The 72,089-nt window shown below is 41.8% G+C and overlaps 1 protein-coding gene across 2 annotated transcripts; it reads right to left on the minus strand.

Annotated features, from left to right (window-relative positions):
* Nucleotides 1–6,555: 6,555 nt before the first annotated feature.
* Nucleotides 6,556–48,519, minus strand: SLC38A1 (solute carrier family 38 member 1). Of its 2 annotated transcripts, XR_013340016.1 has the most exons (17): nucleotides 48,244–48,519; nucleotides 39,464–39,676; nucleotides 31,672–31,747; nucleotides 30,986–31,101; nucleotides 26,365–26,438; nucleotides 24,871–24,963; nucleotides 24,476–24,557; nucleotides 23,248–23,330; nucleotides 22,298–22,356; nucleotides 21,468–21,587; nucleotides 19,195–19,274; nucleotides 17,930–18,030; nucleotides 14,637–14,755; nucleotides 13,931–14,072; nucleotides 13,724–13,821; nucleotides 12,520–12,707; nucleotides 6,556–9,400 (listed from the first exon to the last, which is right to left on the minus strand). XR_013340016.1 is itself a non-coding variant. In XM_077783486.1 (16 exons), exons 2-16 carry the CDS (start codon nucleotides 39,580–39,582, stop codon nucleotides 12,606–12,608), a joined length of 1,464 nt encoding a protein of 487 aa, XP_077639612.1. In that variant the 5' UTR covers nucleotides 39,583–39,676; nucleotides 48,244–48,519; the 3' UTR covers nucleotides 6,556–12,605. The 2 variants fall into 2 exon arrangements, 1 of the variants encoding a protein (XP_077639612.1); XM_077783486.1 differs by having other exon boundaries at nucleotides 6,556–12,707.
* Nucleotides 48,520–72,089: the final 23,570 nt, after the last annotated feature.

Here is a 72,089-nt window from a genome sequence, read left to right on the forward strand (position 1 = left end):
AAGCTGAGAACAGATAGATGTATTTTCTATAGCATGCAATATTGCTGCAAAGTGGTGAAATGCTAAACTGCTGGTGTCTGTGCTGATTTGCCTCCTGACTTGGATAAAAATGACAAATTTGTGTTAGGGATTAGTCTTCATGTGTAGCCTGCAATGACAAATCCTATAGACAATGATGGTTTTGCTCTGCTGACTGTGGAGACAAGGAAAAATAGCATCAATAGCTAAGGACAGGCTTATAAATATAAGTGTGTATGCAAAATAATGTTTGCCACAAGAACAGACAGGATTTAGTACCTAGTTATGCAATTCTCAGTAGTCATCACTAGCCATGTTGACTACCTCCTCACAGCTTGGGCTTTGTGCATTAGAGGGTTTCACTGAGCTCTATTACCATGCTTGCACTTACCTTTAATTTTTTTTTTATTTTTTTATTCTCAGAAGAGATTTGAAGTAATATTGTCCTAAGAGACCTGAAATTCATGCAACTCCAGTGAATTTTCATTCCTAAAGATATTTTCCTTAGTAGTGCTGTCTGTTTTCCTGGGTTTTTGTTGATCCTCTGCATCATTTACAGAGTCAGTTTAGATTATTTTTCATTTTTTACCAAGGTTGAAACAAATAAAATATAAATCCTTTATCAGTACTAAAAGATAGAAGGGCTTGAAGCTTATATAACATTTCTCTTATCCACTCCAACTCCTCAAAGTAATTAATATATAACTTTGTAGGAATCCATAAAGACAGTTTTTCAGAAGTCTAAGATATTGTATCAGGTTATATAATTCTAAGGCTGATTCCATTGATCACAGTGGGCCTCAACCATTTCACAGCAGGGTGTGAACCTTGGAAAGTCTGTGGAAATAGTGCTTGGAAATAGCTCTGTGTATCTAATTAGTAAATTAGTCTGGTGTGCCTACCACTCAGTAGTGCTTGCTAGTACCCTTTGTGAAATAAGCTCTGTACCAACTCAAGATGTTTGTGGCTAGATTTCTTTGCTCATAAAACTTGTCACTTGAAATTCTTGTGAGGCATGAATTAATTATTTTAAAAATGCACTCCATTCATATATGGGTGTTGTATAGCTAATCTGGCCTTTTGTAACTAGGCTGTGGGATTTCTGTCTTGGACTCATCCAGATCTTCCTGGAAGGCCTCTGGGATTGAAAATTTGTTGAGGTGATCCATAGCAAGGATACATGAAATCTCTTTTGTGGCTTTGAGCCATGGAACATCCCAAAATTGGTACTTCCCCAGCAAGGCAGCAGAGGTGTAGCCAGCTGTGTGTTGGGACAATGCTGTCTTTGCTGGAGGTCCACTGATGCAGCCCCTATAAAGGAGTGGGGTTGGAAACACTGCCTGTTCTTGTGGGTAAATGCCCTCTTCCTGTCTGTCCCATTATGAAAAGTACCTCTCGGAGCTGGCTTTAATTAATCCTGCTCTTTGTGGGTGTTGCTTTCCTGCCTCTACTGTGCTAAACATTGTTTCCTCAAGGGTAAGTGGGTAGGTAAAGAGTGTGTTATAAGACTTTTTTTCTAGCTATGAGTTTTGACCTATTTTTTTTATTGGTATCTGGACTGTTCGTCCAGATTTGAGTAAAATAAAAAATACCTCAAAAAAGATGCTTTCCAATTTTAGACAACTGTTTTGAGCCCTCAGAGTGGTATTCAGTTGCCTGAGAGGAAGTATCGCTTTTTTCTGTGGTAAACAGAACTACCGGTCTCTTGTGCTTGACAGAGGGTTATAATGTAAATATAGACATGTTCTTGCTTGAACGAACTAATTTATTACTGTGCTCTCTTTTAGGATAGTGAAATTGTCCCCAGAAAGGTTAAGGTGTTGGTGATGTGCTTGCCTGAAGTTCTGAGGTGGACCCTCACTTGCTCAGTGCTTTAGCTGCCTGTGTGGGGTTTGCATAGTACATGGGGTACATCTGCTCTGGTACACCTACTCATCATGGTATATCTAAACTCATACTCTGGTCATCCACAGGACAAGCTTTCTCTTCCCAGTTGTCCAGAGCATGAGTCCTACCAAGGGCTGAACTTGCCCTGGTGTAATTTGTAGCAGGCAGGGACACTACACAACACTACATGCCAGAACACTACATGAAGGATGATAATTAAGTGGCATGCATTTATCTGAGCACATTTCCCACTCCTTAGAGAGCACTCTGCATCTTGGTGGGCACTGGCAGCTTTGTACAAAAGATTTCAGGCTGGTTTTTATTTTCTTTGGCCTAGAGCAGGGTTGAGAATATCATCCCCTCTCTGGGTGAGACTGGTCTGAATGGTACAGCCAGTAATCACGTTACATTAGGACATCAGCATCCTGTGTGAGGATGACATGCCTGCTTTTGTATTGATAATGAATGTGTTTTGAAGCCATCAACACAGCTAGGACTCATTTATTTTGTCTTTTTTTGTCAACTGAGTTTAATTGTTTCACAACCAGAGCTCTTTGAGAAAACAATTTCTGCATATCCTAGTAGCTGCATTCCTAGGGTTTATTCCATTAACTACAGGGATTGTGGATTCTGGTTAAAATAATCTGCCTCTGGAAATTGAGAAGTTGACCCTGCTTGTTCTGCACAGAAAGATGCCAATTAATTCTCTACTCAAGTAAAATTCAACAAAGACTTGAATGTTCCTGTGCCTGTTGCTTTACAAGGTTGTTTATCAGTTTACAGGGAGGCCATGCTGCCTTTTCAAAGTGCTGCTGGAGGGCTGCCAGAAGTAGTAACAGAAACTGTGCTCATTGTTTAAGTGCCACTGGATGCAGGAATGGAAGACCGATGCCTGCTTCCCTTTCATTTTGTGATGATCTAATTGCAAGAGATATATAATTCCTTGTTATGTCAGGGAAGTTGTTTCTCCAGCATCTGGTACTTCTCTGATTATCTACAAACAGTTATCTGAAAATTAATAGGAAATCTAGCTATTATATAAGAAGTACTACAGAGAACTGCTGCCTGCACTAAGCCCAAGAAGACTTCAGAGACTGCAAGAACTGGCTGTGTCAATGAACATATAATTTTCTTTTTTCTTTTTTTTTTTTTTTTTATTTTACATCCTAGTAAATTACAGGCTTTGGTTATGGTTTGAAGAAATGTGTTCTACAAATGTTGTAGCATCAGTATGCTGCTGTTTTTACCGCAGCCATTGTACAGGTCATTAATCTGATCCCACATCGTAAAAATTTCTCCACCCTCTTCATGAGTTTCTTTGTTATCCTAGCACTTTCCAATGCCTTGATGCCTGACTCTGCTATGTTCCCTTATAATTACCTGGGGTAGAACAACAATTTTTTTATCCTCAATGCACTTGGCTCCTGCAGTGGTGCTCCTGAGCACACTGCTCACCCCATCTCTCTAACAGACTGCACATCCAGCTCTGGTGGGCTGGAACCAGTGGCTGAGGAGACATCTGGGCAACAGACCCTCCTCTCATCCTCATCAGCTGCTTACCAGGATGAGCTCATGACATGAGCCCAAAGAGGAGAAATGGCAGCTGCAGATGCTCCCATGTCTCATACTTGGTTTTCACCCCTCTAATCACTGTCAACTCTGGGCAAGGGTTGTTGCCATCTGGTGCTGTGCAAGGGGAATGGTTAAACAAATCCCTCCTAAGCAAGGTGAGGGGAGCTGGCAGGTTTGCCTGGGCTGTGGGGCAGGTCTATAGCGGGCAGTAACAAGGATGGTCCAGCTGTTGCAAAGCTTAAAGTAAGCACTGCTGGGGTAAGTGGGGTTTGGAAAGAATAATTTTTGGGAACTTACCTGAGCATGAGTCCCAAAAAGTGTCCAGGAAGGAAGACCACATGGGAGCATGTCAAGGGCATGGTCAGTACTTAGTACGGAGTTTAGTCTGAGGTGATGATCTCCACCAAGAACTAGGTAAATTTCACTAGCTTTTCATAACTGGCAAGAGGACACTGCTTCAGATTTGCTGCTCAGTGGGCAAACATTCTCCCAAGGGTACATATGTCCTAGGTAACCCGAAATACCATTCTATTCCATATCCATCTGATTCCAAAGAATCATTACTGTCTGTTTACAGCCCAGCAACACAGCCAGAACCGCAACTGCGGGATGGTCAGGAGGCACAAATTCCTTTAAGAGGTTCAGGTCAGAGACTGTTTTCCCTTTGTCTCCCTATTTGCAGTTGGCAGTGGAGGCTGCTATCTTGGAAGGGGGCAGTACCCTGCTAATTTGGGTGTCTCTTTGTTCTTGTGGAGTTTGTGAGATTTTGCAATTTTGTATTGAGTTATTCACTATTTTTTTGCCTGTTGCTGTTTCACTTTCTAGTAAACTTATTTCTTCCACTTTTATCTACTGGTATTAATTCTTTATTGGTGGAAAGGGATTGGTTGGAACTAAGGGGAAGTAACTAATTTTAGAGAGCCCACTTCTTTAAATTGTCTTAAACCAAGAAAATGTGGCAAGCAGGAGGAAGGGGATCTGGCTACCTCTGGGAAAAGGACCTGACATTTTAAGCCAGGTAGCATTTTTATGGAGGGGATATGGTTCTTGGGGTACATTCTAACTCATGTTGATTATACACTTTCCTCCATTTTTCCAGGACAGCAGCTTCCATGGGCCCATAGCTCAGGGAATTCCCAATGTGGTTTTATCTGCAGATCAACTCTCAGACAGGGCTGGCCTGTGCCACCCCAGCCATCATGGTTTACTTTCCCAGCCATATTGTCTAACACTCGGCTGATCAACACCATTTTCTAAGAATACCAACAACCTCACATTTTTCATGGCAGCAAGCCATGACAAGGTTGAGGCACACTAAGCAGGTTGAGCAGCACTGTCCCTTGCCAGTGTCATAATATTTAGTTAACACGGACAGCTTTAAGAGTCTCCATTTCCCATAACTGTAAGCTGAAAGAGAAGAGCATGCCACTTAATATTTGCAAAACGCAGATGCTGGGTTGTTTGAAAACTTCTGTCTAACCACACTGGGATCTGTGTTAGAAGTCAGTATTTCAGCCACAGATCCTTAACACAACTGACTGCAAAAAAAGGGTGCTGCTCTCCTGCATGGGGCTGAGAACAAGGAAGGAAGCTTCCTCACAGGAAACAAAGCCCATATTCAGTTTGTGGTCAGGAAGTCTTAGAAATGGACTTATCACTTGTGCCTGTTCCTACCATCTCCACTTTCTCCACACTTCCTTAAGTTGGCATGAGTTCTTACTCCCAGCTCTTAGTGTAATGGAGAGTGATACATCTTAACAATGGTTTGAATTTGGGCTTCAGCTTGAAGACTAAAAACAATTTCACATGAAGTCAAACTAAGACCCCAGTTGAACTATATGGAGGAATGTCTTCCTTCAGATAAAAGCATTGCTTGCCCTAGAAAATAGTAATTTTTTTTTCTCACTCACAGACAGGGACTAGTCAGATGTACTTAACAGATCTGGCTGACTTTGGGGATACAAGCCAAAACTAGAAGCATGTGGCTTGGTGTTTTTAACTTGGGCTGTGTGGTTTTAGGTGAACTTCAGGTGAAGCTGTCAGACAGCACTGCAGAAGGCCAACAGATATTTGTCATAGTCTCTGCAAGCAAGGAGAAAAAAGAACTGTAGGTTTCTCTTTTTTCCATTGCTTCATAAATTATGTTCCTATGTCTTAAGATATGGCTATAAGAGGATTAAGTTTGGCTGGGTTGAGAAGTGTGTGCAAATGTATGCCTAACAGAAGAGACTACTAGACCAGTCCAGTGCAGAAGCTTGTTCCTCTGTGCTCCCAGGTTTATGGCTTTAAGATACATCCCTGGGCTTGGAGACCAGACAATTGCTTCCAAGCATCCTCTGATACACAAATGGTCTCATCACTTCTCCTGCAGAGAAGCTTGGGCAGCTGTACTCAGCCTGTGCAGTCAGGTATGCTCTTCAGTTGATTGTACTCTAGCCAAGAGGCCTTTTTGTAGGTAGTCACTATAATTGGAAAACTAGTGAAATCAGTGGTCAAAGGCAAAAAAGGTGGCACTTTCCAGACCCTTTAAAGCTTTGACAGAGGTACTTTGGCAGAAACAGCTGCCTAAGACATTACTGTCTTTAAGTATCCTCCTCATACATCTGCTAATAGCTTCTGCTTCCACAGCTGAGAAAAGTCTGGCAGGGGTTTGGTCACTTCAGGCACCAGTTTAACATCTCAACTCAAACCCAAGTTAACAGCAGCCCTTTAAGTTAAATTACCTGATTTGACCTTGAAACAGACTGGCAAGCACTCAGACGGTCTTCTAAGAGCAGGCAGAAACAAGTACTGGCCTTAAGGAATGCTGTCATCTTCAGCAACCGCAGGCTGTGGTAACCATCTGCCCCAGCTTCAGATCCCTCTAAAACTGTATGATAAACTTCACCTTAATGTTCCATAGCATTCTGTTGATGCTTTGCTCTATATACTGCACCAAATCTAATGTAGTTGGCTTTGCAAGACCTGCATGCCCTAAATTCAGCGGAAATACTTGGATAAAGCAAGAGAGCATTTGCTGTTCAAGCCATTAAAATGATATATCATCATCCCTTTGGAAGAATGAGTATGGCACCAACATTAATTTAGATCCCAATTTTAATGTTTAAAAACTAAGAGGTAACAGAGAGATCATAGAACTTGATACATTTTATATACACATAGAAACTGAAAAACAGTGTTGTTTATTTGGATATGAGCAGCACAAAGTTAACAGGTGATGCTAAAAGGAGCAAAATATTACTGATGACTCACTTCAACAATCTATTAGAGATGAGCTTGTATCAAGCGTACATCATTCAAACAACATTGTTTATACTGGATCTGTGTGAGCCTTAGCATATGTTGGGACACTAAAACCAGGTTTCTATAAACAATGTAAAGTTCAAGTCTAGTGGAAAAATACCTTTTCAGTTTATATTCTGTTGGCTGTAACACTGAAAACAAAACATACACTGGTATTTATTTGAAGAGCTCTGTAGAACTGACTATATATAGGGTTTTCCCCTCAAATTTGTGCTCATGATAAAAGCAAATGTTATTTCAAGTTTCATTTTAATCCAAGCCCATAAAGTAAACATGGAAAAAAACCACAATTACTTCTAGATGCATTTCTTAACCTCCATGTTTCAGCAGTCCTGAAACTACATTTCCATGCTTTACCAGTGAGAAAGTCTATGCAAGGCCTCTGATGGATGCACTCTCAGGACATACCCTCACCCCTGGACACAGCTATCTAACAACCTCTGCCTGTTCACAGAGTGGGATGTGCAAGCAGTCCCTGGCCAGGGATGCTCTTGGCAGCCTCAGGTGCCAGTGTTTTCATCACATGAGAGCAGCAGGGTCTGAGGCAGAGCAGCCACGGGACTCTGCACGAAGGGAGGGGGCTGGAAATGGCACCAATTGCCCTGGTTGCTGCTGATCCTTGACTTGTCATACTTTTTTTTTCAGAACTACTGGCATTTCTGATGCCTGAAAATGGAAATGCAGAAGCTCTGCCCTGACTTCTGTTTGTACTAGCTGAGTAAATACACGCTTGGATACAACACGGCATAACGCTAGGTCAAATTGCTGGCTGCAGTTTGCCATGGTTTCTTCTATAAAGCCTTTTCAACATTTTACTCCCAAATGGCCCCAGCTGAGAAAGTAATAGCTATCTGGGTACCAAAGGGCACTTTAACAAGGGAGATATTTTACCCAACAGGAAGACTGGCAGACTTGCTGTTGAGAAAACTGGGAGTCATACACTAGAATTAATCCTATCAATTTAACGGGACCTTTTATTTCTCTTTTTACTTTAGGGATGTAATTATAATTTCAAGTTTAGAATGTAACTTGTGAACTCTTGGGAGAAAGAAAAGGATATGCATTTTGCTAAGAAGCTAAAGTATTTGTATTTCTATTAAAATTTTTCTTAATATGCAGAGCCTATCTAAGACTTCTATTCATAGGGGATAACCAACTGCAAAAATATACAGCATCCTATTTATTTACAATATATATGTACATAAAAATGAAATTTCCTACAATACAACACAACTGCATAGATTTGTCTTCAGAACCATAGGTATGCGTACATTTTGTGAATTCTAGACTTTCCAGCCCTGTACCTTTTATTAATTCATTATCTTTTTTTTTTTTCACAGTTTGTTACAGAAATCCTTACATTAGATACAAATAAAACATTCTTTGCTGTACGTTACAAGAAATAAGGATTTTCTGACGCCAAGGGCTATGGGGATCTGTTTATGAAAGCACCATGGCACCAGCTGATAATGCCATCTCATGGAGCTGCTGATGGAACTGAGTACATTCTGTGGTGCCTTTCTCCTAACAGGCACTGGGGTGGGGCAGTAGGACTGGAGGTGAGACACCACCACATGAAAAGTTTTGTTTTGACCAAGGTGCTCTTTAGCCTTAATGTAAGGTTCAAGCAAAGAAATGTATAGATTTTAACTAGACATACCATTAATTGTTACTGTTTAATACTCAGTGTCAGAGAGTTGTGCTGCGCTTATGCATTGTAAGGCAGATGTACAGACAAAACCCACACACCATCCAACCCACACTTGCATGTGTGACCTATTACAGGTCGGGTTCATATATGACTCAGAAGAGCAGCCCTGGGAGTGGATGAGCATCCCCATCCCTGACCTCGCAGGATGACAGTAGCCCTTGTGCCTTAGGCTTGCACATGTGCCAGGCACCACTTGGTCCATGTCAACTCTACAAAAGGTCTGTGTTGGTGCACAGATTTGGAACTGGCCCTCTGACCAGGAGCACGCATCACCCAGAGAGGTCACTGCCCCGAGATACTGTTCCCAAATAACAATTTACTGTGTTTTACTACCTAGGCATGTTTGCCATTGGACAGAGAAGGGAAGTTGTATTATGGTTGCTGTAAGCCCATAAATATTTTCTTTGCAATGTGCTGTGGACTAGGAGAGGCAGCAAGGTTGTCTTTTAAGTGTACGGTTAACTCTTACAATCTTATTAGTAATCCCTGCTTCTAATTAGTCCTTCCTTGTCCCTCACCACTCGATTTTTGCTACTACACAAATAAGAATTTTAAAGTTTTTTGTTGTCGTTATTAGGAGCAATTTTGCATCCAGTCTATGACACTTGCAGTGCTCACAATAGTGATAAACTCTCTATGAAAAGAAAGCATGCTATCACCTACTAAGTAGATATGGTACTCTGGATCCTATTAATTTTACAACAGAGAAACTCCTACAGCATTTCACTGTGCTCTTAAAATCCTAACTAAAATGTGGGACTTGTACAATTGTGGCTACAGGTTCACTATTCCAAATGAACTGAATAACAGCAGTACATTTAACAGATAACCTCATACAAATATTGTCATCCATCACTGATGTTGACAGTTACAGCAGGGTCTATTGCATTCTGTTAAGAATGTATAAACCTGATGAGAAAACAAAAAGCACGTTATTTCACGTTCATTACCACAGACATCAAAAAACACATGATTCCTTTCCATAAATATCTATAAATATGATGCCAGTAAATCAGTTTAAGCAAAACTCTGTCTTTTTTTTTTTTCTTTCTTTCTTTTTTTTATGAGACCTAGAAACAAAGTCTGTTTAAAGACTTAATATTTTGGGTACCTATTTTTCAGTATATAAGACATGCTTTGGTGGTTCAGTACCTTGGGTAATTTCACTTCTATACACACTTAGCTCATTCTTCCTATTTATTCAGTAAAACTCCAGTATACAAATAAACTGGGAAAAAGGAGAAGGCAGAATTGCAAAGAGAAGAGAGAGGAATAGTGATGGAGGAGATTTAGGAAGATGAACAATCGGTGACCCAACAGCCCTTCAAGTCAAAGGAAGTTGGGTGCCAAAACTCAATGGTTCATATTTCAAACAGCAGACTACAGACTATTTGGAAGGAGGAGGGAGATATCACATATGTGACTTTGCTGGAATCCTGTGCAGCAGATCAGACCTCTAGCTCATACCTGTATACTTGAAAACCATTCCCAGGATCTAGTCTCTCACAACCCCCCAGTGCACAGCGCCGTGCTGCTCATTAATCAGTAGAAGAAAGATAAAGGGGAGGAAAGCAGGAGAGCCTGGTAGCATCTTAAGGATAACACTGCACAGCATTCTCAGGTCTAAGTTAGGTTTTTAGGATAAGATCCAGAGAGATTATAAGGCACCTCAAAACCTGAAATGCAAGCTGAGTCAGAAAATGGAGTGAGATGCTGGGCTTCTGCTGCAGTGACCACTGCGGGTTGGGTGCCTGCAAAAGGAAAACCACAAATTTACATCCCAAGCTGAGAAGATGCCTGGAATGAGGTGCAAAGAGACAGGAACAAAGCACAGGCTCTTCTCCCCAGAGCTTGCCTAACACCTGGTCTTGTAGGCTATGGTATGGACTTTTCTGTGAATAAGGGCAGGGATCAGTCCCATAAGGGAACAGTGCAGAAAGAACCAGTGACCTGCACCATCACAGACAAGGGTCTGAGACCAGCCACAGGAAAAGTACAAGGGACTTTAGTGAATGATCCCAGGTAGCTCAACAGTTTGTATGTTAAAGGCTGGGGGTACTTGGGAGAAAGGATGATGCACCAGAGACTTTGCTGGGAGATTTCTAGTTTTGTTCTTGCTGATGGGCTACTCCAAGTACTTTGGCAGCCTGTGGAATCCACTCTGCCTTATTTCTGGATCACAGTGAAGTATCATCAGAGGCAAGCACCTCACTGCCTATGCTAAGGTACAGATCTGGCAGTTTGGGCTTCATAGGCTGTTTCTGCAGCATGAACAATCTGCATCTCAATCCCCAAATTTCTAGGAAGGCCCCAGACTAACCTCTCTGGATGTTATCTTTAGAAACCAACTTTCAGGGTCCTGAGATGTGTTCTGTGATCTCAACTCTCAGTGACTTCAAGCCATGGTAAGGTGTTACATTACAAGGTAATGGCAACTGAGGCAATTCAGTAGCACACAGAAATCCAAAGATCCCAAATATTCTATCCCTAACCTTAAAAAGAGTAAGTTGCAATGACAGGTTTCTCACAGCTGGTGACAGTCTGCTTCCACAGTTAGAAAGGGAGTTGTCAATGAACCAGCTACTGAGAACAAGAGGGTCACTGAATACTGACAGGTATGGCTCGAGCATACCAAGGGCATCACAGCCCTTGGGCATGAAGCGGGGCTCCCTCTAGCCATCCGTTCTTTCAGTGGGAGCCACGTTCATATTCTGAGACACTCTTTAGCTCACATGGTGAATGACATAAAGTGAACACATTTATGCTGCTGACAGTGCACTGATAGAAGACGCCTGCTCAGGACGGTGAGTGATCAGCTGCTTAGCTTTGGAGTCTCTACAAGTGCTTCTCTACACCAGCTATAAGGCCTTAGGCAAATGCTTATTCTGTGGACAACTGTTGCAAGTTACAGTGTTTCTGCTAGTAGAATATCTTCTAATTATTATGCAGAACTTATGAAAAATGTAAATGAAATATTTTAAATATAAAAAGTATTTCTGTTCATTTAAAGAAATGTTGCAGATTTCAATTTCCATTAGAAATCTAGTGGTTTGGCAGAGTGACTCAATCCTGCTCCCACTGCTGTCAAAGACCCCACTGACTTCAGTGGGAGGAGAGTAAGACACAAGAGAGGAGCCAGTCCCTACAAGGTATGGAAAAGGCATGAGGTATGATTAAATACGTAGGTTTTGATAAAACTGGAGCTTGGTATTTTTTTTCTGAGAGCAATGGGGCATTACTAAACAGTTTAATGATGAAGAAAATGCAGACTTCTTATGGCAATCTCCAAATGTCTGCTTCTCTTCAGATTCAAGTACTCATGGTTTGGGGTCAAGTTCTGGTCAACCTCCAACTCAAGTGTGCCAGAGGAATAGTAGCTGGTGGTGGTGGCTGTCTTTCTCCTGCTCCCTGCTCCACATCACAGAGACACACACACACAGACACACAGTCTGTTCCCCAGAGCCATGAATGGGCCAAGCCTTGGGCCTGGTTCGCCCCCCCAAAATATCAGAGAGAAGCACCGGATTTAGGATCTACGCTTACACAGCGCTCAGCTACGCTCTCGTGGTGCTTTTCATGCCTGTATCCAGAATGCTACACTTAACCCAGTGAGGCAAATGGTGCCTGGAACAGCAACAGAACAAACAAACAAACCAACAAACCAGATGCATACAATTAGAGAGCAGAGTTTTGGCTAAAAGAGGGGGAAGGATGTGAACAGACAACACTTCAGTTGGAATTGATAGCAACAGTCACTACTGCCCTAAAGGAGCAGAGCTTGTGGCTGGAGGGCTAAGGAAAATAATGGAACAATGCAATTCATGGGTGGAAGAGGGGAAACTAATTGTGATGAGTTTCTATAAGCAATGCTCTATATAATCTCATGGACAATTAACACAGACTTTTTGCTGATCAGAGAGTGATATGCCTGTTGGAAGAATGGGTCTGTTTTCTGCAAGAAAATACTCCCATGAGAGTATTTTCAGTACTGGATAATCATTATTTGGATTTGATTTGAGTAAACTCACAAAAGGTGGAATAGACAACAGAACCGATGGTTGCGATTTTGGTGTGTAGCAAGCAGGGGTATCTTCTTTTGAGAAGAAGGTGAACTTCAGTGGCCTTCGGCACTGCCTCCTGATTGTACCCAGTCATAGATGACCAAGGGAATGCTCACTAGGGAAAACAATACCCCCAGTGCCAAAAAAAGAGAAGCCTGGAGAAAAAAAAAAAAAAAAAAAAAAAAAGGAGAGAGGATTAATTAAAAAAAATAAAAGACAATTAATTCAACTATGTTAACTTCTCTTAAGGGCATGTACAAGTTGATGTATTAAAATTATCAGCTAAAATGAGCTAGCACTTCTGGTAAAGACAAGACCAACAGATAATTAAACAGATTAGTGTAATTTATAATTGCTTACTGAATACCAAAATAATTTTTTTCTCCTTTCAATTCACTTCTTAAACACTGATCACCTCTAAAGATGATAAAGTGAGTGATTTTAGGATTGATCAGCTCTGCTCTTTCCAAAGCCCCACAGAAATCAGTATATTCTTCCCACTGGATATGTGTTCATCTAAGTTCAGCCCTTTCGTCATGGGATCTGCGGATGCAACCAAAGTGAAACATGTTTTCTACCTGTCTGCTCAGAGAAGAAAGGTCTGACTGTACAATGCTTCCAGTGCATGCCCCATTAGACTGGGAATACACAGGAGTGTTGCATCTTTTCAGATGCAGCAATCTCTGGGGTGCACAGGAAATCTTTCCAAGGTCCATTCCTATTTGCTCATGCATGCCAAATGGCTAACATTAGACTTCAGCTGGCTGCTTTGTGTGGAACCACCCTATGTCTGATTTGGGTCTGTCAAAACCACGAAGAATACTGCAAATGGAGCACTTTGCATGCTTTCTGGATCAACACACAGAAGCAGAGAGAGCTTGCTGCACCAAAAAGCTTGTTGAAGTGGGCTGGAGGGCTTCCTTCACCCTGCTGACAGCTGCTGCTGCTTGCCAGCCAGGGAAGTACCTCATCCCACAGAGAAGGGCCTCTCCAAAACAGAAGACGCTGTGCATGCATGGCCCTTCCACCAGGGGACTCCCAGGGTAAGCAAAGGAGAAGGGCAACAACAGCTGCAAGCTGACTGAAGTACAGATAAGGTCTGCTTGCACATAGCACATTAAAGAGAATGACAAGATAGAAGTGTTTCATTGCTGGAAACTGGAATGCATACCCAAATCCTCTGAGTCAATTTTGATCCATCCTGCTGTGTAATTTTTAAATACAATGATGAAGGAAGAATGAAGATCAGCATATTGGCAGAAGTGACCCCTGCAAAATTCAAATGAAAGAGTTTTGTTAATTGTCAGCAACAGCTAATTATTGCATTGCTCATTTGGAACTGTTTTTTTATTAGTAGTACAAAACCAGGATACTCTACCTACAACGCCAAAAATATCCTTCATGGATGGGATAAAAATGACTAACAGGTTGATGATAACCAAAAGAACAAAAGTAACCAAAACATGACGGCATAAGTCAAATTTTGTTTTTCTGGCCATCTCGAATAATGATGAACGCACCTGCAGGGGAGAGAGAGAGAGACAGAGAGAGAGAGAGAGAGGAGGTTTTCTGTTAAGAATAGTCTATGAGCCAATTCAAAGCTTCCCATGTTTATTTTAATTGGTTCTTCATGTGACAAGTGCTGCATAGATCTGTCAGAAATTTTGGGTTGCCTGAAGTAATGTCCTTTGAAATACTCCTTAAAATTAATTTGTTATTTCAGAACTGTCAGTACATGTGCATGTGCAGTAGGATATTCCTCTTTCTAACATGCCTCTTTGAATCCTTCTGCATGTTAAAAGGAACTTCACCTCTGAGCCTGCTCCAGTACAGCGATGTGACATAAGGGAGAACCCATGTGGATTCAATTTAAAACAGATTTAAGACCAAAAGTGATTTATTTACTGCATAGAGAATTTCTCCAGGAGTTAGTGGGAGTCTAGCACGAGAAAAAACTAATTCAAGCTCAAGCTCTTTTTGTAGCTGCAACACTGTAGTCTCAGCCATCACTGGATTGTGGTTTGAAGAAATGTGCTGTGCACAGCTGTTACCAACTTCCAAACCATGCAGAGCTTTTTACTTACAGTGAAAAACAGCACCGGCACGGTAAGAATCACTGCCACGATCACAGCCAAGCGCACAGTCAGGATGAGGATGTCATCTTTGCTCTGGTATTTGTGAAGCAGATCTGACTGCACATTCTCTATGGGAAAGACAGTAAGGTAAGTATTCTGGCAAAAAGGCAGTTAGTCCATAAAAATCATTGCTTAACAACAGCCTTCTTGAACAACAAGTGATTTATCTGTAAACAAAAGAGTATGGAATGAAACATCCTTGAGTTAAAACAGCACTTTGAACAAAATCTCAATGATCCCATTATTCCAGTTCAATCCTTTGGAGTCCTGATTTAGGAATGCGTCTTAATTCATGACAGCACATGCCTAAGTCTAAGGTAACTTTCACTGTAGAAAAGACAACAGTGAGACATACAGGAAAGCTTGCTTACATATATACATTTATAAAAAAAATAGGTAAAGAGAAATCAGCTATTTTTAATTGATTCTGTGGACTTTTTTTGAAGTTCTAAATGATATAAAAATAAACACATGCACTGCAATGGCTGATCTTAATATAAACTGCAAGGTCTTGAGCTAAATTAGTCTAAACAGCAAATAAACTTCCAGCAAAAAGCAGTGCCCCTGTTCTCAACCGAGAACAAAGCCTATCTTGGGTCAGCTCTCAGCAGGACGCTCTGACATTTGCACTCAAATCCTTCTGCAGCTCCTCTGAGGGCTGCCAGCAGAGCCTGCAGCTCAGCTCCACGCTGGCCAGCAGCCCCAGCAGCCAAGACAAATCACAGAGGGTGCTTAACAGGGAGGTGCTGGCAATATTTTAATACAACCTCCTGCCAAAATGTTTCCTTGAAGCTGTGATAAATAGTGCAGAGCAGGTCTGCGTGTACTAACCAGCAGGAAAAGCAAGTTGCTGAGGGACCTACATGTTTGCTTTGTAATTTTTAAATATCCAGGAGCAATAACCTAAAGGGGTGGCTGTTAAGCATGCCACCAAACACACTTGCTGCCCCTTTTTAGGCCGATGTTTTGTTTCTGCCTGCTAATTTTAGAAAGTTGGTGGTAAAACATAACAACTCCTAAAGGGAACTCAGTGGACACGTCTAATTTACCATCTTTGGCACTTGGGAAAACCTCATGTATTCCTGGAGGCAGAGGGATCTATCCTCTGGCAAAATGCCTACACTCCCCCCAGGGCACCCTTCTGGGTAGAGCCCACAGGTCAAAACCACCTACACAGTGCTTGAATCCCCACCAGGAGAAAGAAAATGCTCTCCCACCTCCCTGCAGATCAGGAGTGGGGTTTTCAAGCCGGGCACATGCACAGCTTCTGCAACACAGAGCTTACTCTGCTCCTGCAAGCACAGACTGCAACTTCTGTACCGCTCACGGGCTGCAGCCAGGTAGGAAGTGAAGGGCAAGGCTTACAGTTGAAGGTCTGTTTTCCTTTCAGCTAGATACACCACAGAGCCCAACCACACTGTGACCTTTTAGGGGAAGAAAAACACCTCTTTTCTGTAATTCTGCAATGTAAATATAGTCATCACTGCAACACTTTTGAGAACACAGTAAACAGACAAATACTATTGGTGTAAAGAAGAAATGGTCACAATAAAAATACTGTTCTTACCCAGGTAAGGGTAGAGAAGAGGGTTAGAACACTGTAAGTGAACATATGAAAGGTAAGGTCTTTTCAGTCTCAAGGGGAAGAATAAAGGAATTTTGTGGAGGAATTCTGTATTTCCTCAGTGTCTTTTTTGCAGCCTGTTACTGCACTGACACTGCAGAGCTGAAGCAGAGCTCTTCACAGCTTCCATCTGTGGGCTGTCAGTGCTGGAGAGCAGGGATGCCTAATGTGGGGAGAGGCACACAAGACACCCCAGGGATTCCTCCGCCATTCCCCCTTAGGAGGGCCATAAGGACGCAGCCCCTACCTCCTCCATGGACTCCAGACCCTCGTCCTTGAGGGATGTGGGAGATTCCCAGAGAGGAGCGCCACAGATCTGCCTCCTCAGATCCCTGGGGCAATCACATCAGAATCTCCTCCCTGCCAAAGTGAAGGGGTCCATGCTGATTTACACCCACTTGCTCCCTGGGGCTGCTAATTTGATGCATCTCTAAGAAAATGTGTTAGATGGGAGCAGCTGGATGAGAACAGCTGATGCTGTTGTCACTTGCAGCCTACTTTGTGGGTTTATTGGGAAAATTAGAACAGATGACCTCAAGTTACTTCAACACAGGTATACTCAAGGCCTCATAATCAGAATAAGAGTTTGAGAAAGCAAATATGAGACAGGTACACCTTTGGAAAAAAACCCCCCACATTTCATATTTACTTTTTTTTTTCCTCTGGCAATTGGTGGCTCACAAAGGACATTATCATGAATGAGGAGGTTGTAACGAAAATGCTACTTAGAATAGGGTGGTGAAGACTGATGGGTGACTCTCAGGTAAAAGGCAAACATCAGCTATGTCACCTGTCTTGTAACCCCTTAACAGTCCATGGAAAAAGACACTACTTTTCAACATTCTCATGATACTGGAATATGGGAGTTCCATTGGCAACATTCCCGGGAATATTTTTCATTTTTTTGATTCATTTTTATTCTACTTTACTTAACAATTGTGCCTTTAGGGTATACATATTGTATCCTTTAGTGATACAACATAATTTGTTTGTTAACTGAATTGATATGCATGCAAAGAGACAGGGTGGGGGTCTCAAACACTGAGATAATCAGCCTTTGGTGGCTGAGCTGGGACAACACTCAAAGCTTCCCCACCTTCACTGCATGGTTGTTTAACCAAGACCTAAAGAGGTCAGCTCTAGGGACACAGGGAAAACATTTGGTCTGTTGTCTCTATGACGAAAGTGTTACTAAGAAAGCAAAAAAAAAAAAAAAGCTGTGATGGCCAATTTGTTACTCATTTCCTAGGACCTGCTCTCAAATCTGTCTCAGTTTTTGCAAATATGCATGCTTCAGCCATTACCAATGCACACATCATTCAGGTGAGGACCTTGGAATAAAATCTTAGTGGGGCCCAGCTAATCCCCAGTTCTGTAAAACGAATCTCTCCCTCATACTTTGAAAATGCCTTTTGCAAATAATACTTTCACTTGTGCTTTTCATCCACAAGGGAAAAGGAGGAAAGGATTTATACCTTCAATATGAGAACTACAAGGAAAAATATTTGGAAAAGTATTTTAATATAAGTGGATGGGACTTTGCTTTCCAGCTGGGATACACTATTGATTTTACATGTATCCCCTTTCTACTCTGATCAGTAAAGAACCGCATACTTACCGTAGAAAGTCAAATAGCCAAATATGGCAGTCATAAAGTACATCAGAAACATGGCAAAAAATGAGATATTTGAAACCAACTGCATTTTTTTCTGTGAACGGCTGGAGAAAGAACAAGAAAAGAACACATAAGAATGACTGGGCTGGATTTTTCCATAGCTGTTTCAAAATGTATTAGGTGTTTGCATAAGCATAGTAATTCTGGGGAGACTCATGAATGCATTTTCATTTAAAACAGAAAATCACTGACAGCTGCAGAAGGAAGAAACGGACTGGAGAAAAGGACCCTTCTTGGGGCTTAAATGAAAAAACAGTGAGTGTGACCTGTGGGTCTGCTCTATGTCCGTATCTGCTAAAACAGTGAAGCCATGTGGAGAGAGGATGACCCTGAAACACTTTGGTAACGAAATTAAAAGGTCAAAATGAAGGAAGCATGAAATTATACAGAGAGAAAAGAAACCTCAAAATGTTCTGAATGACTGCAGAGAAATATTTGTGTCCCCGTGGGGAGAAAATACTGGATTTATGCTGACCTGTAAAATAGGTTAAGCATAAACATTTAATCTTTAGATATTTATTCTGAAATATTCACACTCCAGTACCTAATCTCAGACTCTTAAATCGACACAAGGTTGCCCTAATAGGTACCTGGGAACCTGGTCAAGTCACTTGAAATTTAAAGGACCCAGGAAGTGTCTGAGGGCAGTCATGGGTCTGACTGACCCTGACCTCTCCCCTGGGGCTTCCCCATGGCCCAGGACCCCATTACAGCTGCCCAGGGCTGTCAGCAGTGTCACAGCAGGGCTGGTTTCCAGCTCCCCACAGCCCATCCCTGCTGGAGGTGTTAGTGAGACAGCAGTACTAACAAAGAACAAAGGTCTTTTAGTACCAGTAAGGCTGAAAGCACTTTTATTTTCCTGGTACTGCAACAGACTTTTAGTTGCACTAATGCTGTGGAACAAACACTGTTAGCAGAACAGACGCCTCTCCTGTGCCAAATATCAACCAGCAGAACTTGGCTCTCCCCAGGCTGCTGTGCACTTCCAGGGAAAACTCCCAAGTATTGCATTATTCTCCATCTCCCTTGTCCCTGCCTCAGGGCCACAGCACACCTGGGAGGCCAGATTTCCTAGCTGGCAGCCACACTTGTTGGGTGTTACGAAGGCACACCTCTGAGTGGCACAAATGATTCAGAGCACCTCTGTGCTAACATTTTCCATGTAAAATGGTTCAAAACAATAAACTATCAAAAAAAAAAGGGCTTACTCTTTAAGTTCGCTGTAAATCGGGAGGACTGATGGGTGGCACACAAACGCAAAAGCAATGGTGGGCAAAGCGTACACGGTCTGTTCAGAGAGAATTTCAGAAAATAAGTTAAGAAGTAGTATTTCCCCCAGTGGTCTGAAGAAATGTTCCATGTTCAACTACCTCAGCTCCAAGCTCGCTGGACTCTTCAACCGAATATTGAGAGCCTTTCTGAGAAGTAAGAAGACCTGTCAATTAGCACGTGTTTAATGAAATGTGGAAATCAGCGCGTTTCAACAGGAGGACAAAGTCTTGCATTGGCGGCGTAAGCGCAGCACTGACTGTGCTCGCAGAGCACAGAGCTGGATGCCACGCTGCTGCTGGCTTTGCCCCCTGGCATGGCTCTGCCTGCCCAGCTACTGCCACCGTTACTAGCACAGTGCCACACGTGAAAGGGAAGTGTGGTGGGTCACCGCTACGCTACCCTGCCTTGGCATGGAGAGGGGTGCGCACTTGTGGTGCTAAGGCTGAAGTCCTGAAGAGGAAGCCCGTATCCAGACTGTAAGAAAAGAGAACAGGAATGCAGAACTTACAAAGAAATGAATATTTCAAGGTACCAGACTGAATCCCTTAATTTCTCAGGCCAACAAAAGGACTAGGAGGGCTGTTGAGGGAGCATGCTTCTTCTTGGGAAAAGAGAAAGACCATGATGTCACCAGAAAGCGCAGGAGACCTCCAAGTGGGACCTCAGCCCCTTCTCCACTAAGAATTCAGGTGGGTTTCAGTCCTCAGCCAAACTTCAAAAATGGTATCAGTGCTCAGGCACTTCCATTCTCCTGAGGGAACAGGTATGAGCAGAGGTCACAGGAAATTATAGATCCTCCCCTAAGGACAACATGAGTCTATTCTACATTCAGCTCTCTCCTGCCCTCTGAGATCTGCTTGTGCTGGTCACAGGCATCCCCTTCCCACACAAGACATCCTATGGTGCACCCCAGGCCTGACAGGTTCAGTAAATGTGCTGGCTGCTCTCTGGAGGTCCTTCCTTGCCCAGGCCTTTACCACCTCTCCCTCACTCACAGCACAGTACTGTTGTGGTGTCTCCATCTGTAGGGATATTCAGAAGTTGCCTGGACACAGTGCTGGGTGGCTCTGCCTCAGCACAGGGGTTTGACCAGGCGAACTCCAGGTCTCTGCCAACCTTGGATATCCTTCTGTTCTGTGAAACTGTCCTGTCTCTCCTCTCACACATTGAAGTTGTTAAAATGACTGGCAAATTGTTGGCCCTGAGGGCAAGCCTCTGGAGTTCAGCTCCGGTGTGCTAATTCAGATGGACCGATCCTTCTGAGGTGCCTCCATTGGATCTGAGGCAAAGGCTGACACTCACTGCAGAAGAAGACTACCTTTCAATGCTTTCTGCAATATATCTACACCTAAGCTGCTATGGCACAACAAATTAACTAATTCTTGGTCCATCATGATGATCTGGGGTGATGGTTACTCCCAGCCAAAGAAAAGTGCTTCACTTGGCTTCTTCAACTGAAGCTGGTGGGTTAAATTTTTAAAAAAATACTTTTTGCACACCTCTGTTATAAATGTTCATTCCCTATGAAAGTGACTAAGGCCCTGACGACCACGACCTGATGGATAAAGTGCTGTTTCACTGTGAGCACTGCATCTCAGCACAGCTGACAGGAGCCATCCTCCTGCTCTCACAGTTAGAGACTGCTGCCCTGTCACATTCTCTTAGACCAACTTTTTCTGCAGCTGTGTGGTGATGGAGGGAAGCATCCAGCTAAAAGGCAACCAAATTTTTGCTGGATTATCTTTCAACCATATCCTTTTCACAATCCAGTTCACCGCATGGCTACAGAAACATGTACCCTACTACAAAGAAGTGGTTTGTGTGCAGAAGGACAGAGGTTATGGGCTTTGGATGCTGATGTGGCCTATTCAGCCTCTATTGAGAAACAGCCTAAAGGCACAGTTGCAGCATGGATAGTAAGCAGCAGTGAAAATGAAAAATTTCCTGAAGAGAGCAGTTATTGTCCAGTGGTAGCTTGGGCTCATAGCCTTAACACATCTACTAGCAGGGCAGGACTAGACTGCAAGGAGACACATTTACCATGGCATCTCTGCAAGACTGGGCAAGGAGACCAGTGTGCATTAACCACTGGATCACAAGTGGAACCATGGAGAATCAGGTCCTTTGTGGTGCTGATCAGAACAAGAATATGGAGTGTAGGTGCATATATTATGTGAATTAAAAGTAAGTATTATAAAAATAAACATACCTTGGAATTAAAGATAACATACTTTGGCTTACACGTATGTTCTGAGCTATTTGATAGGATATATGATGTTGCATTTAGCCCTTGTCCATCACAGGGAATTTGAAACTTCTTGTAAATAACCTAGAATAAAAGCAGAAGATAGCTAATTGCTAAAATAATAATGAAAAGTAAATCAGAATTAAAATATCAGCAGAATTGTGGGCATCCTGGTCTGTATCAGCAATAGTGTGGCCAGCAGGACTGGAGAAGTGCTCATTACCCTGTACTCAGCACTGGTGAGGCTTTCCCTTGAGTGCTGTTTCCAGTTCTGGGCCCCTCACTACAACAAGGACATTGAGGTGCTGCAGCATATCCAGAGAAGGGGAACACAGCTGGTAAAGGGCCTAGAGCGAGTCATAAGAGGAGCTGCTGAGGAAGCTGGGAGGTTTAGGCTGGAGAAAAAGAGGCTGAGAAGGGACCTTATTACTCTCTAGAACTGCCTGATAGGAGGCTGTAGCCAGGTGGAGCTCAGCCTCTTCTTCCAGGTAACAAGTGACAGAATGAGAGGAAATGACCTTAAGTTGCACCAAGAGACATTCAAATTGGACATTAAGAATTTTTTTTTAATGGAAACTGTTGTAAAGCACTGGAAAGACTACCCAGGGAACTGGTGGAGTCACTATCCCTAGAAGTGTTCAAAAACACAAAAGTAGATGTTTCACTTGAGCACAGTTTAAGGATAAACAAGATGCTCAGCTGACAGCTGGACTTTTCCAGTCTCTTCATCGCCGACACCTTAACAATTCTGATTCCAAGTGATTCATCCAACAAAGAAAGCAAGCTCAACTTACCACTACCAGGAAAAATACCATGCAGCTTAATGAAAATCCACTGGTATAGCCAAGGTATCCTGAAAGAAATTAAGAGAAAGTCTCATACAGAATAATTTGATTAGTCTTATCTTAGTTTTTACTGCTTTTTGCTTCTTCATGTAAAGTTCAAATGTATTCAACATTTAATATGTAATGTGAACTTTGGGGCAGGACAAAAGCATGTCCTGCTGGTGTGGGTCAAGTCTCCTAGCTTCTCAACAAGCCTAAGCCTTGCTCTGACCTGTTGTGACTTCCTCAGGATCACCTTTACCACAGTTTAACCAACTTTACTTTTAAAAGAGGATGTTATAATTGAAAAAATCCTGAAAGTGTGCAATTGCAATCTGAATGTGACCCAGGTTCCCTGAGTCATGTCAGCTGAGTTTGGGTTTTTGTCTCAAAAAGGAAGACTCAAAATGGACTTTGGTGCCAAATGTTGTTACCAGCATGGTTTTTAAAAAAATACACTGTGTACCTACTGTCATTGCAGCTGGATTCAAACACATCTGAAAATGCAATTCTCTGTACATATCTTATTTCAAGGTCCAATGCTTCCAATGAGTCTTATCAGTAAAAATTTTCATGCGGATAGAAAAGTAACATTTTTTGTAATTTCACCATTTGTGAACTTTTTATGGGCTGCACATAAAATTGAATTACCTTATGAAATGAAGACCCTCTTAACTATAATTTGTAAAATGAATTTCCACAATTGTATGGATAAAGCTGGTTTTTACTGAGCTCGGTCACTGATAATTTAGGTCTACTTGTTTCAAAATGCTCAGAACAAAGATTATTTCTGGATCAGGGAGGATGCTTAGATAACCATGAGAGCGTATTTTTCTTGTAGTTGAATTGTCAGTTTGGCCATCAGTGGCACAATATCTGGGTTTCTCTTTTTTATTCTCATGATGGCATTTTCATCTTACCTAAGTTCTTCAGGAGACATAAAGGGAGGATTATACAAAACGTCACTGTGACAACAAGAATCCGCCCATCCACGTACCATTCCCTGTATAAAACAAAAAAAAAAACCATACCATGAGCACATCCTAAACATTTTCTGGTTTTCCTCACTCAGTCATCCTCTTTGATTGCTATACTTAAAAAACTACCTTTGGTCTCCTTACCCTACAAGTCCCTACAAAAGGAGAGAAAGGATCACATCTTGGCTTTGCAGACTCATTAGGTATCCATGGCACTGCTCTGACTCGGGTAGGGAAGATTTCCAGAGTCACCAAAGTATTACCCTACCATGGAGATCAGTGCATGGGTCTGAGAGGCACAACCACCACCTCTGTAGCCTGATACAAGCCACCCTGCCACGATGATGAAAGATCACGCAATGCGCCACAGAGCACAGTGGGGCTGGGGGGCCACCACGAGTCATTTGCCAAACCACCCAAGCACATGACCACAGCAGCAAGCCAGGCTCCAGCAGGCTGCCATGCACTAGCTAGCCCAAGTTTGCATCTCCTCTACCAAAGTGCTTTACATCCTACTGTAAAGAAAGAAAGAGGAGAAGGGGCATTGTTAGTGATGTTCAGTATGACCTACTTCCATTGCTTGGTGCAGTATAGCAGGAGAGCCTAAGAATGGAATCTCTATGACCTTCTCCTACACTGCAGCACACCATATAATCCAGTGCAAAGGGTATTTACTGGTATAAAAAAATGCCACCCCTCTACTAAAGTAGCTGGTAAATGCCAAAGAGAGATAAGGGGCACAAATCTTATTTAGATAAATATTCTGCGGTGGTCATATGCTAGTAGCAAAGAATTTCACTCTGTGGACATTGTTTCAGGGGCAAAATCATGTAAGTGTTTGAGAACTCAGGGAAACACATCTTTAACTTGCATTGTTCCCAATATTTCAAGTGTTGCCTAACACTGTAAAATATTGGATTCTATGATTAGAACAAAATTCTTCATGAAAAGCTTGTGTGCAAAAAGGGCAACTAAAGTTTCATTTCCTATCCATCTTCTCCTTCCAAAATTTGTCTTGTCTTTTATTAACCCCCTGAGATATTCCTGTGAAAATCTACTTTGACAAACCTAAAGGGTATCCAGTACTTCAGGGCTTTTGTAAACATATGCTTAAACTTTACTGTACAATGTTAAATTCTACAGTCTAAGCACCAGAACTAATTCAACTTACGAAAATGTTTCTTCTTCTCCCATTAGAAACTTTATGGCAGAAGGCAGCTCATTTTTGACTATGAAGAGATAGCTCAACATTGCTGGAGGAAGAAGAAGCAAATTTTAGAAAATGGGTAAAATAGTTTGTGGAACAAGTACCGAGAAGCATCCTTAACCTCTTCCCACATCAGTGGCTGATGATAGAAGACTGCAAACTATGACTGAGTGTAAATTACTGATCACTCAGTAATGCAGTATTTTTAAAGGGCTGCATGCAAAATGATAGCCACAACTATACTGAGGAGCATGAAGGTCCCTAGATGTCATGGAGAGAAGGAACCCGACTTGTTTGCAGCTGTAAAATTATTGAGATATTTCTGAGCTTTATTTTTCAATATTCGTTATTTCCTTTACCTCCAACATTCTGAAGAGATGTAGATCCAAAGACAATCATTTTCCCTGGGGTACCAAAGATCTGCTCACCAAGCTTTTCATACACCATGCAGCCTGCATGAGAAGAAGAGGAGAAAGGTTATAAACACACTACTGAAAGCTGTTGAATCAAAGCATTTACAATTCCTTTTCAGCCAAGCACCTACCTATGCAGCCAAACCTGCCATTTGCAAGTAAATAGGGAGCGCTCTTGTAATTTCTAGGTCTGAAACTTATGTAGGTATATTTTCCTGACTTCTAGAAATGTTATTGTTGCTACCAGTCACTTCTCAAATGGAAGCTCTTAATGAGAATATTACATGCCTTTAATGAGTCTGTCTACACTGTGAGTGACATGTTAAGTTCTGGTATCCTCTCCCAGCATATTAAGTTTTGCACCTGCAATGAGAGTAATGTAGAAAGGCTCCTCTCCCGAAAAAGCCCAGCACAGCAGGATCCACAAGTCAGGCCTGGACACACACTACTGCCATTCTGCAGTTCTTGCCTTGACTGAATGATCAAATGAGGAGAGCCACTGGTTTAAAGGATCATTTATGGCTTCTAATGACAAAGCCTCAACTTGTGAATTCTCAGTGTCATACGATTTTGGTAAAGCAAGGCAAAGGTGTAAAATATAACTAAAATTTCTTTTTAAGTATCTGTCAAGCTTGTGAAACTCCTCTGTTAATTGGTTTTTGTTTATGTTAAACGTTTGTTTGTTTGTTTTATTTGGCTGTGATGTAGGCTGATAAAAAGAGTGAGCATTGTGAAGATGGTGAGATACACAGGAACAGAAAGAGTGCAGATGTTATACTGGGCCGATGATTTTTAAAATGTATCCCATTACCTGGTTTTCTCTATATTACCTTACAGCTGACATTCTGCTTTAAAGTTTGTGTAAAAAGTAAGTTTGAGCTTAAATGTACCAGCAACATAGAAAACAGGACTTAGATTTTGAGAATAATGGGGCACAAATGTATCCAAATTGAGGAAGCTGTACCTAGTTGAAATAGGCAGTTGCTGACATTATACATACTACACAGCAATCATGTGTGTCCAAATTGCATATTTAAATATTACAGTATTCTTATGCACAGATTATTTTTAAAATATGGCTTTAAACATTGTTAACAAGGAAAGAGGCTCTTGGACTTCAGAACACAGTGTAATTTGTAATGCAAAGAAACTATATGAGCTGTTTCTTCTAGATCACTGAAGATAACATTTCTGGGCAGCAGAATTCATTCTTTGTCATAAATATTTCTCTTTACAGTGATGTTGTTCTCCATTGCCATGCCATAAATTCTTCAAATTCTTGTTAATTCTAGGCTTCTGACCCCAAGTATGTCAGGCCTTCCTATTGTGTCAGCAAAGTGATAGAAATTCCCCATCTTACACAAAGCATCTGGCCTCATTTGAACACTTGTCACCTCTTGATTTTTACATTCTACTGAATGGTGTAACATATTAAATTACCTGTTTCCTTTGAACACACCAACAGGAGATGTATTGAGTAAATAGACAGCAGCGTGACCGAAACCAAAAGCAGTCTAAAAAAGAATGGAAAATAAAGTTTACCATATGAGATGAGGTCTGACAGTGCAATATTTCCTGTCAGGTCATGTTCCTATTGACTCTGAGATAACTTTTTATTGTCCTGACAATGAAATAAGCACGTCCTGGTTGCAGTTCCACCATGGAGGTAGAAAACTGCATGTAGAGGGATACAATCAAATAAGACTTAGCAAGAGCTGCAGAGTTACACCTCCCCATATTGAAAAAAGCAAGAATAAAGATGTTTTATCAGAGAGGAATGAAGATTTATCACAGCCCAGACAAGCCAGATATGTCACTCAAAATCCATTCCAAGACTTTCTTTTTTTCTGGAAGCAGAGTGAAAATTTAAAGGAGAGTCCTTTATTTAAGGACTTCCATAACAAATGGAAGCATCGTTTCCCAGGACATGTTTCATACACTACCAAAGCGGTGCCCAAATGGCTTTTTATGTGTCTCACAGTGCCTGAGGAGGAAGATATAAGGAGTTAAGTCTTGACTGGCTTCCCTTGGGAATAAAGGCAGCAATCAAAGGCTTATACTTTGTCCAGGTAGAGATTCATGTTCCCTTACTGTTGTCAGTCCTGGCCTGACATGATCCATAATTTAACTTTACTCAGGAGAATTGTGGGAAGTAATGACCAAACTGTTTGTGTAGGGAACTTCCCGGCACAAATGATAATTACTCAGCGCCAGGGGCCAAGTGCATAAAAGCACATTTTCTCCTTGCTCAATGTCTTTAATCCAAGCGCCATGTGTGCCTTCCCGTCCAACACTCTGACACACAAAGACCTGATGATGTTTTCATGATGTGTGCGAAGAGCATTCAGACAATTTGTTGGCAATTCCTCCCTTTATTATGACAACAACCCTCCAGACACCAAGAAAAACACAGCTAAAATTCAAGAGAAAACAAACTGCTGCCATAGATAGACAGCAACACATCTTTTTCACAGGATACATAGAAAGAACATAATGGGAAGCCTCCTCCCCCCACTTTTTTATTAGTTTAGACTGGAACTACTTTCGTGCCAAATAACTACTTTCGTGCAACTAATTTCGTGGGGCCAGAGGAGCAGTGAGAAACATAAAGAGGTGATAGGAGGAACTGTTCTTTCGCCAGCAAAGAATGATGGCTGACAATAACAACACACTCTTTGTACAGCCCTGAGGGTGTTTCTCCTTGACAAGGTGGAGAAGGAAAGAAGACTGTACTAGCTGAGGTCACTCTGGTCCATTTTTTATGGATTTGCTAAGCCCTGCTCCTGCCTGTGCTCCCTGCCGAGCCGTTCCGCCCGTCTGCTGCAGACACAGCACTCGGCCCCAGTGCTCAGCTGCTGGGGCTGACTCACTCCCAGCCCCAAATGGCTACAGCTCTGCATGCCAGCATCCAGTCTGTCTTCATATTAAAAGCTTCTGTTTTTCAGGCACTGAGCTCATGGAGCCTTTGCAGTGGTAAAAATAACACTCCCAAGCAGCCAGGTATTTATCTGATCTGTTGTCCTTAGCTCCCCATAGGGTTCCTACAGACACTTGGCATTTTCATTAGCACTGTATGAAAAACTTGTTTGTGCTAGGACTGTGGTATGGATAGGAATATTCGTGCCAGAACCACCCCTTGGAAAGGAATGAAAATGTCCATGCCACTGGATTTGCACAAATTCAAAACAGAAGCAGGGCAGCTTGCACTGCAGTCCCAAAAGCACTCCTCTACTTTTTATTTTGTCTGCTTTCAAAGAAGTGCTGGTAACTACGGAAGCCAACAGCAGATACAAAAGTTACCTTCCCCCAAAAGAATAAACAGTTTAGGCTAGGGGACTGATACAGTGTTGGGAAGAACAAAGTGCTTCTGTGATGATTTCTGCTGTCTTCTTTTAGATGCCACATTTACCAGGTAAACTGAAACCTGTGCTGTCTTTCCCCTCTGCGAAGTCCCAGGCTTTGGGGCCAGAAGACCTGTGAGGCTTTTATGCAGTCACAAGAATTATTTCACTGAGCAGTCCTGAATCCTCAGAAGGTGCAGAGGATGGAAGAGCACCAAATTTGTTCTCATACGGCCTCCCTGCAGGCTGGTCTGCCAGCCTGCCCTAAAACACTGTGGAAGTTACACTGCGGCTTCCTGGTCCCTTCCAGACACACCCAGCAGAAGTGGCTGCAGTGTGAAACTTCAGCTGTAGTCTCATACTGTTCCCAGTCTAACAAGCCCCTCTGCCTCAGCAAGGTGCTTCAGATCATGTGCAGTGCTGGGTTAAGTGCAGGCTGAAAACACCTTGTGCTTGGCCAGCCCATATTTCTCTGCAACATGATCCATACACTTTGGTCCTGGCTCTCCAGGATGAAACCACAAGCAACAACTGTTCCTGCCATCCCCAGGTAGTCCAGTTTATCTCTAGCTTTCCAAAATTTTTCTGTTATCTTTCTACAGCCAAGTTTTCTCTCCTTTTGCATACTGGACGTTATGCTCTCTTTTAGTCTAGGCAGTAGTTATCAGTAACACTGGGATTAAGTTCCTCTGAGTTCCCACCACCAGTAATTTTGCCTAGAAAATATAATGCTTTGTTATGGCACTGTTAAGCAAATAAGATGTGTCATTGCCATGTTTATTTTGCACATCTTTTTCTTAGGATATAGGATCTGAATTGATCCACATGTTCATGGCGGTACACACTTCACACTGAAGGAGCCCAAAAATTCTGAGTGGAAATCAGGTTGGGTCTGTTTTGTCAGTGCTGAAAATGCTCCTTTAATTTTTCTGCATCTGCAGAATTTTCAGCAATGGTGCATGCCAATACTGGATACACCAACCTAGAACCTTTCCAGAACTGTGCTACTCAAAGACAGTGAATTCAAGAACTTTCTCATGTGCAAAAAGCAGTGAAGTATTGTTAGGACTCTAATCATGTACAAAGAAGAATTGATCTGCCTGTGACAGCGACAGCAGAACTATACACTTATGGAAAAAGTGAACTGAATTAGTGTGTAAGAAAAAAATCCATCACTAACGGACTAGGTTTAATGCTGAGATTATGGCATGGGAACAGAGCATTTAAAGCAGTTCAACTTTCAAGCATGACAACAGACACCACACTAGGATCCTGCATCTCCAGGGTTCAAAGAGGGAAGCTCTAAGCCTGCTCAGGTAGGTCCTGCTCACTTACTTCCTTTGATTTCAGCTGGCTGCTCTATCTCAAGGCAAACAGATCTAAAGGCTAATCATTAAGCTAACAAAAAATACTATCCACTTTTAAATACATACAGTTAATTCTATGGAAAACAATGCTGTTATTTACTGAATGAGATCTCCACATTCATGTTTGGCAGTTTCTTGTACAATGTGTTGGCACAGATCTACACACTCGCTACTCTTGAGTCACCAACATACCTTGCTAGAAGTTTCTCTGGTGTTCAGGTCACCTGTCTGACCTATGTCACTTGAAAGAAACTGCATTTTTACATCTGCTAACGAAAGATGTAAACTACAGTTCAGCCTAGCTGGACAATAAACAGGAGTTCTATGCTCTTAAAGTAAATGGATTAACTCCTTTGATTACTCCTAGATTTTACCCAGCCACAGCAAACTCTAAGTTAGCAGCATGGATCTAGCTATCCTGGCACAAAACTCCAGAGCAGATGGCTATATGTACCACTTTGGCCATCTACTCTGCTTTATACAGGGCTCAGATGATGTATTTCCCAAAATCCTGAGAAATGACAAAAGTTCTGTATTTTTAGATTTGACATTCAAGAAATTAGAAATTTAGAGCAATCTGTAAATTCAATAACTATGTTGAATTGTTCTCAAATATTGTAAATTATTGTATTTCTTCCCTCAATGAACATTTATCATTCAAATCTGCATACAATTCTCAACTGATTTCTTAACAATCACTTTTCAAAATGAAATGTCTCATACTGAGATCCAGAACACCGTCTTAGTAATTCAATGGCACTGTTTCATTTTTAAACTATTAAATTCTCTTTTATAAAAAGCCTTTTTCTTTTTTTTTTTTTTTTTAGCCCACCTCAGTTCTCTTCTATACTAAAATCTTGGCTATACTGGCTATATTTGTTTGCTTTCCAGGATTCTCATTAAAGAAACTGTGGGAGTGAGATGAAAATATTGTATGCAATATATAAAGGAAATAAATATTCTTGGTTTAAAAAAGTGTTTATTGCACCATGCTTTGAAGAAAGCTCTGGAGATCCTGTGACGCAAGTAAGAACTAGGTACTAACTCACTGCAACTATTACCATTGAATATTTTTGATGTCTATGTAGCTTGCAGAGCACAGGAAAAACCCCTGTCTAGGTCTGTAGTAAATAACATGGACTTAATTTTCTCTAGCACTACAAGCAGTGTTTTCTTCTGCAAAAACATTTGACTGAAAAAAGATGTCTGAAACTTGTAGCTAATATTTTCAAGCTTGAATGCTGTACTTGATTACACATGGACTATAAATCCCTCCACTTGCTGGCAGTGCATGCATTCTTTAAACACAGTGAAATTCCATGGAGATCAGCTGCTCACCACATGAATACTTACAGAAAAAGGAGAATTCCTGTGTTGGCCAAGGCAAAAGCAAGACCCAAAATCCCACTGCCCATAATTGCATTGCTAAGGTTGAAGACAGACATTCCCAGTGAAGTAGTTCCTGGGATCTGGAGAAATAAAGACAGATGTGTCAGCAACAGGTTGGAACAGAACAGGGACATGCACTTCTGCTTCAAATCCCATGTTCTGTGATGCATCAGATGTAAGTAGCTACTGCTATGAAAACGATTTAATAAAAGTTATTTGAAAAAGGAGAAAGTGTAGCTGAACTCTGTCACAGCTACGCTGCTCGCTGCCCAATAGGTTTTGTAAACTGACCCAAATGGTACAGGCAACACACAGCTCATACTGCACTCTCAGTTTTAAACCCCATCTTCCACTACACCTGAGAAACATCCTGGATGTGTAATTTAAATACAGTAAAGCCATAAGGAAACACCACAACTTCCTGCCCAACAGGGGCCAGAGGGATTCCCTTGCCTCAACCCAGCCAATATTCTTAGGAATTTTGTTTTGGGGTTTTTATTTAAGTGCTGATCCCAGGCAGCTCCTACTGGAAATTGAATTCAGTTACAGTTGTGTGTGCCCAGCACTTCTGAAGACAATGTCTAAAGGCCTTTCTTATACACAACATGCAGTTCATTTTGACAGAGAACAGAGCAGTGAGAGAGACTTACATATTCATCGCATTTTTTCTTCTCAAGGTGGCTGTTTGTGAGACTTCTTCTGCTTTCTCGATCCGAAATAAACTTGCTGAAAGAAGTCAGAGGATTTATTTCCAGCAAGTGCTTAGAAAATATGAACACAAGGTCCTGTGAAGCAAGTACAAGAAACCAAACAGAATTCCTCTTCCCCTCCCTATCAAACTCAAGACTCCTGGGCATCAGCTCAATTACTTCCTGCCTTACCAGGCTGGAAGGTCCCAGGCACAGGGCCCACCAGGCAGTGGTGATGACCCCTCCACAGAAGAGGAAGGCATAACAGCATCCTGTATAAAATCAAGCAGTTACAAGTCCTAAGTGGGGAACTTGGGACTGCAGCTGCCACTAGCCAGAGACAACTCCCTGTCCTCTGCATCCTCCAAGGATTATGAGAAAGGCTTATATTCTTTTACATGATTTTTGAGTTGAGATTATGATTGTGTACTGATACAACAAACCACAGATTAAGATCTGACCCTATCTGCTGAGGATCCAGTTGACTAGAAACTGTAAGTCAAATTGTACTCTAAATTCTATATCATGCTACTTACAGATTGTACTGCATTGATTCTGCTTGTTGAAAATCCCGTACAATTCTAATCATAAATTCTGTGCTACACTAATCATAATACCCTGATAAAAAATAAACCTTTAATTGTAACTATGAATTACTGCCATCATCATTCTGCCTAGAATCCCTAAAAGATTTCCACTGTCCCCTCACTGTCAGGTGGCACTACAAAACCCTACATTGCCACTGAAACCTTAAGTTGCCTGTCCTGATTAGGGCAAATTTAGGAGAAAACCTCCAAAGGGGTGCCTCTAGAAAGCAAACTCAAGTGGACCCTCCCTCAACTGGTTCAGGAAAAGACTTCCTTGGAGGAAAGTAGAAAAAACTGTTTATTTAATCCACAAAGTATTCATCAGCACAGAAAATGAACAATACTAAACAATAAAATCTCTTGCCAATCTGAAGAGAGAACAAAGCCCTTTTCACGGGTTGTAGCTCAGCTAACTCAGTCCGTTAAAAATCCTTCTGGTCCTGGAAATGTTCCAGCCCAGACCTGGCCCAGTGGGCCACATGTGTGACCTGCTGGTGTTCTTCTAGGTGTTCAGTCCAGAGCAGGTTTAAACAGCTTCAAGAAAAAGAAAAACCACAGTCTGGGGAACTTCTTTGCCTCAGCTAGCTAAAAATTAACTTAAAGGAAAGGAGAGCTCTCTCTCGCCGTCCATCTGCAGACAACACAGTCCAGGAGAAGGATGCAGGGGAGCAAGTGCAGTGTTTGATAACAGACTCCATGCTTCTTCTCTCCCCTACCTTTGCGCTCAGAACCACTCTTGAAGATAAAAAACTTATTTCTGGGCTAAAGAGACAAATGGGGATACAAGCATCATAAAGTCACCCCAGGACACTGCCACACAGGGTTGGTATGGCTGGAGTTAAAAGGAGGAAGATGTCACACACATGCCAGTGCTGGCTGGACAATGCTGAAGCAGGCAACCTGCTCTGCCAGTATGCTGTTCTGGGCTACTGGATTTTCCTGTAAGTGTCTTTCAAAACTCAACGCTGAATTAATCATACTGCAAAATTAAACACTTCTGTGCAGGGGAACATAGAAAAAACAGCTTTTCTTTCTCTTTACCCTTTACTTGTTCTGTGTCCTTGATGTATCCACATTTAGGAGCTTACTATCCCTCTGTGGCAGTGTTGGCATCCTTGAGATTTACGACATTTGATTTGGATGAGACATTATTTTCTCACAGATCTTCTCTTCAGCAAACATGTTAGTTTGTATAAAGCATTCTTTCAGCTTTTCATCTTTTGAAGGTTTATGCACAATTAAGTCCCTGGCATCTTTGCTAATCCACAGATGGTTCTTAGTCTGCACTGGCTCAGCCATGGTACATGTCACATACCTAACCAGGGGCTGTCACCAGGTGTCAGAGCCCATTTTAGCTGTAGCTACATTAAGCTGGCTCTTCTTAAATTGAAGCAGACAAACAACACTGAACACAAACAGCAGCACTGCTGGTCCTTTCCCACAGTGAGAAACATCTACTGGCCAGGCATGTATAGTTCAAACTGTGACTCAAAGCTTTGCATCATCTCAGTACATCCAGCAGTATTCAGGCTGGTAATAAATCCATGAACTTGTAAAGATGAAATTTGAGCAAACTTCCCTACTGCCCCAGTTGTGGCCTAATTACTAGTGATATGTATGCCAGCACAGCTTCCAAGGCTATGCCAAAATCATGCAGCTATAATACTGCTGACTTAGCTTCCACAGCTGACACACTGGGCCTTGTGTATTTAACATTTTGTGTTTATGCTTTAAATCCAGGCATAGATGGCAAAATGTAAGTAGTATTTTAGCTGGGTTTTTTGCAATTTTGACTCCTGCCCATTGGTCTGCTTTGATTTCCTTTTTATCAATAAAAAAGAACTATAGGCTTCTGTATTTTTTAAATACTAACTTCGGCAACTAATTTGATGCAAAATATAGACGTGATATCAGATTTACCAGCTCTAACACAGTTAAAATAGATGGCTGAACCTCCTCCACCATTTCATGAAGTGAAAAGCAACCACTTTTAAGATAGACTGATATGAAATTAACTTTCCAAAGTTCACCTTGTAGGTATTTCACCCTTATGGAATAAAATCTCAACCTGATTTAGAGCATGTGCTTTTTCTCTTTCATGTCTGTTTAAATCCCATCTCTTGAACACAGGCAGCAGAGTGTGAATGGCTTGAAAAAGACATTTCACCTCTCTCTCGAAACACCCTGCAGGCAATTTGTACAGGCAAGAGCACAGAGAAAAGTTTTGTCTCTTTTGGATTTGTAACTGCTGCTGGGAACATCTGCAGACTTTGCCTTCTTCTGTCATTTATGGAGATCATGTGTCATTTCAGATTTTTGTCAAGAGTTATGACAGGAGTCATGCTCCCCCCAGTTCTGCTCATCCCCCTGCAGCCAGTTCCCCCTTAATAATTACAAAAATAACAAATTCGTGTGCACTATTATTACTGCCTTCTGGTATTAAACTTCCATAAAAATTATTGTTAAAAAAATAATACAACACTTGAATAACATTGTTTGAATATAAAAGTGACCATGAGACTTTCCATCAGAATACTTCTGACAGAATAAACAGCTTCTGCAAAGCTGGTATCTTCCACAGCCAACAACCATGTTATTTCTTTCTGGATGTGACTTTGAGAGAACTAGTCAGATTTGATAAATTATCCAAAGTACTTTCTTCTGAGTTAGTTCTAGAGTAAAAATTGAGTTGGCTTGTTGTCCAGCTGGACTCCTCATCCACCCCGTGTTTCCTACATCACACTGCACTTTTCTCCACTTATGCTGTGTGATGTGTACAGGAGGGAAAACTCAGACATGGGAATGAGGTCACTGGGACCCCAAACCATGAGGTACATAGCACTGAGCCCAGCTTTCCTGTGGGGGATGTCTCAGCCCTGTCTCCCAGCCCCAGCACGGCTTGCCCAGGCAGCTCAGCAGCTGTGCAGGACAGGGAGATGTGGGCTCTGCCTGTGCTGCATTTGCTGTTGCAGGCAACTTAACCTGCAAGTCCAGAGCAGAGGTCTGCCTTGGGACAATGCTTGGTGCAACCATACCTAATGAAATGAAATAAAATTAAAAAAAAAAAAAAAAAAAAAAAAATAGTAGGGTGGAAGGTAGTCCAATGAATTCAGCAGACACAAATTTTATCAAGATATTGCTTTTTATAATTTTTTTTTTTTATTTCAGGGTGGTTTTTTTCCCTTAGAGCATATGAAAGGAAACATATGTTGGAGTACCGGAATCTCTAGTTAAAACTGTGCCATGCATCTGCTCTGCTTGATAGACGTGCTTAGAAAACAAGCCATTCATTGTCACAGAATGTTGTATTTTTGACCTTTATGAATATGACACAAAGTAAGTGAAACGCCTGTTTACGCCAGCCTCTCCCAGCCCTCCCAAAGATCAGAGGCCAGCTGTGAGAGGTGCTGTGGCAATGCACTGTAGGACTGTCTGTGCCATCAAAGCCTTGAGACTCCCTGACAAGCATGAAATCCATTCGCACTGATTGTTGTCTTCATTTCAAATGCTCTACCCATCACTGAAAGACATAACCTGTTCCTATATATTTCTGCTTTCCTGTTGTGTATCCTGTATCATAGCTGAGTATGCACACACTATACAAAACTTTTCAGATACATTAATTAAATATCCTGGCCAAGATACAATGAGCTCATCCTTGTAATGCATGAAGCCTCACAGCTGGCCTGGAAAGACTATCGTAATCTAATTAATTTCCTGGTTTGATTTAGTGCAAAGTAGAAACTCAGCCTTATTGATAAAGTGGTTTAAAAAGGATGATGTTTAACTATGGTTTCCAAATTTAATTTATTTAAGGACTTCAATGAGAAATGTTTGATTAAGGTGATACCCCCAAGCTAACCACTTCAGCTAAGCAGAGTTAGCCAAAAACCATTTAGCCATCTCAGATACGTTTAAATACAATTAAATTAAAATGGTATTTTACAATGCCTTAAACATTTGTTAGGGAAAGTTAGTTTTGCCAAGATGACAGAACTTTATCCTTAGGCAGCTTCTTAAACTGCATGCTAACTTGAGCAGTGGCAAAGATTTCGAAGGCAGGCATGAACAAGAAATGCAGAGAAAAGCTTGATCTGACTTACACTATGAAACTTGGACCAGATCTTGGCATACCTACTAACAACCTTGTTAACTGAACAAGGGGTGATGATAACTTACTAGCAGCTGTAAACCAAGATAGGCATTCAGACATCAGCTTCCTGAGAGCTATATTATAGTTATAGTTAAGGAGTAAGTTATCTAAATACTGATTTACAATTACGTGCAGAGATGGCAAAGTTTTATAGCCAGGAGACATAGTTAAAAGTCACAAAATCCACGTCTGGGTTTCATGCAAATCTCTAAACTGACATTTTCAGAAGACATTCCCATTCAACATCTGCATACAAAGAAAAACCCCTCTTAGTGCAGCCTCTTCAAATCAACATCCCCTTCCTACATATATTTAGGACCAGAAAAGGCTGGAAAGCCAAAGGAACACACAGGATTCTTTTCCAAGATCAAGAAATATTTGGAGTTTACAGCCAGCTTTGGAATCAGCTTGTGCCTGGTGTACTACCTCCAAAAGACCCTCAAAATGTTGCTCTACGCTGAGCTTGAAATACTATGTCCTGAGAGAAAAAAAAAATTAAATAAAACACAGAGTGCACAATCAAATAGGTTGAAACAAGAAAAAATTAAGTTGGTTGAAAATTACAGATCTAATCTAAAGCTCAAGTGAAATCAACAGAAAAAGTCCCACTGATTATGAAGGACTGAGCACTTTACAAGGCCTCGTATCACATGCCAGGCTGCACAAAATGTGTTGTTCACCAAGCCTGTTAACCTCTTACTCCATGGAAAAAAAGGTGTTTGCCAAAATAGTTATAGGAAGGGACTAACTACATCCCTTCAGGATGCACGAGTGCAGAGCAGGATATACCTGCCTGCTCATCACACAAGGGTGGCATGGAAGTGCTTGCATAGGGCAGCAGCTGTGGGTGGCTCAGAGACAGCCTCAGACTCAGGGTATGCTGGCAGGGCTGCACTGGTGCCAACATGCTGCTGCACTGGAGCCAACATGCTGCTGCACTGGAAGCTGTCATCAGTGTGAGCTGCCTTGAAACTCTTGGTTTGGACATGGCGGGGAACATGAACAAACTGGGATATACAGGGCAAAATAGTCATGCATGGGATGCAAGTAGCTGTCCCATGAGTGCCTGGGCAGAGGGCTAAGAGAACCATAACAGGCTCTATCCTATAGCCAAATGACAGATCCTTCTTCCGCAGAGGAAGGAAGTTCTCCAGAAAGGAACAGAAAATTGTGAAATATGTTAACCTGCCCTAAGAGCCAGAACAGTAATCAGAAATTCTGCCTCTGAGTTCCTGTTTCCTCACTTCACTTTTCTTCTCCCTTTTGCAGGCAGTCTGGATCCAAGCCAGATCTCGCCACGCTTACTATGCCCTAACTCCACAGAGCACATTGTGACCACAGAAGACCAGGCACACACAGCACGCTCCTTCCCCACCCTCCATAAACATCCATTGACAATGAAGCACCAGCAGGGTTTTTCCCCATAACAGTTACTGATGGCATCAGCAAGTGCTGGGGAGGCACAACCAGCCCAGTATAGCCACTCCTTGTCTCAAGGATATAAATCCTCAACAGCCTTCAGGGAATGAATTTACCACTGTCAGCCCCTAAGCTCCTCTCCTTGCAACATGAACCAGCAGGAAAGCAAGCAGGTTCATACTGGAACTGTTTTGTTTTGGCAAAGTTGGAGGGTTTTTAGTCTTTCTCTTGCCTTTTTTTTTTTTTTCAGAAGTGGTTTGTGTTTCGTTTTGGCACTTTCCATTGAAGTAGTTGCATCAGAAAATTCCTGACCAGCTCTAATCTTCATCAGCGCAGCTGCGCTGCGGTCACAGCACCGCCTGCCCTGCTGGTGACAGCCCAGGGCTGGCGGTGGGGACAGGCTGGCACTCTCCTGCCCCCACCCCCGCCACCAGCCAAGCCCCCTGCTCTGTCCCACGGTACACCTGGCTGGTTTTATTACTTGAATGGTGTGGACCATGCTGGGTGCTTATTCCCACACCTGGCACCAAGATCTTTGTCCACCCATGCAGTTGCGAGTCTCACAACTGACCCTAATGTCACCTGGGAAAAAACAGCTCTGAATTTTGTTTGAACACTAGAAAGTGAGTTTCTCACGTAGCTTAAGAGGATGCTGCCAACAGGAAGAAAAGGCAAGAGAAGACGATTTTAAAGATCATAAAATAGGTGGTGGCAGCCCCACAGAAGGGAGGGAACGGTGTGCTGGTACAGGCTTCCCATGCAGGCACTGACTGGCCCTGTGCTCCACCTTGGTTTGCAATATTTGAACAGGAAGTTTGATCAAAACAGAGCTTCCTATTTTACAGCTCACAAAATACAAACAGGGTCTGTCAGCAGGTCTTTGCTGTAAAGCACCTGTTGGAGGCTGGCAGGAAGGGCTGGATAACTTCTCTCTGGAGAAAAGCTGCTCTTCAGAAATGACCATAAGCTTCTAAAAAAAGCCAACAGCCTAATAATTGTATTGATAATTATTGTAACTAATAATTTCCACCAATATTTTTTTAACCTTGATCTGAGTTAGGTGCAAGACACTGTTTTACCATCTTCTTGCCACCTCTGCCTCAAGGGAGCAAACCGCTGCCCAGTTCATCTTGTCAAATGCAAATACAGACTGGAACTCCAATTGCTGCCAACCACACCAGCTGTAACTCCCCAGAAGCTTGGATACATGGAGGTGGCCAGACAAGTTAAAACTGTCATATCAGAGATTAAAAATAAACCAAAAGACTTCCCCAGAATTATACCATTGTATTGTCATAAGTTCTTTGCTGTGTAGAAGCAGACATCTAAAAATTTTGGCTTTTTGCTGCATTATATGTTTATGAATTTTATTAGACTAATTTGAAAGATTCAAAATGATTAATAAATTGCTACTGTTTGCTTTATCTGCTATTGCAGCCTATGCCCAACAGATGCTATATATGAAATTCAAATTACATCTTCAAATGGAGCATGACTTGGTAATGAATAATTCAAGCTATCTACTGAAAATTAGAATGCTGTTTTTAAACAATGTGTTTCTTAGCAGAGGCAATGTCAGTGGAAAAATACTCACCTATTTAGCTGGCCATTTTCCACCTCTGTGAAATCATTTGAATCATTGCTGATGTTATCATCTTCAGGGACAGTCATATTCTGCAATTCAGTCAATTCTAATCCAGCTTTGAAAGGCATGCTGGGTGAGGAGCTGTGCCTATCCAAGTGGTTCTTCAAATACTAGTGTTTGGTTGGTATCTCGTGAATAAACTGCAGCCACAGTGTCAGCAACCTAAATAAAACAAAAGGAAAAAATCCAAGATGTATACCACCAACAGCAGGCAGTATCACCAGGAGAAACCAGTGAAACCTGCACAGGAAAGACATCCATACCAACCACTTTTGTCCTGTTAGATGGACATCAGGTTATTATCTAAATGCATTGCAGAACAGTAGTAACCTTGTATGTTTTAATGAGATCAACCTCACAAACCTTATAAATTTACCCTGTCCTGCAATCAATTGCTGAAGAAAGTATTTTTTTTTTAAACTTGTGAGCAAACCCAGCTTGTTTGTTTCAGGAAAAAATATTAACTTCAAATTAAGGAATAAAAATTATTTGCTTGTCCAAGTCCCTATTCAATATCTGGTGTTTGTCTTCTGTATGCTCTCTATTCTTACTTAAGAATATAAAATACATGTCCATGCTGATGCTAAGTGGGATAGAAAGAGGGATAGATTTATCCCAATACGCTGTCCTACTAATACATTTATTCCAACCTGTTAAGAATTTTTGGGAAAGCACAGGTGCAGTAGATGCTTTAAGTTTTTGGATGGTTAAACTTGTTATGAACAAGGAGAGAAACAGAAAAAACATAAATCCCTAAGCTCATGTGTCACAGAAGGAAAGAGCAACGTATACCTTGTGTCAAGCAGTTATTATTCAGAGACCAGGTGATCTCTCCTCTGATAGATGTGTTCCATAAAAGCACAGAGAAGAACACCAAAGGCAGATCAGAGAAGTCTGCTGCAGTGACACACTTCCTCATCAGCAATGCAAATCAACTGAAAGACCAATATTTTCCGGAGTCCAACCACTCTCGGCTGAGCTACAACTCCAGCATGGTAGTGAGGCAACAGTATGTTACTCACAAACAAGCTCCTGCACCACAACTCTCTCAATTCCCCTTTTGTGAATGAATTTTCTGCAGTATTGCCAAACAACTATTCAGCCTAGGGTACATGGTGAACCATAAGATACCAGATTAATTTGGGGATATTTTTAAATTCTCAGGGCTACCTCAAAGCCATCAAACTGCATGCAAGCAAAGAAGCATGGGTATCCCCAGGCTCTTGCAGGGCGAGACAGGAGGATGTAGTTCACTTGTTCAGTTATGACATCTGCCTGTTTCAAATTAAGTTTACAGAAGCCAGTACTTCTGTTTTACACCGCATCCCCACCGCACAGAAGATAGCTTTGCAAATGAGCAGTTTTTTCCCTGTAGATACTTTCTCAGAAACGCCATTTTCAATTCCTCAAGAGCCCACCGTGTCCAAAGTGCAGGTGCCAGGTCTAAAGGCTACCCTCGAGGCTAACAGAAGGATCCCTTCTCTTCAATGGAAGGAGCAGCCAAGCGTGTGATTATAGTAGCAAACACGGCCTGTGCAAGGGTAGAGTTTGGGGTGTGTGAGCTGGGTACTTCTCAACTCCTCTGCAAAAGAGATTTCCACTACAGATACCAGAAGAAAACTGCTCAGGTATTAAAATGTTGGCACAATAAAATATTAAAAAAAAATTGATTTAGGCTGCTGATAAAAAAATGCAGACTGGCAAGCAGAGGGTGGTTTTAGCATTCTGGAACAGTCTTCCCAGAGGCTGCAGGGATAAAATGGTCTACCTATTTTGGAAGAGAAGCACAATCTTTTTATAAAAGGATAAAGCCACAGGAGACGGTGACTGCTGAGGTGATAAGGACCAAGCCCACTGAATTCTGAAGTTTCTTGTGACCATGTATTCCTAAAATAAACTATTTCTTAAAAGACCCGGCAACCTCTGTACCAGGATCTGTGTCCCCTGGCGCTTTAAAACCTGTGTAAAGGTTCAGCTGAGATTCAACAGCGAAGCTTTTCCTTTGGGCACCATTTTGCATCCTGATGCCCAGGAGGATTTTCAGAACTGCCTTGACATTGCCTGTGCTTAATAAATTCCCCATTAAGTGTTTCAAAAGCAGGTGCTGAAATTAGCAGCAGTGTGAGGTAAGCAGCGCACTGGAGAGCCGGCTGCAAGCTCGCTGACGTGTGGCTCCAGCTTCACCCTCTGCCCCTCTGTCCCTCTGTCACTGAAACACTACAGCACCAGACTGGCAGGAACACAGCTCCCTGCTTCATTCCCAAGGAATCTTTGCAGCAGAAAAATGACAAGCTTTGTCTGTTCAACCAAAACCCTGCTTCTACAGAAAACTAATTGAATGAAGCCTCTTCACAAGGTCATGTAGTGACAGGATATAGGGGAATGGCTTTAAACTGAAAGAGGACAGGTTTAAGTTAGATATTAGGAAGAAACTCTTCACTGTGAGGGTGCTGCAGCACTGGAACAGCTTGCCCAGAGAAGCTGTGGATGCCCCATCTCTGGAGCTGTTCAAGGTCAGGTTGGATAAGGCTTTGTACAACCTGGTGTAGTGGAATGTATCCTTGTCCATGGCAGAGGAGCAAGATGATCTTGAAGGTCTTTTCCAACCCAAACCCTTCTATGATTCTATAAGACAGAGCAAAATCTTAGAGCAAGCTGAAGCACCAGCAACCATTCCAGCAGATTTCATGTTTCAGATGGATGAGTTGCTCCTGAAGCATCATGACAGCAAGCACATCTCTGAATATGGGTCACTTTCTTGCTAGGGTAAGTGATTTATTAAAAAAACCACCAAAACAAAATTCTGAAACAAACAAAAAAATATTGAATGACATAATACATAGCACTTCCAAGTATGAGAAAACCTGATCTCAGTGTCAAAACATGAGTTGGGTGAGGAGAGAGTGGTGGGGCTGCGAACTGAAGTTTTCACTGTCATGGCATGAATTCATCACAAATCTCGGGCAAAGTAAAACCAACATGTCCTCTGCATCTCCACCTATAAAATTAAGATGACAATAGTGACACTAACACTCAGTTTGTGAGGTGCCCAAAGATTCAAAGGTTGATACAAGTGTGATACCTGGAATAAAACACAATGCAAATCACAAAATTTTTGCAATGATAACTTTACCATAGAGATATACAGAGAAAACCCCTTTGTCACTGCTAATTACTCTAGGCACTCTCCACAATCAATGGACTATATGTGTTCACATGAATTTCATCCCCAAATCACCTACTCTAAACTTCAAATTCACCCATGTGACAAATCCCAGAGTCTAAAAAAAAAAATAATCTAAAATCCCAAAAGATTTCCCATTACAGATAATTCATGTCAACTAGCTTAATTCCCTACAAATCAAGTGTCCACTCCAAGCCTGTCACTTGGCCTTTACAGCAGAGCCTGGTGCTGCTGGAGGACAACCTGTCTAATCCATGGGAGGGGTCTGCAGTCACACTGAGCTGTTCCCTAAAATTACAATAGCTTTGCTCCCAAAAGGAGATTCAACGCTGGGATACCTGAGCAAGTTGCTACCTCAGGGGTATGTGCCATTAGTGCTTTGAGAAAAAAAACCCCAAAATTGCTTCAACTAATAAAAATTCACCGTATGTTGATACTGAGCTATATTGGAAGCAGCAGGGTAACATTTGTACTTTTATGGCCTTTTCATTCAAGAAATGTCTTAGAAGAAATGCAAATAAAAATGCTGTGTTGGCAAGAGTTCTTAGGCTGAGCTTTATTCCTAATTCACATTAAAAGACAGTAAATAATCACGTGAATAATGAATGCAGAAATTCCAATCACCTCAGTCATTGTGCCTACTACTCTTGTCTTACTACTCAGCCTTAAACCTCTCAAAGGAAAACTTCCAGAGGCCCATCATCAAACCTCTCTTTCCAGACACACACTTAGGAAATCAAAAAGGACAAATCAGAATTTTGTTCTTGCTTCAGATTTTTCTACTTAGATGGACAAGCACTCCTTCTTGAAGAAGGCGTCACCCCAAGAGAAAATCAGCAAAGAGCTAATGACTCTTCAAAATGAAGCTCAAGGATCGGTGTTTGGTAGCTGATCCAGCTCCTCTATTTAGCAGAAAAAGCATTGCTCTGGCCTAGCAGCTTAGCTTTCTCTTTAAACATCCCATGATATGTCTTATAAAAGCCATTACAGATAATTTATTTGTTGTGTGCTCCTTGCAGAATATGAGAAAGATTACAACTGGTCACAACTTCAGGAGGACTGTGAGATGACACAAGAAGATAAAATGAGTTTATTATTTTCAAGGACACTGAGACCTTCACATGCCATTAAAACATATTGCAAGAACTGTAGTAATTTTTTTCTGTTGACTTGTGAAACATAAAAAAAAAAAAATCCCCACAACTCCAGTTTCCTGGACTGTTAAAATTCCACAAGAGCAGTAATGGGATCAAAAACTTATGTTTAAAAAAACATATGATAATAAAGACAATCTGTTTCTTCTAGTTCATGCATGAATCCTTTCTAGGCCATACATGGAAGAGGTATAATCTCAGAAAACACTCACCAGAAGTTGTGTTTGTAAAAAGAACATCATCACTCCTGGTAGTAATCACAATGGCTTAATTCACATGTCATATTCTTTTCATATCCTGTAAATGACACAGTTTCGAAAGTGTCATTTTAAGGCACATGGCTGCTCAAAAGCCAACTCAGTATGCGAGAGGCATTCGGGTAAGTGGTCAATCTGGACAACATCTAGTCCATCTCTGGGTACGGTTTTTGCAATATGCCTTTTCACTGGGCACTTCATTCACTGGGCACTTCCTGCAGACAAATGGTCTTGGGGCTGATAAATATCCAAGACACACTAAGCACTTTTAACTATAGAATTCAAGATAATGTGCTCAAAAGACAAAATGTGACTCAACTTTCTTCTCAAAGAGAGTTTTGCCTAGAAAAACTTGGTTGGTTGCACATCATCAGAACCCTGCACTTAAGTTTCTCACAAGCTGTTTTACTCCTGCAATGCCCAAGATGTGATACATCTTTCTTTGCTCATACTTTTGAAAGTTCTTTCAAAGAAGAGCAATATGACCGCTAAGACACCATGGATATAAATAATGAAACACGGAGACTGAAACTGTGTGTACGGACTGTTCCCTTAAATGACAGAAAGCAAGAATAGGCTTTATGCGTAACAGTATCACACTGGGAGGCAGGGAAGCAACTATCTCCTTTTTGTTCTGCATTGGTGACACCTGACATGAGGGACATAAAGCTCCAGACTTACTCCTCATCTACAGAAAGGACAAAATGGAGAGATTAGAGAAGAGCCACTGAGATAACAAAGAGCTTGGAAATTAGACTGACTCACATCCACTGAGCAAACATCTGCAGTGCTTGAAATGTCATTGCCTCCAGCTCCTCAGCTCTGCCCCTCTGCCGCAGGCTGCAGCCACAGGAGCAGTGGGAGGAAGCGGGCTCACCCCGGCCCTGGCGCTGTCCCAGCTGTGCCCAGGCCCACAGAGAACCAGCAAGGTGCTGGCACACGCCTGTCCTGCCCATCGGCAGCGGCGACAGGATGAGGGCAGCGCGGTGGCCACGGCCTTGGCGCTGCTGCTGCCATTTGCTTGGTGCCTGCAAGCCACCACCTCTCTTCCCCAGGCTCCTCTCCCTCCCAGGGCATGCAAGATGGAAACAGTTAAAAGATAAGATGGGGAGTGGGAAAACATGTGGCAGACGTCTTGGGAAGGAAGCTCAGAAAAGGGCGCTATAAAATAGAAGTGATGAGAACAAATGTGGATCGTCAGCCTTTTTCTTGGTAGTGCACGACCTTGGGCTGCAACAGGAAAATGTTCCTGCTCTTCCCCATCACTCTCCACACTGCCCTTCCATCTGCCATGAAGAAAGGGAAGACAGTCCCAAACTAAGTTTCGACAGGCTACTCAGCTGATCAAAGGCAGGCAAATAAGAAACCATAAAATCCCAGTCTGATTCACCAAGTTGTTCATTACCTTAGGCAAAACACTTAAAGATGAGCCATAAAGGAAAATGGTTTTAAGTACATTTTTGTTTTGAGCCCTTCCCAGTCAAATTAGAAAAGGCATTTGGCAGAGGAATATAGTCACATTTTTTCCTAATTATATTTCTTTGTGAAATCCTCTCAACAGTCTTGGTTTTCAGAAGAGATCCCACAACACACCGCCACAAATAAATGCACTCTTGTCTTCCACGGAAAGTGGAAATGCTGCATGATTGGGGCTTAATGGGTCACTGCAACAAAACACACTATCCAGATGTATTTCTAAGGGTTAAACAGCAGCTCTGAAATTCCCATTTAAATAAACTTTTTACTACAGAAAGAAGAATCCTGTGTATAATTTCATGTGTAACTCACTTTTCCTCTGCCCTAGTTTACAAGTAATAGCTCTGCCTCAGTTTTCTTGACTGTAAAAGACTCAAAGCAATATTTACCTGATAAGCTTGGGCAAATATTGTAAGAGTTAACTGCAAAACATGTAAAAGCTGCCATTTTTCCCAAGAGCAGCTGCTCAAACTTCTTGGATTGGATTAAGGTCACAGCAGTAAGTATCCACCAGAAAGAAAACTGAGTTCAGGCTTAAAATATTTCAATATTTCCACAACATCCACTTGGCTTCACAATACAAACATGTGAATTATGGTTATTATCATGTTACTTTCTGCGCAGATTCCAACAGAAATGAGCAAGATGCTAAAAAGAGAGAGAAGAGCACAGGAGAGAGTCCCCTTTCTGCTCGGTCCCCACTCTTACACCGTAAGAACAAGCTCCCAAAACAGCAAACACAGACAAAATGTAGGAAAGAGACCCAGGATGAGCAGCCTCCAAGCAGGAAGGGAGAGCACTGCCTCCCCTTCCATCCTTTGGGCATGAAGGAGGTTTTACAGCAGTCTGCAGAAAGCCTCAAACTCAGGGGATAATCCTCTTCACACGGGAATGTGAAGCTTGGTGCTCACTGCCAAGAATCGTCTCCCATCCTCAGCCAGCCTGGAGAGCCCAGTTGGTCCAACTACAGCATAAATAGTCTCAAGTGACAAGACAGAGGATGCTGCAGTGTGTTTCACTGAAGTGCTCTCTCTATGGTGCCTCTTAAAAAGAAAAAAACCCGACCTTCCAAAAAGCCAAAGTCAAATAGGAGTCATTCAGTACGACAGTGAAGCAGATCCCATTTTAGTCAGTGAATTTCCACCGAGCCTCAGCAGAAGGCCTCTGCTTACCAGCAATATGGCAGTTCAGAGATTTCACGCAGGTTTTACAAAGCAGATTTCAGCGCCATTTCGGCAGGGGCTCCTAGCCTGGAAAGGGCAGTTATTGATACCTGTATCCTTCAGCAACAGATGGAATTTCATTTTAGAGGCTTTTTGAACAAAGCTGGTGTTTTGGTAGCGAATGAAGTAAAATTTAGATGGAGGATGCCGTTTCTTTCTCCCCCTGCAACTGTTTTTACTTCTGATCTATGAAGGTTAGTCTCAGAATGTAGGGGATTTTTGCTTTGTTTTGTTTTATATTCCTGCAATATAGTTTATCAGCTAAAATGTATATTTTTCGTACACTTTACTTCTAGAACAAAGTCTGTTCTATGTTATTTTGCCTTTCAAGCACAAGTAAAAGCCAAACAAACCTGAAGGTGAACGAAGCACAGCACAGGTTCCTATTTATAATTTGGACTAGAGGTTGGTAGAAATGCCCCATAGCAGTCTGGTCTCTGAATAGCCTACGGACATGAGGTGAGCTCAGCTGGTGGCATATGGAAGCTATAGCTTCTCCTTCTATAAAACCAGCTGCCAGATGCAGGGCTTATTCCAGTCCTTTCAATGTCACATAAATAAAGCACGGCTTTACACACCTCATCGTCTCCTCCCTCACAAGGAAACAGACGCATCCTAGCTACAGGTTGCATTAACTCCGCAAAACAATGGAACAAGCCCCCTACCACAAGAGCGAGCCGGACGTACACACACGCGAGCCATTGCACTCCGGGCATTCTTTCGGGCCTCTTTTTGTTCTCGCCTTCGCTCACCAAAAGCGACCACCTCAGCTGTTACTATGTATTTACGGGCACCACGCACACGCGTGCGCGCCGTGGGTCCAGCCTGCATTTTCCGAATACCGTAAAACTTGCATCGACCCCATGTCAGTGCTGGGTCTAAGGGAAAGGCAGGCCCGTTCCCCGGGCACGGCTATACCGCGGCCGCGCACCCTGCGGGGGCTGCGGCACCCGCCACCCGGCCGTCACAAGGGGCAAACCCATTTATTATTACTGTATTTTTTTCTCTGCCAGCGGAAGCCCGTAGCCGCAGATTGCCAGGTTTTTGTTGTATTTCTGGGGGTTGTGTTTGTCCGTTTGTGGGTTTTTTCCATGCCCGCCTCAGCAGTCGGCGAGGGCAGCATCGCCTCCTGCCTCCGGCGCGGCAGCGCGCCCCAGCCGCGGGAGATGCCGCATGGCCGCCCGTCCGCACGTCCCCTCCGCCCGCCGGGCTCCCCGGCCCCGCCCGGCTCGCTGCTCGCTTTTTCGGGGTTTCACTGGCGAGCACGGGGCCGAGCAGACACGTTTTGCGGGGGATGGAGGGAGGGCTGGCAGACGGCGGGGACAAAGCGCGGGAGGCGGCGGGCTCCGGGTTTCGGCCCGCGCTGCGCGGAGACAAAGGGTGCGCGGGGAGCCGCGGCCCCATCCCTCCGGCTTCATTAGCTGCTGCTGCCTACCTTCCCCAGGAGCCGCGGGAACCCTCTGAGAAGCGATCCACCTTTTCCGCCGGGATCCGACTGGAGAACCCCGACAAATAATTGCAGGGATAAAAGTAAAATGAAATGTAATTTATAAAAAAAAAAAAAAAAAAAAAGGAGAAGAAGAAAAAGGGGCGAAAAGGGGGGGGTAAATGAAACTGGCGGAACGAAAACGGCAAAAAAGATGCCCTTCCTCCTCCAGCCGCGGGTGTGTGCATGTGGAGGTGGGCGGGCTGGCGGGAGCGCGCCCGGCGCGGCGCGGCGCGGCGCGGGGCGGGCGCCGGGGCCGCGCCATCAGGTGCTGCGGGCGCGGCGCTCCGCGGGCCGGCTGCTCCCCGCGCCCGGCCCCCGGCACGCCCAGCTCCCCGGCCGCATGGGCGTTCGGCACCTTTCCTTCAAAAAAAAAAAAAGAAAAAAAAGTCATTTTGTTACTCTTCTTACACTTACAAGAGACAGTAATTTTTTTCACGCTAAGGTTGGCCACAGGAGAACGCCTCCTAGCAGGCAGGTTGGACTTTTGTGGCTTGAAATGGCTACGGAAGATCTGGCACTACTGTGTTAGTCGATATCCGGTTTTAACTTGTGAAATGTATGTGCTGAAAATGCTGCCATTTATGCGAGAGCTCAGAGTATTTCCTGCTGGGGCAACACACTTTCCTCAAAATGAACAGGGAATTCAATGCACAGATTATTTGCTGTAGCTTTTTATTTCCATCCTAATATCTAGAAAGCACTGCATGAGCTTTTTGGCTTGGAAAAAACTTTTCAAGAACTAACCTGAAGCAAGATGGTATTGCAGCTGTCCTTGGCTCCCCCTCTACTACAGAACACATGACTTGCATGGGATATCACAAGGCAAAGAATGAAAGGGTGACGGAGCCTGTGGGTTTGGGTGCAGTTTGCCTGGCCACCCATGGAAGGTAATTGCTTTCGGGAAGCTTTCATGGCAACTCTTTGAGAAGCTTCTTGAGGTGCTTACTCTGGAATTTCCACTACTGGGTCTCCTAAATGTCAGGCCAAAAAGGTAGATGACACACATGAGAACTGTGGTTTACAAATTACTGACTTTGCATATTAGTCTCATTGCAAAAATACAGAAATTGGATTCCTGTTTTGGTGCTTTCACCACATTTTTTTTTCCAGTAGGGCAGTACACAGAATCATAGAACAGTTCGGGTTAGAAGGACCTTTAAAAGTCATCTAGTCCAACCCCCAGCAATGATCAGGGACATCCTCAGCTGCATCAAGTTGCTGAGAGCCCCATCCAGCTTGACTTTGAATGTTTTCAGGGATCCACCACCCCTCTGGGCAACTTCTTCCAGTGTTTCACCACCCTCATTTTCATTTTATCTAATATAAATTGACCCCCCTTCAGTTTAGACCCTTGTCCTGTTGGAACAGGCCCTGCTAAAAAGTTTGTCACTCTCTTTCTTATAGGCCCCTTTTAGGTACTGAAAGGCCACAAGAAGGTCTCCTTGGAGCTTTCTTTCCCCCAGGCTGAAAAACACCAACTCTTTCAGCCTTTTCTCATAGGAGAAGTGCTCCATGCCTATGTTCAACACTGTGATCCTACTGCTCCAAAGCCTCATGTGTCTCCTCTGCTGAGGACCCCAGAGTTCTGTGAATGTGAAGCGCAGTGCAAACAGTCATTTAATTGACACCTATTGCATCCTGCTAGGACAAGAGCCATGTCATCCCAGTATTGAGAGTGAAGCCTGAGGAAGAGCTAGGTGAACAAGGACATTAAGACAAGGGCTGATCTTTTAAACTTACTCATGTGACTAAACCTCTCACATCAGAATCATATGCAGTTCCAGAGAAATTTAAGATTGACAAAAGATGTAGGATTGTTGGAATCTTGGATGCTGAAAATTTTAGACTTTCTGTGCTGAAAGGCACAGACCCACAAGAGAACACTGCATTTGACCTGAGGCTGTAGAGGAGACTTTAAAAATTGATTTATAATACTGAGATTACTGAGTATGTAGTTAGTTAGAAGTATGTAATATCACAAAGTAGAAAACTTAGAGTTTAGTGGTTTAGAATATAGAAATTAATATGAAGCAAAATAGAAGTTTTAAGGTAAAACCAAGTTGTTCTTTACTTTCTTCTTCCTTCTTTGTAAGTTTAAGTGATGTTTTATAATTAAACAAAAAAGTCCACATTACAAACTTAAAAAGATCAGTTATTAAGTTAAAAAAGAAAATAATCTGTGTCCATTCTTAATTGAATAGTTTCATTTTAAAAGACCTTATATCAAAAGTTAATTAACCATTTTATACCTTACTAATAAAAAGCTACCAAACTCATAATTGTAAAACTGTTTCACTAATAAGAAATAATAAAAACCTAAGTCCAAACATAAAATACCATCTCAAGTACCTTCAATCCCAACTTCAAAAAACCAATATGGGACTGGATTCCAAGCCAGAGGCTTCATTCCCCACCCAGCCCTCAGTGCAAGGTACCATGCCTGAAAGCAGAGAAGCAGGTATTTGCAATTCACTCTGACTCAATTAGACTTATATATGGTAAACTGAAAATCAATCTCTCCCCCAGATTATTGAATAAAAATGTGTATTATAAAGTGGATGAGGGCAGGTAGTGTTACTGTAGGCAATAAGAGGAAACAACTTTGTTTCTTTAAAACAAAACATGTATGAGGCTATCAGGTGAATGATCATTGATTTGATGTGTTCTGCTACCTCCTTTCATAGTTATAAAGGCAGGCTATTTGATTCTTACCTTTTCATGTGCATTCTTAGAATGGAGGTAATTTTTTTCATATCATTTTTTAAAAAGTTTTTTTAAATATATTTTTAACCAGCTCCAAAAAATAATAGTAATTCTCAGGAATGGAAACTGTTTTACTTTGCATTGTTCATATTTCAAATTTCTCCAATCTCCCCTTCAATATCTCTCTGATTTTTTATCACTGTTGCTTCTGTTTGCCTTGATATGCTGTGAAACTTTGATGGTTGTGGCAAGCATCTTCTAGTTCAAGTTTTATGGTTTCTTGTAAGCTTTTTTCCAACAGGTTTTCATGACAGTCACTCCTTATTGACCCTATTCACTCCTCCTGTGTCTTTCTCTTTATTCTTTTCACTCATTGTCTTGTTCCTATTTCTGGTTTAGAGATATACCACAAAGATTCAGGAATTTACTATAATATTTTTCTTTCTGTTGCCCATATTAAACTGGTATGAGATCTCTTCCTGGATGTCTTTCAAGGCACTTTTATCTAGTCAAAATGGATCCTCTTTCCTTTCCTCTGAAATAAGCCTGAGCCTTTCTCTCTTTGTGGTATCACCATTCTCATCCTGCTTTTGTTCAGACTTGCAACTTCCAAATATCCTTTAGATTATATTTTGCCTGCCTACAATGAATCAACAGCCATGTTCATTTTCAGAACTACCCTCTGAAGTGCAATGTTCTTCCAGAGTCTGGAAAATTCCCTTCTGTACTATCCTTCAAAAATTTATGCTTATTGACTAACTTATACTTACTAATGGAAACTGCTGGTATGTAACAAAAATATATATCTACATAATAAAAGTGAACTTAAATCAAAAGACATCAAATACTCCTTTGGTTAAATTGCTGCACGTGTGAACGCTTGGCAATTTTCTTCATGCAATTTCATAATGCTGTTTGATTTGGCGTGCATTTCATTGAAAGTGGAGCTTGTTTGGCTTCTTTGTTGTCTTTTGCTTCCAAATTGCAGCAAAGCCTACCAGACATTCCAGACACAATTCTTGCACCTGAAACAAAGCTGATGACAGAGCATCATTAATTTTGTATGATTATCCGTTCAACTATTTTGCCCTCAGGCAAATATATGGCTACAGCCCAGGGGAATGGAGTTGCTGGAGCTGGAAGTGGCTGTGCCTGGGGCAGAGGAATTCACGGCTGATGTGATGAGCCTGACAGGTGGAGCTGGAGGTGCTTACAGAGTTCTCTTCACCTCTATTTTAGTACATCATCATTGGCATGCTTGAACCCATGTGTTAGTGCTTGTGTGAAAGAGAGGAGAATAAAAGAGAACAGATCAGAAGTGTAAAGCCAGCTGAAGGAGAAAATCCTGTGTTTTTCAGAGAAGGTGCTTGCTGCCAGAAAGTGACCTTGAACCTCTTTAAAGTCTCTGACTGCTGTTCAAAAACAGTGATGAAGCAAAGGGTGTAAACAATGGCTATTTTTGCACCTGAGTACTACATCTAAATCAAGATGAATTAAAATGAACTTAGAATTTTGTGACTTTTTTTTGTTGTTCACTGTTTTTTGTTTTTTTGGAAAGAGGAATTTGTGTCCATTTCCTGAAGAGAACCAACAAGCTTAGGTTTGATAAGAGAGTGTCTTAGCTGTGGGGCTCCTCACAGGAGGGGGCAGTACTGGTCCTCCTAAAGGAAGTAATTAGACAGGGAGATCCTTTTCTTACCAAGGCTTCACAGAGACTGTGTGCTTGAAAAGTCTTGGAGGTGTGCTGCAAGGACAAACAAAATACTGGTACCTACTTGTGCTGGGTGTGATTCAAGCCCAAACACACCATGTGGCTTGCTGAAGTGAGTGAAATCTTTAAAGGTGGAACAGCAAGGTATTTACTTCACAGTACAAATTTATTATTGGAAATAAAATAAATGTTTCAACAAATATCTAGCACTAGATTCTCTAGTGCTACTGTGCCAGGATTTGCTAGCAAACAAAAACATAGGTTTCGGGGATATCAATCACCATGTTAAAAGCCCTCTGGTGCTAGCAGGGTCCTGACACTGAGTCTATGACATTAGCACAGGAGGATATTTTGCCTAGCAGCTGGGCAAGGCAGAACATCATTGGCTGTGATGCATAATGTACGGTCTGTACATGACTGGTCTTGCGTGATAGTCTGAAAAGAGCTGCCCACACTTGTCACAGATTTCATGAGCACTGATAGCATCAACTATGTCTAAACGTGTGTTCAGCCGCCTCCAACTCGGCATGTTGAGACAATCAGTTTTCCAGGGCTGTGAAATCTTGCCTGCATGTCTGTAATGCTGTGACCATGAGATGTTATAACTCGTTAGTTTCCTGGCCAGAGTATGGTATACGAGTGATGATGAGTAATACTGGTTTAATAGGAGTTGTCCTCTGCTATTCCTCTTTAGATTTAGGAATTCACATGATGAACCAGGTAGTTGTGCTTTTTCTCCTTAACTTCTGATCATCTGCTCTAACTGGTTTTTTTTTTGTCAAAACAGGTGGTTTACTGCAATACAAAATTTTCAAACTTCTTGCATGAGGCTAAGGAAATAGCTGTGGCTAAAATAAAAGAGATCTACAATAGATGATTGCAGTGATAGCAGAAGTTTCATTTAAACACATTTTAAAACTAGGTGTAACAAAATGCTCTTTTATTTACTCACCTTTAAGGTGTTGCTTCTTGACGTCAGTTTATAGCACTATGGACCAATTTATATGGTGTGAGTGGACCATAAAACTTTGATCTTTTCAAAATGAGTAAATTCAGATTTTGTGGTGCCCAGGATGCTGAGCTGTGTTACAGCATAAAGATGAGGTCCTCTCTTCTTTTCCTCAGAAAAGAATGGGTCTTGCCATTCCATTTGTATAGAGTAACTTCAGAGGCTGGCTTAGCATTTTGAGAGGTAATACCTGTGATCTCATGTTGTCAGAAATTGTCCTGGCAAATTGCAACTCTGAGTCCCAGCATATACAGAATAGCTATTGAGAATGGGATGTGTCTAGAAACATGAGGTAATTGATAACTGTTATGAATTAAATTATACTAAAATACTTAGTTATGTATTTTATTAAATTATACTAAATATAATTTGTTTAATCTAGGACTGGCCTGCTAGTGCAGAGCCCAGTAATTGAATTCTCCTCTTTTAAAGAAGACAGATTAGATAGATTAGGTAGATAGATAGCTATAGATACATGTATAAATATGAAAGAAAAATTAAAACTTAAGTTGATAATTTAGGTGCCAAATATTATATATCTAAATCCATAACATTAATTAAAAGCTTTTGAAGTTGATGAGCATACCTCACTGCTGCTTAAATCCATGGGCATTAACGGAAATCAGTTTCTTTAGAAAGTAGAGTGCTTGTTTACCCGACTATGTGTGAAATTAGGTGCTGACTTGGAAGTATCCAGGTTATACATAGTGATCTTAGTGTATCCTTGAAATAATGTGATCTGCTGACCTCATGGTATCATGAAACATCATGAAATGGGAGAATTTAGAAAAAAGGAAAGAATTTTTTTTTACAATTCCCATGTAATAAGATGACATAAGATGTGTTTAGGATGGTGGGGAAATTATGAATTCTTTAGATCACCACAGTAAACAAACAACAAATCTTAGATTTATACACAAGAAATTCACACCCAGGGAGCAGAGGACTGGGTTAAAATGAAGTCCATTAACACCTTGATGGCCAATATTTTTTAAAAGAACAAACCAAAATAAAGCTATTGACATGCCTGAGGGCGTTTCAGGAAGTATGGCTGGAATCTGACAGAAACAGTCAGTTTATTTAAAATCTGATGTCGTTAAAACATCTGTAAGACCAGACAGATGCCTCATGTGGTACCCAGGACCCATCCCATACTTCTCCTTGTATTTACATTAGCTTTTGCAATTCTGTAAAATACAAACAAATTCAATATTCATTAAACATAAATTAAATCAGTGAAAGGAGAATCTATCCCATAATTTACAAGGCTCTGGGTATTGCATATTCCATGCAAGTCCTAGATTGTGACAGTGCTATAGGCCACGGCCGTGCTATGTGCATATGTGTTCAGTGGTTATTAAGTGTGCATGTCTTTAATGGCATATTTATGGAGGAGTAAAGTTCCATAGAAAAAGCATTAAACTAATAAAATTAAACACACTGGAATTTCATGTTATAAATATAGCAAGACTTCCTGACCTGTCCAAGACGGGGAAGTTTCAAGCCGTGCTGGTGTGGCTGCTTCCCCTGAGCCTCCCATGCGGCAGGGAGGTGGTCAACTCCAGTTGTGCCTCACAGGCAGGCTATTGAGCTTGAGCTGCAGATGAGGAGAAAAGGCAAATAGCAGACAAAAATGTCAAAGTATGCAGCTCTATTAGCAGTCATGCTTAAACACATTCTGAGGTACCTGTGTGGTAACCTATTTCTCTCTCTGGTTTTGGGCTTCATGTAGCAGCTGTCATTACAGTAATGAAGTGATTAGATCTGCTCTGTTGCCTAATTACAGGACTAGAAATGGCATGCATTCCTGCAATCTAGTTAAGTACTCTATATCTGAATCCTCTGATTTCAAGGATAGTGTTTGGAAAATTATCTTTAGAGCACAATTTTTTTTTTTTTAAGTCTATCATATTGTAGAATTATTGATTACATTAAGTACTTTGAACTTACACAGTGTTTTTCATCTCAGCATCTCAGTATTTTGCTAAAAGAGGGAAGTATTATTAGTCTCATTGCAAACTGAAAACTTGGGGAAAAAAGGAGAATACATTATTCATTTAGGATTCCCATCAAATGTTACAGAAAGACTAGCTAGTTCAAGACTAGATACTCTTTTCTTTAATGTCCTCAAGAGGATGCAAGAGACCTTTTGTTGCATTTCTTTTGGATGAAAGGATCTTCTGCGCAGGTCCTGGTGCTATAGGTTTTGGGTACAAAAAGAGACTGCTTACAGTCTCCAGCTAGATACAGCACCTGCAATTTTTATTTCCCAGAAAGGTTCCCCACTCTACATATAATCCTATATAGTCATATTAATGATAGAAGTACAGTGTTACAAAAGAGAAGACTTCACATGTCTGCCTTAATTACTGATATTTACCTTTCAGAAGGGCTGCCTTCATACCAGCTTCTGATATCTTTGGAGATGGACAACTAAACCTGCTCCATACCAGCATCTGTTTTATTGTCTTTCAGCAGCTGTATATTTGGCCACCTAAAATGCATTTCAACACTGTAGCTTAAATCCCTCTCCTGTCTGGGCTTACATCCCTCAGTGTCCTATGTGGGACAGACAGTTGGTGTGACCAGAAGTTGAACATCTGAGTGAAGACTTCCTGCCATGTCCTGGAGCCTCTTCCGACAAATGTGCACTCGCAGAAGATGCTGTTCACTTAGCAATGCTTACAGCTAAATGTGCACCCTCTTACAGAAACAAGATGATCATTATCAGTGGAACATACACAACTCAAGCTTTGGCAGAGGCTCTTCACACTGGAAAAGGGATTCAGTAGTTTTGATTCCCACTGCTTTCACTCATCTACAGGTCCCTCCTGTTTCACCATCTGTTTCATGTTTCTTAGTCAGAAGATGAAGAAAACAGGTAACAGTAAAATTTTAACAAGACTGTGTCAGAGTAAAGTGCAATAAAATTTCAAAGGCTCATGTAAGAGTCTAAATGTTGGTTTAAAAAAATCTATCCTGAGGAAACTGATAGCAGGAAAAGTTCATAGAAGATCAGAGTGTAACAAGTACTTTGCCAGTAAATCTGGTATATAAAGCTCTGAGTAACCAGAAGACAAGAGATATGTTACAATAGGTAGGATATATAAATTTGCATTATTATTTTATAGCTAAAATTTAGAGATATCTCATATATAATCCATATTATCTGATGCTACTAAAGCTCTTATAATAAATATATTTTTAAAAAAATCCTGAGTATGGCTTTAGAACTTGTATTTCATGAAGGAGCTTGACTGCAGTTTGCTAAGTATATCTAGTCCGAAATGGCCATTTGAAAATGCTGTCTTCCTAAAGCTTTGTCTTTGCAGAAAGCCATAGCCTGATCCTGCAAATTTTGTGCATTCAGGTACTGAAGTCACACTGGAAATATTGTCATGGGCTAATGTACAAAGCCCAATGTGTTTTTAATATTACCATCGTGGCTTAATGTAGATGTGAAATGAAGGCATAACTGCATTTTGCAAATGTGTTCTGAAATATTCATGTTCATCACAAATGCTACCTGGTTCAGGTTGTGGATGCTTTTCTAGAAGACTGTAGTCCAAAACTGCTGTTTCCAGAAAGAGTTGTGGTGCCAGTTTTGCAGAGTCCATCACCCCTCTATGCATGTGCAGGGGGGCTGTGAGAAGTGGCCTCTTAGGCAATCTCAGTTAGTGTTAGGTCTGGCCAGAACTTCCTGAAGATAATGAAGGCAGGGAAATGCATAAATCAAATGCTGTGCTGAAGCACTTTCTGAAATTTGGTCCATAATGGGGAGTCCAGAATGTATTGTGTGAATAATTTCTCGGAAGTTACAAGGGCCCAGGGGCAAGGAGCAGTCCATGGAGGAGCATGCCTCTCTACTAGGCTGTGGCTGCAGAGCCATCTCATTTCCTTCCAGCCAGGCTGGGGCACACATCCTGGTTAGCAACAACATCATCCTGAGCCTTGAGCTCAGATCTGTTCACAGAAGGGCCAATGCAAAGGCAGAAATGGGCAGGTGGTGCCCAGGCAGCTTTGCTTCCCTGAAGCCTGAGCTAGCACTTTTAACTCATGAGAGCTGTGTCTACAAGCTGTCTGGGACCTGACTTCCCACTGGAAGAGTTTGAACAAGAGATTTTTAATCCCAGCTCTTCTGTCCCCTTCCCAGACTGGGTGCTTGAGAGTCCCCACTGCACGGCTGCTTCCCTTCCCCAGAGCAGGACCCTCCCTGGGCCCCAGGCAGCCTCAGGGGGTCACGCCATGCCCAGAGCAGCACTGGGGTGCTTGGGATCAGAGCAGGGGGACACTGCTGCCAGACCTGGTGAGGGCTGCCTCGTAACATGGGGAATGGGCTGGTGATGGTAACCTTGGGTAAAGCTCAGAAAGGATGCTCTGTATGCTGACCTGGAGAGAGCATGGTACCTCACTGCAGCTCTCTGCAGCAGTGACCACAGCCCTACAGAAGCTACACAGCTCTCTGGGTTATAAAACTGTGTTTGTTCCTGCATTCCTGCATTCCAAATGGCACTGTTCTGCAATTTTCCTTGAGTTTTGAACTTTCTGGTTTTTTGCATTAAAATCTGTAGCTTAGTGCAAAGTTGAGAATTGGGAAAATCTGGATGCCAATTGGCAGATTCATGACAGAAAAAAGTAGCCAAGCGCAGCCACAAACTCTTCTCCTCTCTCTTGGTTGAGACAGGACAAGCCCAGTCCCACAACTTCCCCCCGCCCCAAGCTGCCTAGTGCTTGGAGCATGCCTGGCATAGGAAATGTCAAGATTTTGATTGCGATTTTTTAAAAGACCCAAATCAGGACCTTAAATGAAAGAGGGGTTGGACTTTGGGTCATGCCCACTGCCACAAACAAAACCAGCAACCTGTATTACAGGGAACCAGGAAACAAAAAATATGGTATATCAGAACTTGACTCACATGCATAATTCTGTTTGAAAATGTTTTGGGTTTAACCAGGGAAGTGACTGATTGTCAATTGCTGAGAACCTCACCCTGTGCTCAGTAAATATTCTGCAGGCAGAGAAGCAGTGTCCGTAAATGATCAAGAAGCTCTCAAAGCTTACAGCACTATGCAGTTATTACAGTCTGAGCATTTTTTAAGCAGAGCAAATATTTGCTTTCAATTTCATGCCTAGCTGTTGCTGGCAAAGCACACAGCCTCTATGGGCACAAGCACTCACTGGCTCATTGTTTGCCTTTTGGTTTTCTGTCAGAAGAAGGGTTTGGTGCCAACGTGTAGTATTAGAAATATAAAATTATTTGCTCTTCTCTGACGTTCATCTAATTTGAAATGGCTACTGATGCTTTTAATGTAATCTCTCACGTGGATTAAACAAACACTTAATTTCTCATGTGGATTAAACAAACACGTGCCACTCACAACAAACCTTTTTGCTCATGACTCATTAAGTTGTGCTTCCTAACCAGGTAATCAATTGCCTGAAAATGTTGCGACAACAGAGTTGATGACCTGTGTAATGTGAAAATGAGGATAACACAACCAAGGGCTGCCTTCTTCAGGCCTTTTGCACACAACAGTGCTGCGTTGGGACTTCTAAAAATGGAGGGATTTTTTTCCTCATCATTTTAATCTCATGGTTGGAAAATTTTTGGATTGAAATTTATGTTTTTCTCACTGCTCTTTTCCTTACACTGTCTCCCTTAATTTAGGCTAACTTTCACCTTAATTAACTTTATGTCATATTACATAATGAGAAAGGTGGAGCACCAATGTCATTAATTAGGGACAGACAAAACTTTCCCTTTTTCAATACCTTCAGTCCATATCTCTTTGCTAATTAAAAGACCACACTTCCAGGTCACCTGCATTGCCCCATACACTGATTCATACCTCATCCCAGTATGCCCTATGGACACAGGGACAGTAAGCACACCTTGTACCGTCCTTAATTTGTGTGATAATATGCAAAATCTAGGTGGTCTATCTGGGGCTGTTTAAGTATGGATGCTTATCGTGTGCTCTCTTAGTGTCTTGGAGTCCACACTCCAAATGAATGAAGTTAAATTTTAAAAATAATTTTTTATATATATATATATATATATCTATATATATATCTGCAACTATATATATATATATAGTTATTTATTTATTTATTTGTGTCTATAAGTATTTATATATATACTTATAAATAACATCTAGTGTTGAACTGTTCTTGGAAAATATTCATTTACTAACAATAGTGACTGCCATCCCCCTGCATTTATCTGGTCTAAAAATAATGTGCCATACAGAATTCACTTATATTTCATTTGTGAGTCTATAATTTTCTGTAAGAATTTATTTCTTGCTGTGAAAGTGTTTATTTTCTCCTATGTCAGTGATGCTAGTGCTTGAAGTGTTTATGTCATTGTCATGCTGCTGCAGTAAAACTTGCCCTTGATTTTCTACTCATCTGGATTTTTCTGTTTAGCACATCATGAGAGAAGGCAACAAACCAGGACACAATTCATGGTGCACTATCACATTCTGGTAAGAAGAGGTTTGCACTCTGAGTAAGGCCAACTTTTGAGCACACATGGCCATCTCTGGGTAAGACGTAGAAGCAAACCTCAAAGCTTGGCAGAAGTAGAGGGAAGCTTCTCTAAGCCAAATTGGGAGTATCTAAGTTTGGCCACACAGCAGAAAAGGTAGCTGGTACTCAGCAAAATTGAGAGATTTGATAAGTTTATCCCTTGAAGTGTGGGGAGGGATAATGTATCACCTGCCAGATGTGAGAATGGGAAAGAAGCAGTCAGCGATATGCAGTGAAACTTAGTTTCATAGCAAACTTCAATTTGCTGCTTTTATTTCAGATCTATACAAGAGCTTGTGTTTGTGCCAGCTTTTTTTTTTATTTCTAATGTTTTAAAATTATACCAGTTCATCTAATAAAAGATGTAATCCCTATTTACCAAACCTGTCTTGTTTCTTTCTTATGCCTTTTGGCTACAATGATGCTACATCTTCTGATACAAATATGTGTCAAATACAACTTGTTTTGATATATGTGACAGCATATTCTCAACTTCCATTCTATATCATACAAAGGAGGCAATATGTTCCTGTGAAAAAGTTTATGGAGGGAAGTCACAAAATTAAACTGTGATTCCCATGATTTTAAAGTGGACTATTCTGAGACTATGTGTTTCTCTGCTACACTGCAGTTTTTCCACAGTCCTCTTTACAGAAAGATTTCAATGTCGCTTCTTTAACATCTGAATTGAACAGTCTTCAGTTTATTTCTGTTTCCCCTGTATTTGGTTTTGGATATATAGACCTGTCTCTTTTCTGTTTTGCTGTTACAGGAGATGGGTATGCACCTTTCAGACAAATGGGAAGTGATTTCTCTTTGATAGAAATATGGTATTACATATAATGCTTTTATTGATCTATCATGCTGTTATCCTCAGATGTGCTTTCCTTGCAGATCTGTTTTCTGTGTTAAAGAAATGAACAGCAGAAATTCTGATAATCCTAAACTAAATCTGAATCAAGCTCATAAATCTAAATATAAAACTAATAGCAAGATGTGATCAGAGTTTGCATATGTCAGCTTCATTTACAAAAGCAAATTCTGTCAGGAAATGGAAAACAAGAAAATCATCCTTAAGAGGATCCTAATAACCTCCAAATTTTAGTATTTATCTTTTTTCATTTGATTCTCTTTAAGGATTGATACAATACATCAGGATGGTGCTTCCTATGCAGGAAACCTAAGAGACAGAAAATAATGTTAAAAGGTCTTGTATTACATCAGAATGGGAAAAAGAATTGTAACAAGAGGAGAATGAGAAGTGAATGCAAAGAAAATAGTTGCTTTTTGGTAACTTTGCTACTTAGCAGCAGCAGGCAGGAATTTTCCTAATTTTCACCGACGTATTGGTCTCTAACTAGTCAACGGGCAGGAAACACATCAATATTGTTGTGTCTGCTGTGATAGGAGCTCTCGCACGGACGGCCGTGGCTTGGCCGGCCCGCAGCATCGCCGCCGCCGCGCCGCCCGCCAGCGCACGGGGCGCTCACGGCTGCAGCGGCCGTCAGCTGCCGCCTTCTGTGCTCAGAATTCTGTCTCCTTCCAAAAGTGGCCGCGGCTTCCCTCAAACACCTCCGGGTCCGTTAGCTGAGAAGTTTCTTGAAACATTTACTGTGAAAGGACATCTGTGAGAAATTCCTTGACTGGTGCAGCTGAAGGAATGTCTGGGAGTATTTGTAAGAGCCCATTAAGCTGAAAAGCCTGGTGTGTTCAAAGGCCAAATGCCTGGAAAATGCATCCCAGTTGCACAGTTTGTTTTTGCCGTGCTTGGCCTTCCTGGCTACGCTGCCGCCATACCCTCTCTTACGGGTGCCATGTGTGATGAAACACGCAGGTATTTCAGCCTGGAAAATATCACGAGAACAGTTTTGGTAAGGATTCAGCTGAGTCTGTAATAGGATTAGGTGTCTACAGCAAGCCTGGCAGCTGGGGTAACTCTTCTCATGCTGCAGGGATTCTCCCTGTCACCTCTCTCAGCACATGTCTGAGAAAGTTTCTTGCTTGTTTCATTGCAAAGTTTGAGTTACAATTTCTTTCTTTAGTTTCTAAATTAATTCTGTATAAGAGGTCTTGAGAAAAAAAAAAAAAAAAAAAAAAAAGCTTGTTTTAGGCTTGAGTCCAAACCTACTTTAAAATAAGCATTAGTTAGCGAGACCGTTCCAGCTACTTAAAGCATATACTTAATTTGGGTCCCCAGAGCCCCAGGCACCGTGCAGGGAAGACCACCTTTGCCTTTCAGCTCAGGCAAGGCTGGAGCAAGTGCTGCTCCTCTCCTCCAGCAGTGTCATTGGACATGGAGTACAGCTGCTTATTTTCCCACAATAAAAACATACTTAGGAAGGTAATAATGATGCTGTCGGGTTTGAAGATGGTTTCAATAATTTCCAGGCATTTTTCGGTGTAGAAAATTTGATAGATGATAAGTAAAGATTGTATTTTGGAGGGGATTTGCAGCTCCCCTTCTGTTTGTGCCTCAATTAATCCTTATTAACTTTATGGTTGGTTTAAAAGAAGTGAAGGTAAATGTGTGACAGCTGATACCAATATCACATGAGATCACCATTGTTAAAAATATAAATCTCTTCAAAGTAAAAAATTTATCCATTTTTGTGTCTTCCAGATAAGCAAACTATTTGGCAACAGCAACATGATCCAAATTAATGATTGAAAATCTAAATTTTCTTGCAATTTCTGTATTGCTAGGATCTTGAAAATAATTCACCCCTGTCATTTGCATTTGATGCATCCAGCTATAAAGAAAAATGAAAATGGCCTCACATTCCATTAACATACTTCTTCTCCTTGTTATTCTTTTCAATAGGCAAAGTTATCCTTCCTCAAAACACAGGCATAGTTCAGGCCATCTATTTTGTTCCACAAAGGCTGTTTTTAAATCCCCAAGAACAAAGATAATTTCCTATGCGTCAAGGCAAATTCCTCCCTTCAAATGTGAGCATCACCATCAATCTTTTGGCTAGGAAAAATACTTTCTCTTCCTTCCTATCTGGTTCCTGGAAAATTGCATCATTCCTACCATTTAGAAAAAAAAATATTTTCAGGAAGTGATGTGTCTAACTCAAGGCCAGAACCTTGTTTACAACTTTGCAATTTTTATTAAATCCTTGTGATTCAAAATATTTCAATTGACTGTTAGTAGAAAAGCCTGCAACATCACTGGTATGTTTTGGTACAGAGTAACAAAAGATTCCTCAGGTTCACTAGGATTAGGTTCACTATTTCCCTTGGGAAAATACATTTTATATTTGTAGCACCAAAACTCATCAGTAAAAAAGCTTTTTACAAAGTGAGAGAGCCCTTTTCTGGAGAGAGGCACACACGTCCCCATGTATTTGCTCTGTAGCTGCTTAAGAGAAGGAGGAATGCCCTGCTGCAGTTTGCCTCTAAGGCTGTTGTGGGGCTGCACCAGCCATTGCTGCCCAGCGTGTCTTGGCTGCCCTGAGATACTTTGCTGTGCCAGGAACCAGTGCTTCTTTGTTTTCCAAGACTGGTTTCCTCATTGTAACCTTGAAAACCAGGACAGGAAAGGTTTATGTATTTTTGTCTAACAGTTAGAAATGAGTAAAGTCTGAAAAAGCTTAGTTATCCCTTTTGGCTTATTTGTGAGTTATCCACTCTAAGAATCTGTGTTTATATGGTGATGTGGACCTCCATGCTACTCCAATAAGCTACCTCCTTGATTTCACTGAGCATATAAATACTGGTAATTGCTCACAGTCAGCAGGAAAGGTTCTGGCTTACAGTGATTTATTTTATTGCTTATGTTAATGTGCCAGTGGGATAGAAGATAGCCTTGTGGGCACAAAGTAACAAGAGTTAAGCAATGACTCATGTTGCCCTTGGAGACTGTCAACACATACAGTTTTCTCCACTGTTTTTTTCACATGATTTCAAAATAATTCCAAATTATTATGAATACTTATTAATTGAGCTGCTTTATAGGCTGGGGTGGCTGATGTTCAGTTTTTCCCACTTTCTGTTATAGGTACCTTATCCAGGATTATTTCCACAAAGTCCTTCTTCCCTTTCTGTTCAAGGAAGGCAAGGACACAAATAAATAACCATGGAATCACTTTGGGATTTCTGGTATTTTGCACAGGCATTCTTCTCATCTCCCTTCTCATTTGTTAGTTAGTTGACTTTGTCTCTTTTTCATCATTATGAAATCATTCTCCAGGCCTCTTTTCTCTCCTGTGTTTCTTCTGGCACGCTTTCATCTCCTGTGACTTCTGCTTCAGTGACTCCCATTCCAATTCTAAAAATGCAGTTTACATTTTCACTCCTGCTTGTGGGAGCCCTCAGTGACACTGACCTGATTGTGAACACACTGGGGAGGGTGAGAAGTAGACTGAGGGACCAGCAGACCCCACTGTGATGGGGACTTGGGGAACAGAGGAGGCTCCTTTGCCTGCATAGGATAACTGGCTGCTGGCAGCTCTTATTCCCACCCTTCAACCACCATGATCAAGCAGCCATTTTGTTAGTACACACCTGAGTTCTTGTCTTGGATACTTTTCTCTTTTGGGCAGCAGACAGCTCAGTGGCCTGACCACCTCTTTGCCCCTGCATCTGTCAGCTTTCCACATCTTCCAGCTCCCTGGAAGACTGCAGGGAAGTGGACTTATGGCTAAAAACAACACTGGCTAATGAAAAAAAGCACAAACTGTGAGGATTTGCAAGCCAAATCAGTGTGCAGGCAGCAGGTAAGCATGGCCAAACTGCAGCAGGAGGATGCAGAGAAAACTTTGTTCAGTTACATTTTCAGTTATGCTCTCCAGTGCCAAAGGCAATCCATAGTTTAGTAACATTAATGCATCAGTTGGCTTTCATAGTCACTACCATGATATTGCAGTATTTCTCAGTGAGTCTTTCTAATATTCCTTCGCTTTCATATTTCTATAAAACATAGCAGCCAGTTTGTCAATTTGGGTGGAAAGAACCTATGTACTTCCACTGGGAGATCTGTTCATCTTTACTATCTATAGCAGACATGGTGACACAGCAGACATGGCTAGAGCATGCCAAAATGTGGGAACTACTGCTTATAGCACTAATTCTCTGGTAGTGGCTTTAACTGGGCCCTTCTGGGGCAGGGGGCTGTTTTAAATGTGGTTCAATGGGTCAGTTTGAAAGGGATTGCCCTCAACAAGGGGATGGGGTAAAAATACCATCTAAAGATTGTCCAAAGTGTAGAAGGGGAAAGCATTGGGCTGTTGATTGCTGTACCCAATACCCTGTCAAAGAAAAGGCTACACAGCCAGAAAACTTCTGTCAGGGGTTGAGTCTGTGCACGCTGGATAATCAGAAAAATGTGAGACAAAACATTTAACAAGTATCCTAGTTTAGGGCAAATTTGGGAGAAAAGTTCTAAAGGGGTTTCTTCTAGAAAGTAGATTTAAGTGGCCCTTCCCCCAACTGATTCAGGGAAATATTTTCTTGGAGAAAAGTGGAAAAAATTATTTAACAGGCAAAGCATTCACTAGCACCAAAACCAATTAACAATATTAAACAATAAAACTTCTGGCCGCTTTGAAGAGATGACAAATTTAGAAATCCCCCTTTGTGGGCTGTAGCTTGGCTAACTTAGTCTCTTATCAATCCCTTTGACATGGGAAATACTGTAGCCCAGACCTGGCCCAGACCTGGCCACATATGTGAGCCACTGGTGCTCTTCTGGGTGTTCAGTCCAGAGCAGGTTTAAACAGTTCTAAGAAAAAGAAAAAACATAGTCTGGGGAACTTCTCTGCCTCAGCTAGCTAAAAACTAACTTAAAGCAAAGGAGAGGTCTGTCTTGCCATCTGTCCATCTGCAGACAACACAGTCCAGGAGCAGGAATGTGGAGGAGTGAGTGCAGTGTTTGATAACAAACTGCACACTTCTCTCCCCTACCTTTGCTCTCAGAACCAGTTTTAAAGGCACAAAACTTGTTTTTGGGCTAAACAGAAGAATGGGGATACAAGCATCATAAAGACACTTCAGGACAGCAAGCCAACTCCTACCTATAACCACAGGCAGTGCTGAGCTGCACCTGCCTGTAAAGAATCCATAACTCTGGTACATTTAGCTCCTACTGGAGTTTGGAGATCCCTTGGAAATAACACTCATGCTTTGTAATTAGGGCATACCTCTGCCATCGAGTTGGGACTTTTTGTACTGCCAGGAGTTATTGATTTGGCTTATGAGGGTGAAATACAGATTATGTTATGGACTCCTGTGCCACATTGCTTTATACCAACAGGTCAACATATAGCAGAACTTACTTTGTTCTTCAACAAAACCCCTAATGGCAATAGTAAACGTGGCACAAATAACTTGGATAGCATGGGTCAGCCACAGATTTTCTGGACAAACTCTATTACAACAGCTTAGCCAACTTTAACGTGCACTATAGATGGCAAAAATTTCAAAGGGCTTGTTGATACTGGAGCTGATGTCTCTATTGTTATAAACAATGAATGACCTAGTAATTGGCCCTCAATCAGCCCCAGATCCACCCTAACTGGGGTAGGAGGAATGCAGTGCCATAGACAAAGTGTTCATCTTCAGCTTGTCCTTGGCCCTGATGGGCAAACTGCCTAAATTGCCCTGCTCTTTGCCTCTATACCTTGCACATTATGGGGAAGAGATGTTCTGGGACAATCTGGGACAACCATACAAATAGATTCAACCTCACTGGAGGGCCTTTTTCACAGAGGCCATTGATCAGCTGTTCCAAAATCAAATACTGGATGTATGTAAACTCACATGATGGACTGAAGACCCTGTGTGAGTCGATCAATGGCCCCTAACTTAAAACAGCATGTGGAAGAGCAATTGTCCTTAGGCCATATCTGTCCATCTTATAGCCCCTGGAACACCCCTATATTCTGCATACCCAAGCAAAATGGCAAATGGCAGTTATTACAGGATTTATGGCCATTCCATACTTGCCCACAGGTCAAGCTATTGTTAAGTGTGCCCATAAACCATTAAAATCCATGCTTGAAAATCAAAAAGAGGAGATAGTTGGGGTGCTCTCATGAAACACTAGCTAAAGCCTTGTATGTTCTCAATTTTTAAAATTGCCATGAGATGGGACAAACTGCATGTGGAAGGCAGTATCCTTTTGACACAAAGGCTCATCTGAAACCTCCTGTGATGGTGAAGGACATGGGGGAAGGGTCTCCACAGGCCATCATGTGGAGTGGATTCCTTCACGGTGTGTGCGGCCTTTTGTCCTGAATTGATATGCATATAGTTCCTGTGTTATAAGCCTATGTTACAGTTTTTGAAAAGTTGTTATAGTTATTATTGTTGTCACTGTTATTAATGCTTTAGGAGTTGTTTAGGTTTTTCCTAGTCGGTTTTCGTTGCTTAACAAAAAAAAAAAAAAAGAGGGGGGAGATGTAGGATATGGTGTAATAATTATTAGAGTGGTCAAGGCTTATGCTGAGCAGGAGGCCCCGTGGGCCCCAAGGCCCCAGCTGCAGGCTGGGCAGCTGGGAGCCGGCTGAGCAATTATGGGCGAGCAGAGTCAGCTGGAAGTCAGACTGTGATGGGCTGGGGGAGCGCGTGGACAGCGCATGGACGGAAGCTGATGGGGTGGTAGGACACAGGGACAGCAGCACAGCAGCTGAGCCAGGCAATGGTGCCTCCTCTCTGCTGAGTCCTGTTAAGTCTCGGCTGGGTTTCAGTTATGTCAGGTTAAAACTAAAGGTGTAAAAAGGGGCCGATTTCTACAATAAACTGATCTCCTTTGGATGCATAAGGGGTTCCATATTGCTTTGCTCCCCGCTGCTACACTGAGAGTTTGTAAAACTTTGGAAGAATTAGAAAAGTGAATGGTGTTAGGTGTTTGTATTGGAGGGGGAAGGGAAAGCTACAATACATTATTGTGCAGAGGAGTGAGAGAAATTAAAGCAGGAAAGATTCTGCAGAGGAACTTCAGTAGTTTATCTCTCTGTTATTGAACTATATATAATAACTCATTGTGCACAGACAGGGAAAGCACTATTCCAGTAACTTCAGCAGGGAAAAGTCTGAATCACATGGGCAGCTTGATTCAGATAAGAGCAGAACATACAGAAACAAAATAAACTGTAAAAATACTTTTGATTCCATCTATTTAATTTACTCAGTCTTTTCAAAAATAAGATGACAGTAAAAGTAGTTATTCTAAGAAGTTGTTGATGCCTTTTTCAGAAGGCTTTTATGTTTCTTTAATGATTCGTAATGACAGAGATCATGTCTGATTCTTTCTAATACTTACCCATATTCAAGTAAGAAAGGAAATACTTCAGAGGTTTAGTTTTGGTGAAGCTGCTGCTAGAAAATTAAGATGAAGACTGATGTTCCCTGCCAAACTAAAACTTGCAGGGGAAGACAGCTGGATATTTTAGTAGTTAACCATGCTCAGACATAATAACTGTCATAGAACTTCTCTACTGGGACTTGGAGATAAGGAGTGTGTTGATCCAAGATACTGATTGTTTAAATGTGCTGAGAAATTTAACCACAAGATGGAAACTGTCTCTGTTAAGTGCAGGAATAGTGAAGTGCTGCATTTGACCTAGCACAATGGGGGGAAATCTATGGCAGCAAGAAAACAAAAATTACAAACTTGGTTTTGAAATACAGTGTGACCCAGATGGTGACATGGCCTGTATTTTCTCTGGTAGTTTATAGGAACTCACTGCAGTACTTAGGGGTAAATCATGGGGGAAAAAAAGGCTGCTGCACTTATGTCTCATAATCAATTCAGTGTTCACATTAGCTGTACAAGATCTGAAGGAGAAAGGATGTGAAATACAGCATATGTGAAATGAACACTCTCATGGAGGAAATGATTAAAAGCCAGTTCATAGTGGCTGTTAGAGTGACTACAGGCTTCCAGAGTACGTGTGAGAGGAATTTGAGAATCATGGATCTTTCTGACACTGAAAAAAACAATCTTAGGTGTGGAAATCAGTATTGGCTCTTGTCCAGTTTACTGGAAGAGGAACTTGTATTCACTTCCCCATTTGACTTTTTATTGTCTTTCCAAGTATGTGCAAATAGATTGGAATGGCCCTTATAACTCTGTTCCCAGTGTGTCAATCAGACAAACAAAGATCATTACATTAATCAGGACTAATTTGCTTCAAAATATTTCCTGAAACACCCATGATTTTAATAATCTGTTTAGAAGAACATAAGCCTTGCTTGTGCCTGGAAACATCATCTTTGCAGTAAGGTGAGAGAGAGAGCTTTGGAATCTGATCTTTGGGAAGAAAGCAGGTGCCAAAATCTGGCACAAGCAGAAAATATGCAGCCCCTCTGAGCTGGGTGATGGCAGCAGGCTATGGACAGTCTCCATGACTATTCCATCTGTGTTAGTGCAGATTTCATAATTTTCTCCTCTCAAGATATTTCAGCTTGAATTCTGCAGGCAGGCTGAAGGATGCAGTAGTCTTTCTACTCCTAGCACTGCTCCTTGGCAAGAAATACCTGCACCCAGTGCTGGCCCCTGGTAACTTCAGCAGCTTCTTGTGACAGCTCAGCTTCCTGCAGTTGGTGTTCTTAGGAACTTCCTCACTTATTTCCCAGAAAAATGCATCCCTTGTATGTAATTTTCATTTAAGTCCAGTAATCCTCACAGAGGAACAGTTTCATAGGGGATGCCTTCCCAGTCATTTCAGAAAAGCAAGCACAGATGTATTTTAGGGACAACTATTTTCAAACCAAGCTTCTGAAGGTCTCCTGGTTGCCACTGTTTTCTGGTGGAAAAAGAGAGAAACTGCTCATGCTCTCTGTGGCTGCTCTTCACATTTTCACAAAGCTGAGACTCTGCTGTGGCCTTTTTGATCCCCATCTTAGCATTTTTCTCAGGGTTTTCCTCAGTCATGGTGCTGGGGCATGCTTCCTATGCCTTGCCCACAGGAGAAACTCCTGCCAGTTTTAGTCATTGCCCAAGTCCTCAGTGGGGTTTGAGTGGGACCTCCAGGTGACAGCACTGCACTCAAGGTGAGGTGCCCAGAGGGTGGTTCATGCCACCTCTCATGAGGCCTGTCTGTCTGTCTGTTCTGTGTAGTCACCTGGCTCCAGCCCCAAGGTGCATTCCACCAGAGCATTGAATCCTCTCACTGCAGTGAGCAGGAAGGAACAATACTGGATGTTCAAGAACTGATATTTATTTCCACAGAAAGTAAATGTGTGATTGACTACATTCGCCCCAGCCCAGTAACTCCTGAGCATTTGGGAATACCCAGAGCACTTTACTTGGCTCAATTTAATTTTGCTGCAGTCTGAGCTGTTTGGAGATGAAGTGAAGAAGACTATTAAGAATCACGAAAAAAGCTAGTTGTATAAGCTACACTTTCTTTCCAGGACCATACTGAATTTCTACATCATTGCTAGTACCTGTCCAACATATATCACCTGTGAGTTTATGATCTGCAACTGGAAAACCTTTTCTTGTTTTTTCTTTTTCTATATGTAAATATTAGTGAAAACAAAAATTACCAGTTATTTCTAATTTAAATAGTATTTTCAAACATGGCTGGTTATGCCACCTGAATACTGGGATTACCTCACTGTTCTCTTATTGGAGTATGTTTCTGTTCTTTCAAATGGTGCCTAGCTTCAGATGATTCTCCTGACATTTGCTGTCATGAGTTCATGGGTAACTGCAGCAGGACGGTTCTCTTCTGCATCTCTGTGGAAAAACAATCAGATGAAATTATATATTTAGCCCATTTGAGAATCAAATCAGAGAAAAGAGTATGTTTTCCTGTAGCAAAATAATAATTCATATTTCCTGGAAAAGTTGCCCCTGCCATCCTCTACAGCAGGGCTTTGTGCTCAGCCAAAGGCTGGAGGGGCAAGTGTTGCCTGAATGGAGTGTGGAAGTGCCCTTGTCTGGGCTGATGAAGAACTGGAGGGTGGTCAGAGAGCACAAAAATAAAGCTTATAGTTATAGTGGTGGCCATAAGGAGACAAGGTGGTCAGAGACTAGAAAAATCAAAGGAACATATTTCCAGTTGTGCCTGGGTAAAGAAAATGTGGACTGTTGTTGGGCTAGGGCAGGCACATAGTCAGAAAGGCAGTGGGATGAAGAAGGTGGCTTGCAAGAGGAACTTCAAGAGATGATATTCAAGGGGAGCTGGCAAACTGGGACAAAGATGCAAGCAAGAGTGACAGAATTGAGAGAGTTGCTCTATGACAGCCAAAAGCAGCTGTGCAAGAAGATAGAAGGAAATGCATGTGAAAGCAGGTGAGGACTGGACTGTCATGCTTAAGAGACTGGAAGTAAAAAGGCAAAGAAACTGCTGCTGGGCACATCTACACTGAAGATGGGATGGCATGTCCATGTTCCTTGAAGGAATGGAGGCTGCCTCATGGTATCTTGGTTTCTTCCGGAGCTGAAATTTGGGCGTACACTAGCCATGCTCTGTTCTCTGTCTCCAGAAAGGAAACCTGAGCACAGAGACTGAATGGGAACTGTGATGCCCTGCAAACAGGGATATGAGCTGAGACACAGGAGACCTGAGGACATGACCTGATACAATCCAGCTGCTGCATGAACACTTGGGAGTGAGATGACTAGGCATGACTTTGGGATAGGACAGACTTGGCAAGGCCAGGGTGGAAGAAAGAAGCAAATTTCAGGGGAACTAGCAGAAAGTAAAGGTTGCCATGTCTCCTGGACAGACCTCAAGACATTCACAAAGCTCAGCATTGTGAATAAACTTGAAGTGACAACTTAACCTTCTTTTGGAGCAAAGACTTTGTGGCAGGTAGAGAGGCTCAAAGCATGGGATTTTAGACACCATTCCAGCGTAATTTCTGTTCCTTTTTTGAAA

Source organism: Lonchura striata, chromosome 5, assembly GCF_046129695.1.
Source record: "Lonchura striata isolate bLonStr1 chromosome 5, bLonStr1.mat, whole genome shotgun sequence".
NCBI lineage: Eukaryota > Metazoa > Chordata > Aves > Passeriformes > Estrildidae > Lonchura > Lonchura striata.

Coding starts and splice junctions, on each gene's coding strand:
- SLC38A1 (XM_077783486.1), bottom strand. CDS start 39,582: ATGCCTTTCAAAGCTGGATTAGAATTGACTGAATTGCAGAATATGACT. Junction 24,558..24,870: donor ATCTCTTCAGAATGTTGGAG/GTAAAGGAAATA, acceptor TTCTTCCTCCAG/CAATGTTGAGCTATCTCTTC. Junction 23,331..24,475: donor GGAGAAGAAGAAACATTTTC/GTAAGTTGAATT, acceptor TGTTTTATACAG/GGAATGGTACGTGGATGGGC.